The sequence below is a fragment of the Miscanthus floridulus genome, chromosome 18 (genome assembly GCF_019320115.1).
Source record: "Miscanthus floridulus cultivar M001 chromosome 18, ASM1932011v1, whole genome shotgun sequence".
Taxonomy (NCBI): Eukaryota; Viridiplantae; Streptophyta; class Magnoliopsida; order Poales; family Poaceae; genus Miscanthus; species Miscanthus floridulus.
In genome coordinates this window covers 22,902,417-22,973,653 of record NC_089597.1, presented here as the reverse complement: position 1 = coordinate 22,973,653, position 71,237 = coordinate 22,902,417, and the positions used below count along the sequence as shown (strand labels likewise).

At 48.0% G+C, this 71,237-nt stretch overlaps 5 protein-coding genes across 10 annotated transcripts; 3 read left to right on the top strand and 2 right to left on the bottom strand.

The window, feature by feature from the left end:
• Positions 1-12,364: 12,364 nt before the first annotated feature.
• On the top strand, positions 12,365-12,922 carry LOC136523470 (uncharacterized). Its single transcript, XM_066517145.1, has one exon. It carries the CDS (start codon positions 12,365-12,367, stop codon positions 12,920-12,922), a length of 558 nt encoding a protein of 185 aa, XP_066373242.1.
• A 14,534-nt stretch (positions 12,923-27,456) lies between these two features.
• LOC136519611 (uncharacterized) lies at positions 27,457-28,975 on the top strand. The gene is made up of 2 exons (XM_066512999.1): positions 27,457-28,713; positions 28,791-28,975. The coding sequence occupies exon 1, from the start codon at positions 27,683-27,685 to the stop codon at positions 28,649-28,651; it is 969 nt and encodes a 322-aa protein (XP_066369096.1). The 5' UTR covers positions 27,457-27,682; the 3' UTR covers positions 28,652-28,713; positions 28,791-28,975.
• Positions 28,976-29,783: 808 nt separating this feature from the next.
• On the bottom strand, positions 29,784-42,661 carry LOC136519597 (ABC transporter C family member 10-like). Of its 6 annotated transcripts, XM_066512980.1 has the most exons (14): positions 38,875-39,207; positions 38,327-38,396; positions 38,127-38,236; positions 35,968-38,006; positions 35,289-35,609; positions 35,129-35,215; positions 34,249-34,845; positions 33,841-34,005; positions 33,430-33,724; positions 32,605-32,819; positions 32,200-32,505; positions 31,646-31,709; positions 31,007-31,246; positions 29,784-30,383 (listed from the first exon to the last, which is right to left on the bottom strand). In XM_066512980.1, exons 3-14 carry the CDS (start codon positions 38,143-38,145, stop codon positions 30,274-30,276), a joined length of 4,458 nt encoding a protein of 1,485 aa, XP_066369077.1. In that variant the 5' UTR covers positions 38,146-38,236; positions 38,327-38,396; positions 38,875-39,207; the 3' UTR covers positions 29,784-30,273. The 6 variants fall into 6 exon arrangements, with proteins under 6 accessions (XP_066369077.1, XP_066369078.1, XP_066369076.1 ...); XM_066512981.1 differs by lacking the exons at positions 38,327-38,396; positions 38,875-39,207 and adding an exon at positions 42,363-42,661; XM_066512979.1 differs by lacking the exon at positions 38,327-38,396 and having other exon boundaries at positions 38,623-39,207.
• A 7,044-nt stretch (positions 42,662-49,705) lies between these two features.
• Positions 49,706-50,607, bottom strand: LOC136523468 (nuclear transcription factor Y subunit B-8-like). The gene is made up of 2 exons (XM_066517144.1): positions 50,562-50,607; positions 49,706-50,181 (listed from the first exon to the last, which is right to left on the bottom strand). Exons 1-2 carry the CDS (start codon positions 50,605-50,607, stop codon positions 49,706-49,708), a joined length of 522 nt encoding a protein of 173 aa, XP_066373241.1.
• A 1,822-nt stretch (positions 50,608-52,429) lies between these two features.
• LOC136519614 (uncharacterized) lies at positions 52,430-55,079 on the top strand. The gene is made up of 2 exons (XM_066513001.1): positions 52,430-52,737; positions 54,146-55,079. The coding sequence occupies exons 1-2, from the start codon at positions 52,466-52,468 to the stop codon at positions 54,672-54,674; spliced, it is 801 nt and encodes a 266-aa protein (XP_066369098.1). The 5' UTR covers positions 52,430-52,465; the 3' UTR covers positions 54,675-55,079.
• The last annotated feature ends 16,158 nt before the right edge of the window (positions 55,080-71,237 follow it).

Genomic DNA, 71,237 nt, shown 5'->3' with positions numbered 1-71,237 from the left:
GTCCGGCCGATGTGTTTCAATCGAGACATCCAGACACAATGGATCGTTGCTTCTACACATGCGCTCTGTGATCCACAACAATGAAACACCGAAAGTTTTCCTGAAATTCACCAAAGACAATGAGACGTGATGGATTCAGGAAAGCAACGCAAGTATTAAATAGGGTTGAATTGCTTACTTAGTTTTTTTGAATCCTCGTCGTTCAATGGAAGAAAGCCATAGAACTGAGCCACCAGCTCTCTCCAGTGATCGTTGTCAACTATACCTGTCACTGAAAGTCCCCCAAACCGAAGGCCAAAGATAGCCTTCACGTCTTGCATGGTGATGGTCATCTCGCCGCAAGGTAGGTGGAACGTGTGGGTCTCAGGCCTCCACCTATGAGGTTGCATTACAAAAATAGAACGAATGTCAGTTACCTCAATTTCGTTATAAGAATGTTTATAGAGAATGAAGGGACTCGCACCTGTCTACAGCTGTAGTGAGAAGTGCGGGGTCAAGAGACGAAAGACCGTAGTTGACAATGCGGACAAGCTCGAGGAAGCCAGCATGCCGTATGTACGACGCATAATGCCCGTCCCACTGATACGCCCTGTTGTGCGTGCGTGGTCTCAACGGAGGCAAGGACACCTCTGCGTCGGTGTCGATCAACACGTGAGCTCAGTGCTCGTCATCGTACTCTACCTCAAGAAGGGGTACAGCGGATGCTGCGTGGGATGGGCCATCCTAGTTGAAATTGACAAACAAAGGGTTAGAACAAACAATATGAATAATACATTAAGTACCATTGTAAAATTTCACTTACATGCTATGCAACATGGAAAAAATATCAAAGAACATATACATATTGAAAGCATTAACAAACATATGAATCAACTTTACTAGGGAAAAACAAGTTCTATGTATGGACCTACTGCCCTCATCTTCTATGCCTGCTAGCCTTGTGACCAGGTTCTTTACAAACGGAGCAAAGATTCCTGCCATGGGTCTCGTTGAAGTCTCCCCCTCCGTACATGTCCTCACCGTATCCTCTCATAGCGTACATGTCCTCCTTGAGTCACTTCTTCTTCCTCCTACCCTTACCTACCTTCATTAGGTCTGCATTCGACACGTAGTCATAACCATGATAAGGTGTCCACTATGTCGGGTCAAGGTACGGCTTGAAGCTCCTCTCCCAAATACTAAGGGTGTTCGAACAGAGGTACAAGGGTGACATATATGGCAGACCCTCGAAGTCATATCCGTAGACCCTGCAGGCCGTGATCATGTGAGAGCAAGGGGCACACATGATCTGAGGGACATTGCAACTGCACTCTACTTTGTTAAGATCAACTCGGTAGTTTCGTCTACCGTAATGTTCGCCGCCCAAGCTTATGCCACCCTTCCCCCATACACTAAAGACATGCCAGCGAGGTCCATACGTCTCGGCGATATGCTGCTTGGCCAATTCATCGGCCTCCTTCAAATATTTTGTTCCGATCTTTCCAAATCACCCATGCTCAGCTATATTCCTCTGGCCAAGTTCCCACCTCTTATAAAATATTCGTTGCACTTCTGAAACGAGAACTCAATAATTCCAAACATAGGCAACAATCAAACTCCTCTGAATATACGGTTGAAGACTCTGGCAAGTTGGTGGTCATGATGCCATACCTGAAACCGTCCTCGTCATATGCTAACGCCCACTTAGCCTTCTGTTCCATCTGGGCCTCTAACCAGGCCTTGCCCGCTTCATTGACCATCTTTTCTAGTTCTCTCTTTGTGTCCTTGAACTGGTGCTCTGTACGTACACAACATAGAGCCTTTACCTTGTCACAAACCTCCTTCTTTCTCTAATGCCGCTAAAGTGTCGCATGCACCATCTGTGCACTAGAGGCGGGAACCCATCGATATGTTCATCTGCAGCATTAAGAATCCCAACGTGATGGTCTGAGATCAAACATATAGTGCGAGATTCATTGTTCTCTCCCTCTGCCAAAGCAAAAGCCATGGGTACTATCTGGTCCTCCGGATCAACAACAGCAGCCATCATCAAGGTGTCGCTGTACTTTCTGATCAGAAAAGTGCCATCAACAAGTACGACTGGTCGACAAAATTAGAATGTATGTTGCATATGTGCGAACGACCAGAACACACGATGCAGGACATGCCTCAATGGGTCATCGAAATACATCCCTCTGGTATCCTGTTGTAGTAATGCATTGCACATAATATTCAGGGTACCCTGTTGTACGCTTCCTCCCAGCTACCCCAACGAATTGTCAAGGCAATTTACTTAGCACGCCAAGCCTTTCCATACTTCACATCATAATTAACGAATCTAGATATGGACTGTTGTAATGAAGACACCGAAATGTCGTTATTGTCATCAATGAGCCACAATATATGATGGGCAAGGTAACATGCAGTGAGCTGCTGATGATTTTCCTTCCCCTTATTTGATAGGCAAGTGTGTGGTTGGACCACTTTACTTATCCTCCACTTGCCATCACTTTGTCTCTTTCGTGCATTTAACCTCCACATACAACCATTTTTGCATATCACGTGGTACCTCAACTCCTGGTCTGAATAAGTGACGATGTACGGCCTATGGTGATACACAACATAGTCCTGAAGGAACAACTTCACCTGTGACATTGTATTGAACATCATCCCCTTGCTAAGGATTTCATTCTCATGGTCATACAATGATTTCCTACACATCTACAGACCGATGTCATAAACTACCATATCCATCATGCTGACATCCCTATAGTTCGGAATGCCACTGAAAGGTACGTTCATCGACCTCAGTTGCATAAGCTCTGCCGTTGTGTAAGGTGGTGGTGGAACGTACTGCTGTTCTTCGCTAATTCTACACCATGAATCATAGAAGGTACCATCATCTGGCAAATCTATGACTTGTCTATCCTGAGCCAGCATAGCATGAAGTACCTCAGTTGGTACTGGTAATGGCATAGTATGAACTGGTACTGGCATGGCATGAACCGGTGTTGGCATAGCATCTGTACCTCCTTGGTCATCATCAGAATTGTTTGAATCACTGCTAACTACATCACCGATCATATCCTCCTCCTCCCGCTCCTCCTCTTCCCGTTCGAACTCGTTCACATCGAAGTCATTGCTTATACAGACTACTGGATTTGAATGAAACTGCTCTTGCGTCAACTAACCATCCAAATCCATATTACCTTGAGTTGCTTCCCCTTCGACCCCTAATTCTTGTTCATTGCCTCCACCACCGTCAATGGATGGCCCATCCTGGACACCTTACATCCTGTACCCATTCTCCACCACCACCTCAGCCATGGGCATATTGGAACCTTTGAGCACCCTATTATAGCGGGACCAGTGAGCAGGGTCACGCAAGGGCATCAGGACATAGTGTACCCTAGTCTTCCTAGTATCAAACCTCCCCTTCAGTGTGAAATCACCGCCAAACTTTGTATTCAAACGGACACAAAGGTCATTGAAGCTAGGAGGTTCATCAAAGCATTCCAATTCTTCTTCCATATCCTCAAACATACCATCTTCTCTCCTAACCCTTCCTCCGTAAAAACTCTGACACAACAATTCATCTACAAAAGCATTTCAAAAAACTTCATCAAGTCGTCGAAATCGTCGTGCCTACTAACTAATCTAGTATTCATACCAATACTAACCAAGAAAACTAACTAATATAATATTAATACCTATGACAATAATTCTAACTAATTATACTAAATACACTAACTAATATTAGTGTTCGATGGATTTTTGTCAAAGTAAAATCCATATGTACACTTTTATTTGTGTGTACCACCGAGCATATAAAAAAAGGGAAAATACATACATATACATATATATGCTTGTGTCACGTGCATTCAGGCAAGGAAGCTAATAACCACCGTGTGAGCTTCTGCGTGCTACAGGTCCATGCATGTAGTGTAGGTATGCTCGCGACAGGCAATGGGAGAGAGCTAAACAGGTGCAGTCATGATACGTATGTGCGCTTGTATATATACGTCCGGAATTGGCCGTAGAGCTCATATATATGCCGGTCTATACCATGTATTTTCCGCATAATTGTACACCAGCCGGGCCGATGCGACGCGGCGCTACTCGGTGCGAGGTCCAGAATATTCTAGAACGTTCGGGGGATATACAGCCGGCAGATCCGTGTATTGATCACCAGCTAGCGTACATGCACGTTTATCAGCCGCAAGCCTCTCTGGACCAAATATACGTACGTATAGTAGGCTCTATAGTCAGCTGGGCCCATGCCTCAGTGACTGCATGTGAGAAGCTAATCCATATCAAGTGCTGGCCCACTGTTCAGCCAAGAAAGGAGATGTTTGTTTGGTATACGGAATAGAAGTGTCCAGGTTCTCGCCAGGATATACACGAGCCGAAGATAATATCGAACGGAAGACAAGTAAATCTCCAAATATCTCGCTCAGTGGCAACCAACAAAGGCGGCGCGTGCGTGCAGCCCAACAGGCTCGGCATTACCCTAGCTGTTGCCTATATAAAGAGCCCCTAGGACTCTATGAAAGGGCTAATCAGACCTCACCTCCACGCCGTCAGGCTGTTCTTGGCAACAAGAGCTAGAAGCACATCGCCATCCACCACTCCGACGTTCAGCCCCAGACCAGCAGCTAGCCAGCGGCCAGACGTCATCTTCCTTCGTGAGTTCCTGAAGCCGAGAAGGCGAAAGCCACCAGTAGAAAGAGATGGCATACACGTTCTTCTCCATGTGTAAGAAACTAATCTAGTCAATCTATTTATTAGTTACTGTTTCTTTTGCAATCTTGCATGGATATGAGCACATCGGTCCAATGTCATGATTTGGGCCAAGAAGAGAGCGATGTGGCGGTCTGATGATCGAGATGACGCCAGACTTCGCGCCATGGGAATACGGAGCGCCGACGGCCGGCTTGGTCTGCTGGCGTCGAACACGCCCGAGTGAAGGCCGAAGCTACCATGACATGAACTTGAAGATGCAAGTTCTTTACCTACACACAAGCAACACCAAGATGCAAGCAAGGCAATGCTACGTGCATGTGGGCGTGTACAGGGCCATGCATGGATGCATCTACACGTACATGCTCCAGATGTGCTAAAGCCAGGAGGCCACGCCGGCCTCCACAAAAACGCAGCGTCGCGATGCAGCTCTCCATCCACTACTTCAACAACTCCAAGTGAACAAGTTCCACGGCGTACCACGACGACGCGGCTGAGGAAGTCCGATCCGATCCGATCTACACCAACCATGCAAGTGCGATCAAGATGACACCATGTGCTGTTCGACACTGACAAGGTGGACTACACAGGCGGGCATGGCTGATGTTCTAGCCATGTTGTACCGGCTCATGGACCGACGAGGCCCTTACGCCGACGCCACCCACATCTACACCAACACTCTGCATGGAGAAGTGAAGCGAAGATTGAAGACGACGACCACAGCAGCAGAATCGGAGATACTCTGTGATTCAACTCACAGGGGTAATTAACTGGGAGCCTTCCGAGGCCCCAGGAACCATGGAGACCACATCGCCCAAGTTAGATAGCCATCAGCAGGCCATGGCGCGCATTCTTTTCTTAGGAATTTGTACTTGTTACTCGTGATGATTAATAAGATACTATGTTCCTGTCTTTTATTTTTGTGTACTATTGTACACTGGCACGCCCGCACACTTCCCACACGAGAAGCCGCTGTAGGCGGGTTTTCTGGTGTCCAAACAAATTGGCACACCCGGTGGGACCTGGTTCTCCTCCCATCTCTGCTGCAGTGTGTCGTCGGATTCGTCTTCGCCTCTCCTCCAACAAGCACAACATGCTGCATGACGGTACCCAAGGTGGAGCTATCCTAATGAATGGTCCCCTTCTTGCAGGAGGACCATCCGACGCTGCAACCACCCAGGAGTCTGCCATGATTTAGATCGGGCAATTCCTAGTGCCGATCTCTGGACCGATGGGAGCACGACTAGAAGCTGCTGACGTCAAGCCGGCATTCCCCATGAAGGTCGAGAAGGTCTGCCCTATGGCGATCCAAGAAGGAGCGGGAGGAGTCCATGGCACCGCCAATGTTGAGACTCCATTCTTGATCTCCTTCGGCACGCACCCTCCGGTAGAGGTCTTCGAGCATCGCGAGAAGACCTACTTCCACCAAACACAAGACACGGCCCTGTTCCAAAAGGTCGAGTCCAAAAAGGCACAGAAGCGAGCCTTTGCTAAGGCTAAGAAGGAGCGTCGCAACCTCATGCTGGAAGCTCGCGCCCTCCTGAAGAAGTCCACCATCGAGGAGGTCAAAGGAGACGTCCATGCTGCACAACAACTACGCATCAAGGCAAACAATAGGCGTGTGAGTAGTGCGGCTCTCCAACCTCCCGCGTCGACTCCAGCCAAAGACGCACCCGTTCCACCTATGGAATACACGGAGGTGGAGTTGCACGAAGCCTTGGAGGCTGTCTCGTGTGACCTGCGTCGACAAATGATGCATGCTCGCCACGCGTCGAGCCCACACCCGCTACGCAACTGCAGGAGGAAGTACCGCAAGGTACAACAACTCCACCAACAAGTCAGTGCTCGCATTGCGCGAAGCGCTGTTCCAAAGGAGGACTGGTCTCTAGACGTGAGAGACCTAAGTCGCAAGGTGTTCATCTACCCCAGCACGGTGGAGCCTCCATACAACTTGTTCCCTGACGGGTGGGCATATGAACCTGCCAAGATCAAGGAGCTTGTGAGGCGCATGATCATGTGGGAGTATTGGAAGATGCGCCACGCAAACAAGCAGCCCTACATCACCGGACCAACCACCATCGTCGACAACAGCATCCCGATCCAACCGACTGGATGGGTGTCTTGCCTTCACGCGTCGGCGACTAACGGCGCCTCCTCTCGTAACGCCAACAGGTTTGTGCCTCTACAAACTGAACAACCTACACCTCGCGATGGGAATGTGCAGGAGGAGATCCATCAATTACGAGACCAAGTGGCCGAGCTTGGGAGAAGGCTTCAGGCTACGCCGGAATCTTCCTCGGCTCGATTCAGGACTGGGCCGGAAAGGCGTGCGCCGAGCCACCGTCCCCAACATGAGCGCCAAACCTTGGCACCGCGTCGCCGAACTCCACCACCCATGCATTGAGGATACATGGCTCTGCCTCCATGGCGAAACACATGGGCGAGGCGTACTGACTATGCCGCACCTCCTCGTGAAACGCAAGAACGACGCGCTGCCTCTCCATCCATTGGAAGGCTTGCTCCACCTCCACCTTCTCCAAGGCGCGGAGCCTCGAGATCGAGGTGGTGGGAAGAGAACGACCCAAGCACAACTCCCCGACCAGTTGGGCTGGTGGTTCCTCCTGCACCACAAGGGCCGTCACAGGCTCGACATGTGCCAATGGAGAACCAACGCAAGCGTGAGAGGCGACGAAGGAACCGCCATACACTCTACCGTGAGCTTGAGGAGTTGGTGCTTATGAACACTCAAGTGCGCGTTCGTGCTGATGGGGACATCCGCCAAGAAGATGGGAGAATCATATTCCGTATCTCCCCCACTCTGGAAAGCAACGAGAGGTACAAGTACCTCCTCAAAAGATTAACTCCAAAACCTCGCAAGGTGCGAGATGGCGAGGCAGTAGGGAAAGGGGTCGCTCCTACTCAAGAGCGCCCTCCAATTATCTTGAAAAGAGAAGGATCGCGAGAAGCTACACCAAGCATAGCCTCTTCGGACAGCCTAGGAGAGTCCACCTCGACCTCGGCTTCACCAATGGATGGGGTCGAGAAAGCGCCATCCATGCAAGATGGTGAGGTTCTTCCACAAGCTCAAGTTGACAATACGGTTGCGATGGATGAGGAAGCCTCTCCAACGACTGAAGCACCCAAGAAGGATGTAGCCATGTGCGCTGCATTGACGGCGCATCCAGAGCACATGTCTGAAGAGACATGGGTCCCTCTGTCGGTGACCCATGACTTCACTTATCCTTCTAACGAAGAGATCCCGGTGAATCCGAAAGTAGGGACATCAGCTCCTTGCTTCCCTATTAGCGAGAGAAGGAATGCATTGTCCGATGGTGATGATATATTGACGTCGGACATATCTCCAAAATGATACGCCGACATCTCATCTCGGCTTCCACAAGACCAACAGGAATTGCAACACCTCGTTGATCGGGCTGGGGCTAGTACTCGGCTTAAGTCCATCGCGGAGCAAAAGGTGAACCAAGCCATGGTCGATGAAGAGAAGGAGTTTTCGGGCCCTTACACCTATGATTCTAACTCTGACTTCGACTCTGACTCCTCTGCGTCATTGGAGGTGCACTCCACATTGCCACTCTACCACAACCTTGCTCGCTCCATCTCTTCGGAAGGGGAGGAGTATATCGGCGACCTTAACACAGCGTCAGCACGCATGGCGGGAGAGAACAGCGCCCCAAGAAGCCTAGAAGATCAAGTACAAGCACAAGGCAAGGTGATCAGGGCGTTGTCAACAAAGTTTGACAATCTAGTTGAACTAATGACGACCCTAACACAAAACGTGCAACCTGGTGGTGCCCATCAACCTCCCAAGGATCCGCAGCTTGAGGAGGTAGAAGGCATTGCAAGTGTTCATCCCCCTCCATTGCGAAATCCCTCTACGTCGGCAAGTGCAGGACCACAACCATCAGCGCTAAAAGACTATCATGACATAGTCGAGGAGATGGTGACCAAGAAGTTGAGGCAGATCACGAACGAGAAGGCGCCGCACTCACTAGAGGGTGACTTGGAGAAGCCATATGAAGCATGGCACGATCTTGTCCCCTTCCCTACAGGATGGCGCCCACCTAAATCCGTCAATTCGATGGGACTGGGGATGCGAGAGAGCATCTGGCCTACTTTGAGGCGGCATGCGGCGACACAGCCAACAACTCGTCGCTGCTATTGCGCCAATTCTCAGGATCTCTAACCGGCGCGGCGTTCCATTGGTACAGCCAGCTGCCGGTAGGAAAAATTACTAGCTGGACTGACATGAAGAGCGCCTTCAAAAAGCACTTTGTTGCTATGAAGAGGGACATCTCCATCGTCGAGCTGTCGCAAGTTAAGCAACGACGCGATGAAGCCATCGACGACTACATTATCCGGTTTCGGGATAGCTACGTGCGTCTGGCTAGAGACATGCACCTCGAGGATGCGATCGGAATGTGCATTCATGGGATGCTACAACACTGGTCGCTCGAAGTCTCTCATCGTGAGCCTAGGACGTTCAGCGAACTGAGCTCCACGGTGGCCGCCACCAAGATCGAGTTCGAAAAGTCGCCTTAAATCATGGAGCTCTACAAGAACGCGAGCGTCTTCAACCCTGCTAAGCGCTTCAGCTCGACAGCGAAGCCCAACAACGCTGGGGGCAAGATGAAGGCTCAAGCAGAGGCAAATACGGCGAGGGTTTTCTCCAATGTCCCTCCAGCCCAGGCGCCTTTCCTAGGCGCAAGGAACGATCAAGAAGGAAGGAGGACGCGTCTCTCAGACCTCCTCAAGAAGCAATACATCTTCAGGCGGGAGTTGGTGAAAACTATGTTCAAGCAGCTGATGGACAATCAAGCGCTCCGCCTTCCTAAACCACGTTGGCCACACTAGGTAAGCATGGCTAACAATCCTTTGTACTGCCCATACCACAGGTACGTCGGTCACTTGATTGAGGATTGCATCGCCTTCAAGGAGTGGCTCCAAAAAGCCATCATCAAGGGGAGAATCAACCTAGATCCTGATGCTGTTAATCCTGATTACCATGCTGTTAACATGGTGATGATGGGGGCACATTCTTCGGTGAGTCAAGAAGGAGAAAGAGACCAGGGATCATGGGTGCCGCTAGCACAAGTCGAGGAGCAACTTGCCTCTGCGACACTCAAGCAGCCCCAAACTACATCAACAGAGCCAACCAGGGTCCCTCAAGGGGAGACGTGGACCGAAGTACAGCGTCGACGACGACCAAACAGGCATCCCCCACGACATCCTCGCACGGTCGTGTCTCCACATGCAACATCAACATCGACACCGGCACCAAGGCGGCCAGACCCAAGCCAGCGGCGCCTGCAACCTCGGTTTGTCCCCAGGGAGCAAGGAAATGCGCCCTTCCCTCGTACGGGTCGTGTTCTAGCTACCTTGGCAGAATACTGGCCCAAGGACTGGGGGTAGATTTTGACTGAAGAGGTAAGTGAAGAATCAAGCTCTTCGCCAACCTCAAATGTGGCAACATGTAACGCCACTTCCGCTAGCAGCAACGATGGTAGCGCAAACTCCAATGAGCTGCTCACGACTAGAGAGCAGGAAATGCTCCATGATGGTGCTGAGCAAGGAGATGCCCCGCTGGAAGTCAACATGAACCTATGAAGTGGGAAGGCTTTACAAGAGCTGCCCCAAGTCAAGCAACCAAAAGGGAACAAGCCTACAAATGAAGGTACCCCGTTAGCGAGAGTGCCCAAAACATCAAAGAAAAAGAACAGAATTGACGACATCGACTACAATGTTGTCTCTCACCTAAAGCGGGTCCCCGCGTTGCTAAGCGTCTATGATGCTCTCATGCTTGTGCCCGAGCTCTAAGAAGCCCTAGTGAAGGCGCTGCAAGAACCGGAGCTCTATGAAGTCATCATGGCCAAACACCACCTTGTCAACAACCTGTTGTTTGTAAGCGAGATCACGTTCGATGAAGAAGATGAGGTGGTAGAAGACGGCGATCACAACCGCCCACTCTACGTTGAAGGGAACGTAGGAGCCACGCACCTTCGTTGAATCCTCATCGACCCGGGGTCCGCTGTGAACATCCTTCCCCTACGGAGCTTGACGCGAGCTGGCTACATGGTGGCTGACTTGGAGCCTACGGACATCATCATCTGTGGCTTCAACAACTCTAGGAAGGTGACTTTAGGAGCTCTTACCATTAAGATCCAGATGTCCACGTTCAGCTTCAAAGTGCGGTTCTACGTCATCGACGCCAACACGTCGTACTCCGCGCTTCTAGGGAGGCCGTGGATTCACAAGTATCGGGTGGTGCCGTCTACGCTGCATCAATGCTTAAAGTTCCTTGATGGAAGCAAGACGCAACAACGCATCATCGGCAACATGTCCCCGTACACCGTGCAAGAGGCGTACCATGTGGACGCCAAGTATTACTTTCCGGTGGAGGAGTACAAGTATCAGCTTGGTCGAGTCGCTCCTGCAGCTGACATCGTGCTGAAGCCTAGCGCTTTGTCGACACCTAAGGTGAAGGCTCTCATCATGCCATGCTCCCCCTCCAAGAGGAGGATGTCCCCAAGGTCTAGAAGGACAAGGCAGGGGGCGGGTAGCATTCCCTCGACATCCACGGCCACTCCTCTATCATTGAAAGTAGGAGTGTCCACATCAACACCCCTAACATTAAGGCCTACACGGAGACCCTTATTGATGGTTGTCTCCCAAGTTAAGGAGGTTCTGTCAACTAAGGAGGATACAAAGCCTGGTGCTCTGACCCTCGACGCCTCCGACCCGAGTTCCAAGACCAGGTTATAGCTGAGGTGGACAACATGATCGTGGCATGGTTCATCAAGGAGATACAATACCCACGCTGGCTCTCCACCATCGTCCCTGTGGAGAAGAAGAATGGGAAAGTGTGAGTCTGCGTTGACTTCTGTGACTTGAATCGAGCTTGCCCTAAAGATGACTTCCCTCTTCCGATCACGGAAATGGTGGTCGATGCTACTACTGGGTTCGATGCCTTGTCCTTCATGGATGGATCGTCTGGATACAACCAAAACAAAATGGACCCTGTCGATGCACTTGACACCGCATTTAGAACACCTAAGGGCAACTTCCATTACACGGTGATGCCCTTCGGGTTGAAGAACGCTGGTGCCACCTATCAACGAGCTATGACGCACATACTCGGTGACTTGATCCACCACTCCGTCGAGTGCTACGTCGATGACATGGTGGTGACGACAAAAGACCGCAAAGACCATCAAGATGACTTGCGGGTGGTGTTCGAGCGTTTACATCGACACTAGCTCAAGATGAACCCCCTCAAGTGCGCATTCGCTATTCGGTCAGGCGTCTTCCTCGGCTTCGTCGTCCAACATCATGGCATCGAGATCGAGCCAAAGAAGATCACCGCCATCCTCGAGATGCCACCGCCCCAAAAGTTGAAGGAGTTGAGGACGCTCCAAGGACATCTAGCCTACATTCGACGCTTCATCTCCAACCTGTCCGGGCGTGTACAACCCTTCTCTAAGCTAATGAAGAAAGGGGCACCATTCGTATGGGACGAGGAGTGCCAAAATTGCTTCGACAGCATCAAAAGCCTTCTTCGCTAGGCGCCTTACTTGCACAATACAACGACGAAGGCAAAGAAGTGGCGTGCTACTACCTATGCCGCACCATGGTGGGTGCCGAATGCAACTACTCCCCCATTGAGAAGTTGTGCTTGGCACTGATCTTTTTCTTGAAGAAGTTAAGGCATTACATGTTGGCGCATGAGATCCAATTGGTGGCAAGAGCGGACCCAATAAAATACCTACTTAGTCAGCCCACGCTCACCGGGCGACTAGCAAAATGGGTGCTACTCATGACGGAGTTCGACATCACCTTCGTGCCACAAAAAGCCATCAAGGGACAAGCTCTAGCCGAGTTCCTTGTGACACATCCTGTACCCGATGACTCTCCGCTCATCACCGAGTTGCCCGATCAAGAGGTATTCACCACCGAGATCGAAGCTCCATGGGAGCTCTACTTCGATGGCGCTTCACGAGTAGAAGACACCCTAAATGGTGCCCCAAGACGGAGAGTGGGAGCCGGATTGGTGTTCAAGAACCCACGAGGAGGAGTGATGTACCATTCATTCTCCCTTCTCAAGGAGTGCTCCAACAATGAAGCGGAGTATGAAGCGCTCATCTTCGGCCTTCTCCTAGCACTTTCCATGGAGGAACGCTCCAGCTGATGTGTTGGCCAAACTTGTAGCGGCACTCGCCCTTCCTGAGGGTAAGTCCACGCAAGTTACCATCGAGGAGAGGTGGCTGCTTCCCACGGTGCTGGAGCTCATCCCGGAGGAGCACGAGGTTAACACCGTCACCGCATGCGCCATCGAAGACGACGATTGGCGCAAACCCTTCATCGACTACTTCAAGCATGGCACTCTCCCCGACGATGCTGTGAAGAGGCGCCAACTACAACGACGACTCCCTTCCTACATCTACAAGGGAGGCATGCTCTACAGGCGTGCCTATGGGCAAGAAATGCTCCTCCGATGCGTCAGCCGTCACGAAGCTGATGAGATTTTGAAGGAGGTGCATCACGGAATCTATGGCGGACACCAAAGCAGGCCAAAGATGTACCATAGCATCTGCTTGGCTGGGTACTACTGGCTGGGCATCATGGCAGATTGCCTGAAGGTGGCGAAGACATGTCATGGTTGCCAAATCCATGGTGACTTCAAGCATCTACCGCCGGTCCCTCTATGACCAACAGTCCCTTCATGGCCGTTCGATGCTTGGGGCATAGACGTCATTGGCCCTGTTGACCCTCCTTCTTCTGGAGGTCATCGTTTCATCCTCGCTGCAACAGACTACTTCTCCAAGTGGGCAGAGGCAGTACCACTGCGTGAGGTGAAAAGCACTAACGCCATCAACTTTCTAGAGCGGCACATTATATACTGCTTCGGAATTCCACACCGTATTACATCCGACAATGCTAAAGCTTTTAGGTCGGACAAAATGCACAGGTTCATGGACAAGTACAAGATAAAGTGGAACTACTCCACTGGCTATTATCCCCAGGCAAATAGGATGATAGAGGCGTTCAATAAGATGCTCGGCAAGATACTAAAGAAGACGGTGCACAAGTATAGAAGGGACTGGCATGATCGTCTCTTTGAAGCATTATGGGCGTACCGCATCACGGTTCGTACCCCAACACAAGCTACCCCGTACTCTCTTGTGTATGGGTGTGAGGTAGTTTTGCCTTTGGAAATCCAGCTACCATCACTACGGGTGGCTATTCATGATGGACTAACTCAAGATGAACAGGTCCAACTCCGCTTCCAAGAGCTCGATGCCCTGGAGGAGAGACGTCTTGATGCTGTACAAGAGCTGGAGCTTTATCGCCAAAACATGGCGCGGGCCTACGACAAGCTCGTCAAGCGGCGCGTCTTCCGGAAGGGCGAGCTGGTGCTCGTGCTTCGACATCCCATTGTCGTCACACACAAGACGAAGGGAAAATTCGAGCCCAAGTGGGAAGGTCCGTACGTCATCGGACAAGTCTACGACGGAGGCGCTTACCAGCTAGTCGACCAACAGGGAGCTCGACCAATGCCGCCAATCAACGGGAGGTTCTTAAAAAAATATTTTGCATAAAAAAAACATAAAAAAACATTTTTTTCTCCTCTCCTTGAGATGGTCAGCGTGCACTATCTATTGCACGGATGGTCGTTTCTCCATGGAGAGCAAACAAAAAAAACACACAAAGGCTCTCCCTACCCGGCTATAGCTGCAGTGGAGGATTCGACGGCCTCGGGGCTTTACCAGAGAGCCCGGGCGCAACAACCAGGCGCATGGAGCTCGTGACAAGCCACCACATCACGCAACACACGACAGACGCTGAACGTGTTTTCGCTGGGGCAGTGGGAAGATAGTTCGGGCCACTCCTAAGCAGCGAGGTGACCACGCCGCTTATGCTTCCTTACATGAAGCGACACACCCTCCAGGGAAGACTATAGGAGAAGAGCAAGAAAGGGCTACCTGGTACAACACAAGTTTCGCCAAGTGTGCAGCCTCTTGCCACCCTGGAAGGTGACAACAAGGGACCACAAGAAAAACACACAACGCCAGCGAGGATTCACCTAGTTACACAAAGGTGAATGGCTACACTCCAAGTTCCTCGGATTAAAGCAAAAAAAAAAGAAAATGATGAGCAAAGAAAAATGGTCACCAAAGAAGTGGCCGAATAGCTCAAACATCAAGCTCAACACTAAATGGAAGGCGGAGGTAGTCATTCACCGTCCTCGGCAAAAATGATGGCGAATTTCTTAGCCATTACCCAACAAAACACAACACCAACGCAGCCGTACCTACGCCTCCATGTTAGAGAGTGCGAGTAGGCTGTGGCTTAACTCAATACAAGGGAGTCTCGAACAAGAATTCCCAACACCCCGGTGGAGACACCGAAGTAGAGGTCCACACGTTCAAGCACACAACGGGGCAAATCACGGGAGCCGTGTTGCTATGGTTATGCAACGGTGCCTGATGGTTATGTCCCCCGGCTATCCTATCTCAAACTGCTCATATAGCTAATGCCAATGGGAGAGCCAACATTTAAAAAAAATACACCACAAACAATCCTCCTGCTTCAATGATTTCATATTATACTCACATTACCCTAGCGATGTCAGTCAGCTTCAGACAAGCTAGTTGTTTCTCTTGTAGTGTTGCAGGTCCATCGTTTCGCTACAATAGGGAGCCGTAAGACGCGCCAGTGCGGCCAGCATCAAGCGGTGAAACCCTTCAACCCGGCTGATTACACCCCGATACACCATTACAAGTGGGGGTCGGATTGATAAATCACAATTCGGGAGCAGTGCGATGCGCCAGTGTGGCTAGTGTCAAGCTGTGAAACCCTTCAACCTGACTTGTTCATACCACGATACAACTTCAAAGTGGTTGTCAGGTTGATAAATGTCTTCGCCAAGTTACACGGCATTTACATCTCAAGGCAAAGATAATTCAAGGGCGTCCGGTGGGCTAATGCCACCATAAGGACCTGATGGATACATCATTGGCCAATGCCGCAACATGGCCCCAATGAAGCCCTACATGCTCGTCGGAAGGCGCCATGACACGGCCCGACGAAATGCAACAACACGCTTGTCGGACGACGCCACAGCACGGCCCGACGAAATGCGGCGACAGGCTTGTCGGTCAGCGCCACGGCACGGCCCCGACGAAACGCCACAACTCCCTAACTGGTCAACGCCTCCTCAACATGGCTCCAACGGAACCCCACGACTTACTGTTGGCCAACGCCATGATCTGGCGCCAACATAAGTCTCTATATCATCCCTTGGAGTCGGCACAACGTCACCAAGGTATTTTATTTATTTATTTATTTATTTATTTATTTTCTTTATTATTCTTTGCTTTTTCTTGTTTTTTTCTTGGCTTTGCTTTCTTGCTGCCTCTTGGTTCTATTTTGTTTGTCTTGTTACTTCCCATTTGCTACTTCACCTGTGTAAAAATAAAAAAAAAGGAGCACCCACGATGGGGTACCCTTTTATAAGTAGTGCGGTTGTCATGCCGAGCACAGACACAATGTTTCTCAGAGACGTTGGCAATGTCAAGCAACCAAGACATGGGCGGCCTCATGTGAGCGACTTGACCATTGTTGTATGCGCATGCCAATGGCCAACAACAACGGCGCCAGGGCGTATCGTCGCGGAACAAGACTTGCCGATCGGCCAAGCGGCGGTGAAAATCACGTTAGAGCCAGGGGCGCCGCGGAACAAGACTTGTCAATCGGCCAAGCTGTGGTGAAAATCACACTGGAGCTGGGGCGAACGCGCACGACTACGCTCGTGCCACCTCTTGTATGCTTATCTATTAATTACTATAAGCTAAGTTCCATGAGACTCTGTTCAAAGAGTCTCACAACATGTACTCGGATGTATCATGTGTACTGTTCTGAAGTGATAAAAAAATTGGCAAGATGCCATGTTCAGTTGTGCACTTTTGTGTTGACCAGTTGATTGCAGTATGTAGATGCATGTCTTGTGCGAGAAGTGTGTAAACTTATACGCACACGCAAATAATCTAGCATCGCTAAAGTCGTGAACCATGGTAAGCTGCTGCCTGCTTGGCTTGATAGCCTAACCATGGCATCATCAAGGGGAAGAAAGTTAATGCCCTGTGTGTTGCGATGTGTGTCCACACATGGACAACTTCATGGACCACGATACAGGTGTCGTGCTTTATCAAGTAACGCGATGAGTGTCGGTGGTTGAGCCTGAGCGATGTATATATAGTTGATGGGCAAGCCTTGCGCGTCCATGAGCGCGACAAAGTTGCTTTCGCTCGCAGTGGAAATTACCAAAGTACACGACGTCTGCGTGTGAGCGTGAGAACATAGTGCGGATCGCGCACGATCGATGCTAAGTTGTCGCCACGTGGAAGGACGAGCTATACCTTCGTGTGTCTAAACTAGCAATCTTGAGCCTGGTTTAGGGCAGCGAGTATACGTACGTTGGCTCACCTGATGAATGAAAAGACACGCATGCGCACGTGTCTTGTATGCACGTACGATTGATCAGGCATCATCGATTGGGCAGCATACGAGCTGAAGTTAAGCGCTACCTTCCCGATTCGATGGCTTGTCTTAGCACCGTTGAGAAAGACAGAGATAATAATAAACTCAATGTCGCCGCATGATGCCAATGTACTTGTGCGCGCGTGTGACGGCCATGACACATCTGCTGCAACACTGGCGGCGGTAACGACGAGATTACCTCCGGTGGGTCGACGCTACCCGCAATAGCGTCAACAGCGGCGAAATTAGGTATATACTATACCGTCGGCGAGCATAACAAACACAAACGAAGGCCTACGTACGTGGTCTAAGTCGGGCTATCGTCGCATACCGGCCAGGAATAATAAAGAGCAATGAACACGAGCCTTGTGCTAGCTGGGTGAATATAATCTGTTCACTCGATATATTGTATATATAATATATGATATAAAGGAAGGTGCATGCGTCAGGCCATGCCCTATTTAACTAAAGTTCATGCAATATAAAATTCTAAATTAAAAAAAGGGACTCGAACATTGGAGTCCATGCAAAAGAGTGATAATACGAAATAATAATCTCCTATATGGAGCTGCTACGGATGCGGCCTAACTAGGGAGAAGCTTCAATCCATCTCGGGCAGGGAGTACGCCATGATAGCCTTGATGCTCAGGGCCACAGGGTCCTCTAGTCGGCGGAGGCTCTCCAGCCTAGACTCCATGGTATGTTGGCACTCCTTCAACTGCTCAAGTCTGGTAGTGTGTAACTTGACGTCTAGCTCACACTGCTCCCTGTACTTCCTGTCTTTGGCCCATGAGTTGAGGGACTCCTTCTCGAGCGCTTGAGCCGCCTGTAGAGTTGCTTTAAGTTCGTTGACCTTCCCGCGTGCGGCTTGCCACTTTGCCTTGGAAGCCGCCTCTTTGGTTCAGGCGCCGTTGCCATCCTCGGTCCCATGCTCCACTGCGGCTGTGCTCTTGGAATGAGCAATGCCTAGTTCGTCAAGGTGTCGGCGACCTGCCTCCGCGAAAGAGTTGGTGTCAGTTGGGAAAGGCGTCTTGCCCTCAAGACCCTCTTTTAGCTTCCTCAAATGGGTCATGAGCTGCTCCAAGTCATCAGGTAGTGGCTCTTCATATACGGTGGCCCAATAAACCAGCGCTTGGTTGACGTTGCGAAGGACCTTGCGCTGGTCAAAGGGGACCTCTTCCAACAGCTTTCGGAGGTCCATCAAAGTTGCACGTACATCATGCGGGTCTTCAGTGAGGTCAAGACCAAAAGAGGTGTCGTCGTCTAGGAAACTGTAGGCTTCAATAAGCATGCCCAGCGTGCGATTGATTTCGCTGGCTCGAGCTACCAGCTGAAGATGCGCGGCATCCTCCTTTTTCATAACCACCAGCTTAGAGAGAGGTACCTAATCCTCCATCTCTTCGTCAGCTGTGAAAAAAAGAAAGGAATAATCAGTAGATAAATCTCATGTACTTGGGTGCTATGCGATATATAAAGGAGGCAAGCTTGATTACCTTCTGTAGCCCCACCATTGGCCAAAAGAGCGAGGCCATTCTCTGGCTCAGCTACCGTGGCACCTTGGGCTGGCGTTTGTTGAACGTTGTCTTGTAAGATCGGTGCGGGGTTGGCGGCTGATAGTCCCTGTACTAGATCTGACGCAGGGGACGGTGTAACGACTTGGGGCTGTTTTGTATTCGTGGGCTCGCTATCTACAACCTCGGCAAGGGGAGGAAGATCATGTACGCAGTCCGTCAAAAAGCTAAGTGTCTCTTCAAATGAGACACCCTCCCATGGAGGGGTATGGCTCAGGTCTTCGCACAGGAAGGACTTGACAAAATTATTAAGAAGAGATTACTATGATGTCAAAGGAAGTACATGAGGAGCTTGATAAAGCATGCTTACGCTATCATCGCCCAAACCAATAAGGGGAGTTGTGTCATCAAAGTCAATCTCCAGCAGGTCGTTGATGGTGTCGATCGCCGGGGGCAAACTGGCTTTGCCCTATAAAAGAAATAATGATATGTATCGGAAACTCAGGATACTTGCATTAAAAAAAACTAAACAATGGACTCACCTGTGCGGCCGCAGAAAGCTGTATGGGTTTAGCCGGCATGCGGGGAGCTGGGAGTTGACCTGTGTTGGTAGGAAGACCAACAACTATGACAGCGCGATCTGGCATGTCAGAGGGTGGTTTACCCTCAACGATCTTGTCATGCTGACATGGATTCTTCTCTGGACTGGGTTGCTTGGGCGACTTCTCAAGCCCGCCGACGACGACCATCATTGAGTGCGTCCTCCTGCCTGAAGCCACTTTGGACGAGGACTAGTCCCGTTGCCCGTTCGTGGTTTCATCGGTGCGGTCACCCGCATTCTTGCGCAACCTTCTCTTGGGGTGCTTGGCAGACTCTGAATCGGAGTCGCTATCGCTGGGAACCATCTGGCGGCGAGGCCTATTCTCACGATACTCAATCGTGTATTGTTCGGTTGTGTCGCCACTACAGCGCAGTCGAGATTCGTTCTTGCGCGAAACATTTTGGCCATCGCGGTTGGAGTGATTCTTTGAGTCACCCTTGCGTGGTGGCGGCAAAAGGTCTTTATTGTCATGGCCTTCACGGGGTTGGCGTTCAGCACCAGGTCTTGCATGCTCCTTGCGTTGAAGTTCCTGGTTACCACGGTCGTCGTGAGTCTCGACACCATCACGACACAAGGTGTTTTGGCCAGCAGTATCGCCGCGTGGCTACGACGTGTTTTGATCCGGACGCTCTGTGGCAGAACCTCCTAAATTATAGGACCCACATGCACTTATCACTGTCCAACGACCTTTGACAACTATGCATATGTTCCTGGTAACTTAAGAAGTCTGTCGGGTGTCCTCAGGGAACCCCGAATCATCCACGATTTCCGAGCAGGATCATGTTACAGAGTCATTGCAGTATTACAACATTTATTCAAATATCAACACCAGAGTAAAAACAGCGGAAGTCTTACGATAACATAGTTTACAAACCAGTTGTTTCAAACCTTACAAACTAAGTTTGATAATTATTACAAACCATAGTAGTAGTGGAGTGGCATAATTAACATATACATAACACACAAAATAAACATCCTGCTCAAGGATCACACATTTACTTCTCATCGTCAGAACGAACAATAGTCATGCAGCACGATCCAAAACAGATCTGCTCATGAGGCTCACCTGCAACAAGGGTCAACGAACCCTGAGTACAAAAGTACTCAACAAGACTTAACCGAAATAAAACTGATAGAACTCAGGAATGCCGGCTTATGGGATTCAAGGTATGGCTTTAACAATAATCAAAGTTCTTTTGCGTAAAAGCTCTTTAACAAAATTCTTTAATTCCAAGGTAAAACTTTATAAGTACCACATATGAATCTGCCATGATCCGTAATGAGAACATGAACTTCGTATCAATCTTTTTCGCAAACCTTTCTCAAGTTCCAGTTATTAATTCTACGATGATGAACAGTGAGTTGAGTCTCCATAATCGAGGAGCAACGACGATTCGAACCGATTAAAAACCCAGCTGGGAATTCCAGACCACACGACATATGTAGGTCCCCGACCTACATATACCAACCTACTCTCGGATCCTCTAAAACAAGAATGGGTCTGCGCCACCCGAGAATACAGTACTCCACCAATACAGCCCATTGCCACGTGGGTACACGCTATTCCCGCCATCTCTCCACTCCCAGTGCGCGAGTAGCCATTCTCGTAATAGAATCGCCAAGTTCAGGCTTACCGGAGTATGTGGTTAGTACTACAAATTCTCACCTCATGCAATTCAACAACGGACGTGCCTTAATCGACACAGGCGGAAAGAATCTGCTCACAAGACCTCCATGTCTTGTGGCTCACACACACCGAGTCCGCCCGGTCTAGATTTATTACTCCACATTCCCATATCACATGTTAACATAATTAACCAAAGTTCCGTTTAAAGTTCGCAGGTGACAGGTAATCACCCGACTTTCATCGTTCTAAGCATAGCTAAGCAAAACTAGGCATATACGAATTTAAAACTGGTAATATGGTAAGTATGGAATAACAAGGGTGGTAATGCACCAATTAGGCTCTTACTTAACTCCTAATCACTTAATGCAGTAACGGAAAGCAAAAGCGAAATTAATTTATAAAACACAAGGTAGGGTTGTATGCATCCGGGGCTTGCCTTCGTTGACGGAAAAGTCTGGCTCCTGCGACGTTTCACAAGTATTCGATCCGACCTCAACAGACGGATTAACCTCCTCGACAACTTGATTAACTACCATGTTTTCACCTTCGTTCACTACACATAATAACAATGCCATGTTTAACATGATGCGGAATACGAAACATGATGCTCGATGATGGATGCAAAATTAATAATTTGAATACAACTTTCCTTCGCGGTACAGTTGCAAGTCAAACAGACTAAATCTTTTTCGTAACACATACATCAATTGCCAAGGATCATTATCAACTAATGACCCAAGGTCATCACTCAATCCAAAATTCCAAACAAAACCTAAATCATTAAAGGTTACTATTTACTTTTATGAATTAATTATTTAATTCAAAATTATGAAATAAATCAACTTATTCTAATTGAACTCAAAATTTAGTACATGTTCATTACATGATAACTAAGTGGCAAAACAAATTTCATAATTTTTGGACAATTAAATAAGACTAGAAAAATCATGGAAATCCATTTATTAATAAATTGAGTAATTTTTATCACATTCAAAAAGTACTGAAAAACATTATTTCATATTTTTCTTAAATACTATACATCATAGAGAAGTCACACAAAAATTTTCATAATTTTTGGAGCTCTAAATAAACCTACACAAAAATAACAAAAATAGACACTATTCATTCAAATCTGAAAATAGAAAAATCCATTTGAACGTTGAGTCACTGACAACCCGACCCCACCTGTCATCCCTAACCTCCGACGTTGACCACGGCAGCGATGGCTCTAACCAGCGATTCCTCGCCGACGGTGAGATCACCGGCGATGACGATAGCACCAACATGTTCTACACTACTAGGCGCACCTATAGACGTACTTAGATGTACCGATTACGACTCAATTCTAGCTCAACGTCGACCATGGCGGACACGGCGCCTCGGCGGTACTACGCCGGCGACTACAGGCCGGTAGCGGTTAAACTAAAGGTCGAGGAAGCACCAGCAGCTTACCCTGAACACAACAGAGCAGATAACAAGGTCGGAGAAGCAACGGTGACACGGGTCGATGTCCACGGTGATCACGACGGCGCAAGGGTCGTCGGTGATGGTGTGCCGGCGACTGAAGTGGACAAAACGGCCAAACAACAATGAAATTAGCACTATGGCATCGAGACGAAGCCAAAGGTACACCAATCAAGGGCAACGGCTCACCGACGGGCTCTGGCCACGGAGAGGTCGGTGGTGGCGGTGCTTCGGCCGGCTCTGAGGAAGAAAACGGCGTGCGGTGACACTGGACTGCTAGAGGCGAAGCAAACAGGCCAGGAATGAGCGAGAGTGCAGGGCAGAGAGAATGGCAGACGCAATTGGCATGAGGCGCGACGGTGAGGATGAATTCCGTGAGCGTAGCAAGGTCACCGGCGATGGCGGAAACAGAGCAAGGGAGAAGAGCAACGACGATGACGGTTCAGGCTAAAAAGGGTGGCCAGAAAGCTCAAGGAAGCCACGACGAAGCCTTTACCGCGCCAACGCGACGCCAAGGACGGCCACGACGCGCCTGGAACGCCGAAGAAGGTCGCCGGCCATGTAGCTACGGCGGTGAACACTATTCACAGTATTTACAAGTTTGTCATTCGCCAAAATTCACAAATTACTCTCGAATTTTCATAACAACTCAAAAATCTCCAAAAACAAAAGTTGTTCAAAATCAAAAGTTCTACAACTTTGCTTCTATAACCATCTCCTAATTCGGTCTATATTTTGAAATGAACTTTTGAATTTGAATAGGGAATTTTTAACGAATTACGCCTTTTTGAATTACTCCAAATTTTTCATAACAATTTTGAAAACTCCAAAAACAAACTTTGTATAACTTGCCAAGCTCTACACTTTTGCTTTTGGGCTCAACCCCAAAATATGCTTAGATTTTGAAATGGATTTTCATGGTAGGATTTAAATGCTGAAAATCAGGGTTTTCTCGAAAAATTCAAAATCCAAACAAACTTTGAACTTGAGTCAAACAATACAATGCAACACATACCACATAAATATAAACTTGTATTAGTGTATGCATCTCAAAGTTTTCACCAAATGCCAAATGCTTTGCAATGCATATGATGACATGTCAGATTTTAATATTTAAACACACGAGGTGTTACACGCTCGCGACGAGTCTTGGGCTCCTCTTTGCGGGGTGGATTCTTATCATGCTCATCACCTCTTGCTCGCTGGGAGCGACGTTGATGGCTAGACCAATCTTTTACGCGGTCGTCGTCATTGCGGCCCATCTGTATAAAAGACCAGCAACTTGTCGTGAACTCAGAGAAAGAAGCTAACAAAGAAAAGAAAGCAAGCTAGACAATGCAGGTATCACCTTCAGGGATGTGGGTAGCCGGTGCTTGCTTGCCTTTGCCTTCGTACTGAGATGGAAGCTAATTTCCTTGGACGGCGCCGGGCAGAGGGCGACGAGAAAATAAGATCGTGGATTATGGAAAGGGGTGATGCAGCATGTCGATATATATAGTAGCCCTAGGGATATGCTTTCGTGATCTGGACTCTAAGATTCATGAGTCCTTGGTAGATACGGCGGCAAATCTGTTGCGCCCGGACATATCTCCATCCAGTTCTTCACCAAGCCGAGTCCGGACTTGCTACATGCCCGTCCAAACTCGACTTGGTGGGGGCATTTATTCGATGGATTTTTGTCAAAGTAAAATCCATATGTACACTTTTATTTGTGTGTACCACCGAGCATATAAAAAAGGGAAAATACATACATATACATATATATGCTTGTGTCACGTGCATTCAGGCAAGGAAGCTAATAACCACCGTGTGAGCTTCTACGTGCTACAGGTCCATGCATGCAGTGTAGGTATGCTCGCGACAGGCAATGGGAGAGAGCTAAACAGGTGCAGTCATGATACGTATGTGCGCTTGTATATATACGTCCGGAATCGGCCGTAGAGCTCGTATATATGCCGGTCTATACCATGTATTTTCCGCATAATTGTACACCAGCCGGGCCGATGCGACGCGGCGCTACTCGGTGCGAGGTCCAGAATATTCTAGAACGTTCGGGGGATATACAGCCGGCAGATCCGTGTACTGATCGCCAGCTAGCGTACATGCACGTTTATCAGCCGCAAGCCTCTCTGGACCAAATATACGTACGTATAGTAGGCTCTATAGTCAGCTAGGCCCATGCCTCAGTGACTGCATGTGAGAAGCTAATCCATATCAAGTGCTGGCCCACTGTTCAGCCAAGAAAGAAGATGTTTGTTTGGTATACGGAATAGAAGTGTCCAGGTTCTCGCCAGGATATACACGAGCCGAAGATAATATCGAACGGAAGACAAGTAAATCTCCAAATATCTCGCTCGGTGGCAACCAACAAAGGCGGCGCGTGCGTGCAGCCCAACAGGCTCGGCATTACCCTAGCTGTTGCCTATATAAAGAGCCCCTAGGACTCTATGAAAGGGCTAATCAGACCTCACCTCCATACCGTCAGGCTGTTCTTGGCAACAAGAGCTAGAAGCACATCGCCATCCACCACTCCGACGTTCAGCCCCAGACCAGCAGCTAGCTAGCGGCCAGACGTCGTCTTCCTTCGTGAGTTTCTGAAGCCGAGAAGGCGAAAGCCACCAGTAGAAAGAGATGGCATACACGTTCTTCTCCATGCGTAAGAAACTAATCTAGTCAATCTATTTATTAGTTACTGTTTCTTTTGCAATCTTGCATGGATATGAGCACATCGGTCCAATGTCATGATTTGGGCCAAGAAGAGAGCGACGTGGCGGTCTGATGATCGAGATGACGCCAGACTTCGCGCCATGGGAATACGGAGCGCCAACGGCCGGCTTGGTCCGCTGGCGTCGAACACGCCCGAGTGAAGGCCGAACGCTACCACGACATGAATTTGAAGATGCAAGTTCTTTACCTACACACAAGCAACACCAAGATGCAAGCAAGGCAAGGCTACGTGCATGTGGGCGTGTATAGGGCCATGCATGGATGCATCTACACGTACATGCTCCAGATGTGCTGAAGCCAGGAGGCCACGCCGGCCTCCACAAGAACGCAGCGCCGCGATGCAGCTCTCCATCCACTACTTCAACAACTCCAAGTGAACAAGTTCCACGGCGTACCACGACGACGCGGCCGAGGAAGTCCGATCCGATCCGATCTACACCAACCATGCAAGTGCGATCAAGATGACACCACGTGCTGTTCGACACTGACAAGGCGGACTACACGGGCGGGCATGGCTGATGTTCCAGCCATGTTGTACCGGCTCATGGACCGACGAGGCCCTTACGCCGACGCCACCCACATCTACACCAACACTCTGCATGGAGAAGTGAAGCGAAGATTGAAGGCGACGACCACAACAGCAGAATCGGAGGTACTCTGTGATTCAACTCACAGGGGTAATTAACTAGGAGCCTTCCGAGGCCCCAGGAACCATGGAGACCACATCGCCCAAGTTAGATAGCCATCAGCAGGCCATGGCGCGCATTCTTTTCTTAGGAATTTGTACTTGTTACTCGTGATGATTAATAAGATACTATGTTCCTGTCTTTTATTTTTGTGTACTATTGTACACTGGCACGCCCGCACACTTCCCACACGAGAAGCCGCTGTAGGCGGGTTTTCTGGTGTCCAAACAATTAGTACCTATACTAACAATACTAACTAACTGTATTAACCAACTATACTAACTAACTTCACTAACTATACCTATCTAGCTAACTTTACTAACTTCATTGACTAATTTTGAATCCTAACCCTAGCTAACAATAATTCTATTGAAGCAACAAATGCATAAGAGGATTACCTCGACAAACCATAGCGGGAATGGTCGGCCGGCGGCAAGAGGGTCACCCCAATCCACCTAAGGCGACGAGCTGGCCGTCGGGGGCAATGGCCGACCGGCGGCGGGCTTCTCCTGTCGACCGACGGCGGTCTTCTTCTGTGCCCAAAGTTAGAGGAGGGTTAAGGACAGGGGGTGGCAGGGGAGGAAGAGGATGGGGAGAGAGGGAGGCCGCGCCACAGGGAAGCGGCGGACGCGCCAGCGATGGAGAGGGGCGGCGGCGCAGTGGGGACAAGGAGGGACTGAGAGAGAGAGAGATAAGGGAGAGAGGGAGCCGGCGGGGGAGGCGCGGCGGCACGGGCTGGGCGGCGCGACGGCGGCTGCTGTGCGGCGGCTGGGCGACGCAGAGTGAAACAGAGAGGGAGGAAAGGGACTGGGCTGCGGGCCTCTATTTCGCTCTGCCGCGTCCTGACAGGTGGCGCGTCACAGCTGCGCCCAGATCGGTGGCGCGACAAGGCCTGCCACGTCAGTGACCAGCGGGCCGAGACGTTGGCCCTGTTCGCTTCGCTGAAAAAACAAGCTAAAACATTGTTCTACCTGATTTGTTGTGAGGAAAAAACACCGTTTCGGCTGAAAAGCCGAAAAGTACGGATTATAAGAAAAGCGAACAGGGCCGTGGCCACGTACGCACCCCTACCGCGCCGCCATGCGTTGTTTCGCCGCCCTGAAAATAGACGCGGCGAGAAGTGTTAATTTTTTAAAAAAAATAAAAATAGTTTAAAAAAGTGTTAGAAATAAAAAAATTTCTCATGTCCCGGTCACCTGCCGTCCTATACTCCTATGAGCTCCAACAAAGCTGCCGCCTGCCAGTCATTCAGCTGCAGTCACGCACGGCACTAGCCTAGTAGCCTTCCATTCCACACCACTGGCTAGGCCACTGCAAACACACAGTGTTGTGTTAGTTGTAGAGCAGTAGCATCAACTGCTCCTCTCCTCGATGGGAAAAAGAATGGAATGTGTGATTGTCTTGTCGTCGGATAAGCTTGCTGAAGACAGCGAAGTTTTTTCGCCTGCTGCCGGAATCGTCGGTTGGTTTGGCCACTTGCTCTCGGCAGTTGCCGTTGCCGGAGCCCGTAGGGAAAAGCTAGCCTCTGTATCTGCCGAGGTCCATGCACCAGCTCTCCTGCTCGGTGCATATAATCGTCCGGCCGGCCATTGACGCCCTTGGCCATGGCCTCCTAAATAAAGCAAACTCACTTCCTTCCTTTGCTAATTAGCCTCTGTGCCCAGCTTGGCCTCTCCAACCACCACCGTTCCATTCCATTCCATTCCTCTCCGTCGCGATGGCGGCTTCCTGCCGCCGCCGCTACCGTCACACGCCGGCGCAGAGCTAGCCCACCGACGAACACAAGGCGTCAATGGCCAAGGCATCCCTACTGCCGCTGCTGCCGTCGCTGCTCGTGCACGCCGTCGTCCTCGCCGCCAGCTTCTTTCACCCCTGCACGGCGCAGAGCCGCACCGGAAACATCTCGGCGGTCGAGGCTGCGGTCCGCGCGCGCGCGTCCGAGCTGCTCCGCGACGCCAGCAGCACGAGCCAGCTCGTTGACCTGCCCCTCCCAGCCAACCTCTCCGGCGCCGGCGCGGGCGCCGGCGTCCGGGCGTGGGCGCTGCGCGTGCGCAGCAAAGCGCTCTGGGCCGACGGCGTCAACGCCACGGGCTTCGCCATCCCGCCGCGCGTCGTGCCGGCCCCGTTCGCGCGCCGCCTCACCATCGTCTTCGAGCGCTTCGTGGGGAACTCCACGACGGCCGCGTTCGCCGCGCCTCGCCGCTACGCGCTGGCCGCGCCCGTGGCCGGCCTCCTCGCGTACGACGCGTCGGCGGGGCCCGACGCCCGGGTCTCGCTCCGCGCGTTCGGCGCGCCGGTGCGCGTCGAGTTCAAGGACGACCTGTCGGCGGAGAAGGGGTTCGTGTTCAACGCCACCACCGCGCGGTGCGTGACGTTTGCGGCCAGCGGGGCGGTCGTGGCCACGCACGCCGTCGCCGCGTCGGGCTCCGCATGCGCTGTCACCGGCACGGGCCACTTCGGCATAGCGGTGCGGCTGCCCGAGACAGCGACGCCGCCGCCGCCGCCAGCCTCAGCCGTGAGGGCCAGGTGGTGGGAGTGGACCGTGGGTGTCGGCGCCGGTGGGGTGCTGGGAGCCAGCGCCTTGGCGCTCTCTGTGGCCGGCGCGGTCAGCTGGAGCAGGAGGCGGCGAAGGGAGGAGATGGAGCGGCGGGCGATGGCCGGGGAGGAGCTCGGGAGGATGACGGTGCGCGGGAGCAGGATGCCATCGGCGAAGGTGGTAAGGACACGGCCTGAGTTGGAGGAGCGCAGCCCGGCGTGGTAGCGGTAGGCGTGCTCCTCTCCGACTCCGAGGACGTTGCACCAGTGGCAGCCGGATGCTTGCGTGTGAGGATTCCAACGTTTCCCTCTCTGTTTTGCCACACATGGGGTGGCAAATCACCGAACTTTCTTGCAATTTTCAGTGGGAAACCTTCTGCGGCGCAAAGAGACTTGCACAGCTCGATGTACATTGTCCGGATTACAAATGTAATGGAGATAGATATTTATATTCTTATATTTTTGCGATGAACTAAATATTTATGTAGGAGTGCTATTGTACAACAGACTTGCAGTAAAAAAGGCAACTTCATAGTACATCGAGCTAGTATAATATTTTCTCCAGAACTGAAAACGAAAGGATTTGTGCCAATTAGTAAATTTGTGAACTACATAAGCCAAGCCGGATTCACGGCCCGGGCTGGGGGGGCTGCAGCACGGGCGTGGCCCAAGTTTTTATGGGAGCAGCTTTTCAGAGCTAGCCCAGCCCAGCCCCCCCCCCCCCCCCCCCCCCCCCCCCCACACACACACACACACAGCTTTCATTCAGCAAACCAGCTGCATCTCGCAGTCGCAGGCCTCTCCAACTTTGGACTCCTCCAGGCCGCCGCTACGCTCGAACCCGACTGCGAGACGCGACTGAGCCGGCGCTCCTCTCTGCTACGCCGCCAGTCCGCCTCAGTCCGGCCTCCACAGTCGCGCCGCGCCGCCGCTCCTGTCCGCGCGAGTCGCGACTGGCTTCCACTTTCTCCTCTTCCTCTCCATGGCGGGCAGCAGACGTGTGAGGGGCTGATGGCCTGACGCCGTGACTGAAGCCGGCCGGCTCCAGGCAGGCAGGAAGCCTCGCGCCGCCGCGTGACTGCATCGGCACTGTGGCAGTGCACTAGTGCAGCACCACCGACGCCCCCTGCTTGAGCTTGCACAGCAAAGGTAAGATCTAGGATCTGTTTGCTCAATTTCGAATATTTCGATGAATGCCAATGCCTTATTATTGCAGTAGCATGGTATGGCTAGTGAGATTTCTAGCCTTCGCGTTTCTGGATCCGCCAACTGAGCCAAGGCATGGCACACGCTGTGAAAACAGAATTACCACCAAATTGGTTGGCTTGCTCCAATGACTGATGAATATACACTAAACATGAGCAAGAAGTAGCTGAAAAGTTATTATTTCCCCAAAATCATATACACACTTCGGCTTATATCAGGAATGTAAAGTATACACCATAAAGTTTGAAGCATTGGAATAGCCTGCCGCCTAAGCATTTTTGTGAACAATGCAGTATCACGGCTGCAGACTTGATGTGCCTACCACCCATTTTGCCTTTTATTAGCTCACTATTGCAGCAAATAAATGCTGAAGGTTTCCCTTTTGTTCTTTTTCTGGGACAGGTTTCCCTCTGTTCGGATTCAAGGGCAGCAATTTGACCAGAAAAACAGAAGCTGTCCGAAAGTTCTTCAAAATGTCACCTGAGAACTACTAATACTACTTAACAAAAGCACTTCACGACAATGCCTAATACCTTTTCTTCATATATACTTCAGCAGAGTTCTTCGCATGTGTGAACACAGGGTCTTTGTATCTTTTTACAAGGCTGCAACAAGTGAACGTGTACACTGTCACAATTTCTCCTAAATATTTCCATTCGATGTGTATGACCAGTACTCTTTGACGAGCTCACGGAAAAGAGATCCTTCGGTTTCGATGAGCTTCGTAGGTTTGTCATACTCCACTACTTTCCCTGGAAGTAAGTTGGACATCAGATTAGCATGAACTTTGCATGTAAATGCTGCAATTCTATCTGGAGACAGACTTTCACAATCTAACAAAACTAAAACAGAAAATAGTACGATGAAATGCCAAGATAGTTCAGTTCTGCTTATTGTTGAGGTCTGGCACAAGTTGGCATGCATAAATCACCGCGAAAAGGTAGTAGTAAAAAAAGTATATGTATAAGAAAAAGTGTTCTCTCGTATCAACAATATATCGTTTTAGGTCTTTCAAAAAAAACATTATGGCCCCGTTTGCTTTGATGAAAAGCCAAAACACTATTCCGGCTGATTTGTTGCGAGAGAAAAACACTGTTTCGGCTGAAAAAAGCTAAAAAAGACGGATTATAAGAGAAGCGAACAGGGCCATAAGTATAATATATCCCCAGATTCCAGATCTACAGCCTGTTCGTTTCGGCTGAAACGATCGTGGATTATTACTGCTGGCTGGTTTGGTGTGAGAGAAAAATACTGTTCTGGCTTATAATCCACGATCGTTTACGACCAAGCGAACAGGCTGCTAGTTGTGTTGATTCATTAATCTGTAAGTAATGAGTACTGCTGTATCTCTAGCAAGTTCAAGAAGAAAACATACCGTCACTCATTGCAAGTACCATATCACAGTCCATAACAGTGGGTATACGGTGTGCGACAGTGATAACAGTGGAATCTCTAAATTCTGTCCTGATTGTTTTCTGAAGGATAGCATCAGTAGCATTGTCTATAGATGCTGTGGCCTCGTCGAGAACTAAGATACGACATCTTCTTAGAAGTGCACGTCCCAAACAGAAGAGCTGCCTTTGACCCATGCTCCAGTTTGAACCATCTTCCACAACTATACAACGAAGTCCGAGTCAGAGAACTAGACAATCGCATATGCCATGGTATCCAAAGAATATTACTCATATTTGTGTGCCTATGCGAATGAAAATCCCATATTTTTTTATGGAAGTCAAATATACGATTTTCCCTTTAAAAAGAGAACTTATTTATTTTACTTCGACCTCATGAACATGGACATTTGACTTTCAGTTCTTCTTTTACAAAACAAGTGTACATTATGGCAGTGCAATGTAACGGGCATGTATTGTCACCCCTAGTCTGAACTTTATGTACTTTGGCAAATTCAGTGTCACAATATTTTTTTTTTTTGGTTTGACAATGATCCATCCAAAATGCCTTAATTTGTTAAGCATTATGGGAAACAATATATAGATGTAGCAAGGAATCCTACCAAGTGAGTCCAATCCCTGTTCCTTCTCCCGGACAGCTTCATGAAGCTGACATTTGCCAAGAACCTGCATCAGAGTAGCAAGAAACTGAATCATAGGTATATAAGCCATCAAAAAGGGAGATAATTATGTTTTCAAAAAAAAGGGAGATAATTCTCCCGCAGTTGGCATAAAACAAAGGGGAGAGAGAACTTGTTATATGATTCAGTTTACTCATCTGGTCATTCAAAATATGTTCTAATTTTTTTTCTCGAACAAAATATGTTCTAAAACTTCTAAAGTTACTGGGCAGGCACTATATTGCATTTACTGCGTTGAATCTTCCGAATCAGAGGAAGGGGCCTCATTATTTCAACTTAACAAGAAGTTCTTGCAAATTAGCACTTTTTCCATGGTAAACTAGTATGAACACTGAAACTCTGTTTCTTTTCCTTATATAATAACTATATAGGAAGGTCACATGACCATTAGATTCCAAAAGGTACATAACTAAATCTAAACAATGAACAGGGCTAGAAACAACATGAATAGCCATGTTTATCACACGATATCTTACCTCCCATATTTGTTGATCCGAGAATTGCCCAAGAGGGTCTAGATTATATCTTATAGTTCCTTGAAAGAGTGTCGGATCTTGCGGAATGATACCCAAACGTGAACGCAGGTCATGTAAACCTATTGTGGTGATGTCTATAGAGTCTATAATTATTTTCCCTCCAGTTGGCTCAACAAGACGAAACAACGCACCAATTAAAGTTGTCTTTCCACTTCCTGTTCGGCCAACTATACCGATCTTATCTCCACCGTTGAAAGTGCAGGTGATTCCATGTAGTACAAGAGGAGCATCTTGCCTGTACCTAATCTGTTGAATGAAAATCATTCATGTTCATTTGCTAGAATCAAGAACACAAAAAAGGTTTCACTGTAATATGTAAACATGTAAATGTTTACCATTGATTACCTTCAAATCTCTAAGGTCTACCCTGCCAACTTGGAGCCAGTCTGGTGCTGGTCGATTTTCTTCAATAATCTCTGCTGCTTCACTTGGTATATCCATGTACTGGTTCACCCTTTCCACAGAGATGATTTGACTTGCTAGCTGGCACTGGTTTTGGATAGAGAAAACAAAGGACATATTCAGGGATAGGCCATAAGATAATGCCATTCCCACAAAGCCTGCACATGTATAAATTGGAGCAATTAGTGTTTCTGATGACAAACTGAAATGTTCATAGCATGAACAATACCGAATGCGTGTAATTTTGGTTTTAAGTCACACACTAATCTCAGTGTTTCCATTTTTCAATCCTTGGGCTCACATGTCAGCAATGTTTGTACAAAATCAAGAGCGGTAAAGAAATGCTATGCATTATTCACCAAATATCCTGCCTGTCATTTACTTGTGATTCAGCATTATCGAGTACAGACAGAAAGACCTTAACATTTTATGGCTTGACTTCAGGAAGCTATGAATACATTGCAAAGTTTTCCTTGCAGTAAATTGAACGATTTATTGCAGATCAAATGCAAGATGCATTGAACTGTCACAGAACTTGCTCGCTTTATTAAAAAGCTTTGGCCATTGTCTACATAAAAACTAGACCAACCTAGGTGGAACTAGGTGCCATTTTATTAAGAAAATAGACACCCGAATTCGCCTCAACGAGGTGCCATTTTACATTCACACCCTCGACCAACTGAGCTAGGTCAACTTCCGGCCCATTGTCTATATATAGATGTGGTGAATGGGTGATACTTGCAAAATGCAACTTATGTAATTGCTCACCAGGGCTAAAAGTTCCTTGAGGAAGAAGGGCCATGACAAGGGCAGAAAAAGAAAGAACTGCAGCACTCATGGTCTCCAAACGTTGAATCAGCCATTCAGTCGCTGCAAAATTATAGAAATATGGACCAGCATTCTTGTCAACAAGTTCCAAATTTTTCTCAAAGAAACGATCTTCTTCCTGAAAAGCCCTTATTGTTATAGCCCCTGCAATCGACTCGCCCAAGTGATTAGCCAGAGCAGATTTGGTAGTGCCATTGATCCTCATCAATTCCTTAGATGAGGCTAAATAATACCTCTACATGACCAAGCATATGAGATTTAACATTTCAGTCAGCCAATGGTTATTATGAACGTAAGACATTAATTGGTAAATGATATAATAGCGAAACCAACAGAACCGCACAAAATTACCTGCAACCTGATTGCCAAAACAATCATTGGCACAGAAACGAACAGAACTTGCCATGTAACAACAGCCAATACTCCTAGATTGCTATATGCATTTATGCCGGCACTAGCACTAAACATGAAGGCAAATGGAATATCAAGGTCAATAATACTCAGATCTGAAGAAACCTGCATAAAAGATTTGCATGTTCATCAAAATCTCCAAGTATAAAATAAAATTTTGGTTTATCATATTTTTATTTCTAGTTAGTTTAAAAAAGATTGTTTTTTATTGCTGGGAGATACATCCATAGTACAATTAATATGTAGCAGGTGCAAGTTGAACCCTGATAGGTTGGGTGACAAGTGACAACCACCCCCACTACCCAATATATCTCAGGGAGATTAGCAATTTGTTTTATGAATCCTTACCCGGCTAAGTACCCTTCCGAGAGGGGTAGAATCATAAAAGGACATTGGTGCACGGAATAATGAGTTGAGTAACTGAGAAAATAAGGATCTTGATGTCTTGACCCCAAGAACAACAACTGCTAATGATCTAAATAGCAAGAAGAACACTGTGAAGATCCCAATTGCAATGTACACAGAAGTCAACTTAAGTGTACTAACATCAGGATTCTCGACATTAGCAGCCATCCATGAATTCTGTGATATCTGGCCACATACAAAAACTATATGGCAAATAATACCCAGAGAGGCATAGAAGAAGCCTTTATTCTGACGCAGGTAGAGAATATAAGGCTTGAAACCAGTATCACCCATTTCTCTTTCTTCTGTCTTGATCAGTTGATCTGTTGGTGACGGCTTCACAGACTCTCTGTATCTGCTTCCACGAATATCAATTGTCTCCTTGATCGATATTTCATTTGCTCTATGGGTGGGCACTCTGTTTAGATCTGAAACACCAATAGTGTCTTTATGGGCATTTACAAGGTTCTGAAATTCTTGACAATATGCCAATAGATCATGATAAGATGCCGAACGAATAATTTCGCCATCTGACATTAACTGCCAAAAAACCACTTGTTTGAGATGACATCAACAACAAAAAATACGATAACTAAAATACATATAAACATGGAGGGACTAATATCTTTGCATAGCTTTTTTTTCCTGAAGTGTTTCTTCGGTTCTGAAATTAGCAACTTCATATGCTTAATGAATGACATTTTCATTTCCTATAACAATATGATTTGTAACAGAATAGTGTTCGATCATCAGCAAGAAAGTTGAAACATCATCTTAGGTGTGAAAGCATAAAGAGAGATTTGGATAACATAAGGAAGCATACCAGAATAGAATCAAATACAGGCAGAAAATCTACTTGGTGGGTCACCAAAAGAACAGTCTTGTCTGATAGAGCTCCCATGACATATTCCTGTCAAACAAATAAAGTTTTTAAAACAATCTATGATAAATATTGCAATCCAAAACTGTAGTTTGACACTTACATTAAAGAGACTTGTTGCTGTGTGGGCATCCACAGCGCTGAAAGGGTCATCAAGAAGATAGATGTCTGCATTTTGGTATAATGCACGAGCAAGCTGAACACGCTGCTTCTGACCACCACTAAGATTTACACCCCTCTCCCCGATTTGAGTACGGTCTCCATATGGCAACATTTCAAGGTCCTTTACTAAAGAACACCTCTCAAGTGTTTCTTGGTATCTTTGTCTGTCCATCGAAGACCCAAAGAGAATATTGTCTTGCACAGTTCCTGTTTGGATCCATGCATTCTGAGAAACATATGCTATTTTCCCACAAACTTGGATCTGAAAATTTTAATTCAGAGAAAACAATTAATATGCTTAATTTTCTCAATTTAGCAATATCATCAAGCAAAATAACTATAACAACTTTGCCAATCATAAGATACTGTTGTCACAGGCTATATTTTGAGAAAGAAGTTAGAAACCAAGGTTCTGAAGTGCACATAACCATATTATACCGCTTAACTATATGTCAATTACGTACCTGCAATTGAGTGTTAAGTTTATGAAAATTACAAAAAATTTCCCAATTAAAAATACTATATACGGGTATCATTATCTAGGAGGAAAAGAAATATATCATAAAATTTACACCTATATGATTTTGTATTCCATAATGTGAAGTTTATTAAATGCATACCGTGCCTTCAGTTTTCGGAACCTCTCCAAGAACTGCAGCCAACAGTGTTGACTTTCCTGATCCTACCTCGCCACATATTGCAACCTTCTGTCCAGCTTTGACTACCAAATTTATATTCTTTAGAGTTGGTTTTGACGGGTTCTCATCCCATGAGAAACTGCAAGAGTTCATCACTATTGGATATTCATCCCCCACACAATATTTCTTCCTAACCTGTCCATTCATCTCAGGCGCATCAAGAAACTTTGTTATCCTGGTGAAAGCTACTTTAGCTTGTATCACAACTCCAATCACATCTGGTATCTGCCTAATTGGATCTTGAACAAGGCGCAGAGTGGCCACAAATGTGAAGACGTTGGTAGCATCAAGAGGAATTTTCAAAAGATAGCATGCCAGGAAGGTTGCAGCCGAAACCAAAATAGGTGATGTCCAAAACAGGAAACTGTTGTATGCTTTCCTAAGCTGGAATGCTGACAACCATTTGATTTCAATCTCCCTTAACCCCTCAATGACCTTCTTGAAATGAGTCTCCCATGCATAAAGTTTCAAGACCTTCATATGAATTAAGGACTCTGACATCGCCTTCAGTCTCACATCTTGTGCTCCCATAAGTTTACTCTGAAATTTGTGTTGCAGTTTGGCCAGTGGAGCATTGCAAGCTACAGTGACAATTATGACACCCAGTGATGCAATTGTAGCAAGACCAACTGCATTATACAAAATCACTAGAGCAATGCAAAGTTGGACACCTGTTGTCCACGTCTGATGGAACCAGTATGGGAATTCACCAATCCGATATGCGTCGACAGTGACATAGTTCATGATCTCTCCAGAAGAATGCTTCAATTTTGCTGAGTTTGATAGCTTCTGTTGTTTCTTATAGATGGCAGCTGATAGGAATGACCGCACCTGGAGTCCTACCCTCCGAGTGCGGAAATACCACTGCCTCTGTGACAAAGATTCACCACATTTACAAATGAACATTGTTACAGCTAACACATAACCTTCATATTTAAAGGACCCTTTCCCAAGTGAAACATTGATGAATGCTTTCAAAAGCAACGGACCTGAAGATAATGTGAGAACCTTGAGCAATGCAAAGAGACCTGAGACCAAGATTCCACTTTTTTGACAAGAAATGATAGTCCAAAAGATTGACGGATTGCCATGTGCCTGCAACTGCTTCTTCCTGTTCAGCTTCTCCATAAACATAAAGTACTGGCTATATGCTCGATCTAAGGGACCTAAAAGCGGCATGTCTTTCTCCTCAAGGGGCTTCTCATAACCCATCTTCATCATCGGATTTAGCCACCAAAATGACATCACGCTGAAAAAACCAGCTTTAGCAAATGGGGTCACATGACTCTGAGAATCAGCCTTTTCATCATCAACAGCCTCAGTGTTCAAGGGCTTATATAAAGCACTTTCAATTCCTCCATAACCATCTTCCCTGATGTGCCAAATGCCATAAACAAGTAGCAGTAGTGCACCTGGTAGGAATAGAACATCTAGACAAGCCTTCATGGTTAGTACCTTATCTGCAACCATGTGAACAACCGAGGAACAACAGATGAATCCAGCATATATGGTCAGCAGAACTGACCAAATGCGGAGAAACTTTGGTCCAAGGAAATGTGTTCTGATGCTGAAAGCGAAACTGATAAGGATCAGACAGAATCCCTGAGACAAGGTCGACATCCACCAATGTGGAAGGTGAACAGAAGCATGCTGACTGAAGTTCCTCCCCAGCATCCACAATGCAAGGCCAAGATAAATGAGACCCAAGCAGCCATTGAACACTACACCAGCCAACTGCAGTGGCAAGCTGAGTGCGACAAGCTGCTGTCGTGCAGATGCTCTGCTCTTTGTAACCCTGACGAGCAGCTGGAGCGCAAGAACGATGATGATCAGAGCAGAAATGCCAATTGACAGAATATGATTCGTGCAAGTGGAGGAGTCGAATATGTCCTTCCATCCACATGAGGCTACGGCTTGCTTGGAGCAAAATGGGCTCCCGCAAATGTCCATCGTCCAAGAACCTGGTGAATACATGTTAAACCAATCCCTTAGAAAACTAAGGTTAAAGAATCGACCTGGCATTCCCGTGTTCTAGGGGTTCTTATCGGTGACGCCATGAGAAAGGTGAAAAGAGGACTAACTTTTGAGGAAAGAAGCCATGTGTCCAATCTTTACTGCACTGATGATGCGTGGGTCATGTCCAATCTTTACTGTGCTGATGATGCCTGGGTCAGATCCCCTTCAAGCCCCTCTGTAACCATGAACAAGGATGTAGTCATAGCAAAGAACAGACTAAAAAAACTCATATGTGCATGAAGAAACTTAATCTGAGGAACACAACTGATACAAGGCAAATATTGTTGTGTTAAGGACGTTGGTTGTACGGTGTTGGCAAGGCTCTTCGTGATCAACTGTGAATACAAGGGAATAAATAAATGAATAATAACTGCAATATTCTTCATGATCTATGATCTATTAACATGAAAAGAAAAAACAAAATGAAAAAACAACGCATCCATCTTTTCCAAATAAAAAAATATATCATGCATCCATCTGTGAGATCATCATGAAACCAAACTGCCTGAGCAGTAAAGTATAAGATGAGAAGCCAGAGTGGAAGAAAAAAAAAATCCATACCAGGACAAGAAGAAAAATCAAACGGCTGAAATCACCTCGTCTCCCTCGAGGCCTCGACGGCTCCCAAATAATCCAAATAAAAAAAAAAAGTGGAGAAGATCATGGCATGAACTAGCATCTGGCACCGACGAAAACCCAACCAAAACCCCCAAACTGGGGGGACACAAACACAACGATCCCCTAGGTGGCTAGGTCCCCTGGAGAGGCCACACACACACCAGCGAGGCGGCGAGGGGAAGATGCAAATAAAACCTGGGCGCAGCGGGAGAAGCAGCAGAGACCGATCACTGAACCTTCGTCCCAGCGGCGTTTATCCCATCAGTCGGCACTGCGTGTTCGTCGTCCTCGTGCGCAATAATGCACCGCCACCAGTCGGTGATGAGAGGCTCTCTCCTCCCAGACTCCCACTGGAGCTTTTACAGTCTGCTGGCTGTGGTTGGTCTGCAGACGCCTCTTCCGGAGAAGGGAGAACTATCGAAGGGGCATGGATGCGGGGACGCCTCCGTCATTGCTCACGTCGCCGCACTGGGGCCAGGTGTTCGTGTGGCCGACGCCGACGTGCTAGGCTGCTAGCGATGCAGGCGGGGCACAGCTCGTGGACAACCGCAATTACGTGGAACTGCTAGGGGAGGGACAGAGCTACATGCATACACTGCAGTCTTTCAGAGCATGTTTCTGCTCCGCTCTTTTGCAGCTCCGCTCCGTCAACTCCACCGTGAAGTGGCTCCATAGAGTTTGTGGAGCACTGTTTAACACACAGCTTAGCTCCAACTTTAAAAATGGGTTCTTTACATGCAAATGGTCTATTATGCCCATAATTAAAATTGCACTTGATATTTTCCGAGAAAAATAGAAAATAAATGATAGAAAATTAAACATATGCCATAATTGGAATATATATATATATATATATATATATATATATATATATATATATATATATATATATATATATATATGCTGCGTATACATCCATGTAAGTACTATACTCTAAGCTAGGCTACGAATGCATTAACCTGACGTGCATGCTAGAGAAATAAAAAAAATATGGTCATTAGAATTATCACGTAATCGTACGTGAACATGCATGCTAGAGAAATAAAAAAAACTATGGCCATTAGAATTAATCACGTGTGCGCACGTGAGGTAGGCTCACACGGAGAAAGCAAATCGGTTTTTGCGTTAACGAGTGCCAAGTGTGAGTAATTTCTTTCCAACTCTATGAGGAGGTATAAAAGTATAAATCCTAGAGTACCTCTTGAGGTGTTTCACAAAAAATGTGGAGTTGACCTCAAACTCCATCTTTTTCTTGGAGCAGAATTCTTAGAGCTGAGAGTGTTTGACAATGCAGAGCTAGAGCAGAGCTGTAAAAACAGGAGCGAAACAGTCCCAAACACCTCCTTAAAGGTCGTATATGATACGGTACAAGGGAGGGAGGTCCCGAACCAAAAATAGATAATTAGCATTTAAAAGTACTCTTATTATTACTTTCCGATTCATATTTTTCCTTTTGTGGTATAACTTTATTTTTGAAAAAAATGGTTTCATAGCATTCAAAGATCACGACATTCGAAAAATACTATCAAAAGACGCCCGTCACGTAAAATACCACCGAAAGAACGAACTGTTACCTTCAAATAGCTTTTTGTCACGGTGGCTGCAGTTGCCGTGAATTCCTTCATTGAGACACCTTTCTTCCTCAACCCAGCTGTCTGGTTGGGCATGGATACGCTGATAGGCAGCGACACATGCCCTACGCTGCGTGGCTACCTCGCATGGCCTAGCTGCGCCGAGTCCGCACGGCGGCGGCCGCAGCTGCCTCACGCCCTCACCTCCATAGACATTGCTAGGAGACCAATACCCTGTGTGCGACTATGCGTACGTGCATGGATCATCTATCAATGAGCTCACGGCGCATGCAATAGCAATCGAGTTTGCGTGCATGCGTATAGGAGTACTCGTGATGGCTGGGACCTAGGACGACGGCTGCATGTGCTTGGTCCGCTCGCATGTGCCTGTGCCTGGACGCCAAGCTCGGACCCGCTGATCTGCTCTCAGCTCTCACCACCACCGTTCCCCCACCGTTGGCACCACCATCCCACTGCTGAGCCGTGTGCCCCACCATCTCTGCCGGCATGTTCTCGCCCCCTGCGCATGATAGCAAACAACTCCGGGCCGGAGCCACGCCATGTCGCCAAAACTGCTGTTATCCGCCGCCATGGCCGGCTCTCGGTCCGCCGTCGCTGTTCCCATGGACGCAGACCACCAGCGCCTCGGCCGAGCGTACCACCACGTCCGTCCGGACTTCTTCTGACCGCGGCTCACCTGAACTGGGCAAATCCACTCTGGGACGCTGAATCCTGCCGCCGCAAGGTGTGTTGTTCCTACTGCTCGCCATGGCCGCCGCGCGGGGAACTCCCGCGGACAGCTCCAATCAGAGGCGCCTCCACCAAGCCAGCTACACTGCCGTGTCCACCACCACCGCGTGCACCTCCTCCGGCCGAAACTCCGCCGGCAGCCCTGCTTCGCGGGTCACCTCCGTCCTGCTCGACGTCGGCCGTAGACGCTTGTTTTTTCGCATGGTGAGCCGCCCCATCGCTCTTACTCAACCCCACACAAGCCATGCCCGGAACAACCCCTCTAGCACCCCCCACGCACCTGACGTGTACCCTCGCCGACCTTGTATTCGCCGGGTTCGCCATTGTTGCATGCCGCCGCCGTCTCCCGTGTTGCATGCCGTGCGGGCACGGGGCCATGCTCCTATGAGCCATATCAGGCCACGCCACTGACATCGATAGGTGCGGCCGGCCACCGCGAAGGCCGCCGGTTGGTCAGTCACGTCCGCTGTGCCCTCTCCAGGGTGAATCGGGCTATGCCCGTACGCCGGCGTGTGTGCTTTGTTTCTCTGAAATGGGGGAACAAATGTGCCTCAACGGAGGAATTCACTGCAAAAGCGGCCACCGTGATGGAATGCTATTTCAAGGTAACAGTCCATTCTTTCGGTGGTATTTTACATAACGGATGTCTTTCGATGGTATTTTCCGAATGTCGTGATCTTTCGATGCTATGAAACCAATTTTTCCTTTATTTTTTCCCAATACTTCTCTATCTCTACTTTTTGAGGGGGTATTTTAGTCTTTTGGCTTCGGCGTTGGTTTCCGTACGATATTCTAAACATTACCTAATATACTATGAGACACTGATTTAATGTTAACATATAAGTCATAAACTTTGCTTTGTTACCCCTCAAAAAAAACTTTGCTTTGTTAATTATATAAATTAAAAATAATTGAAAAAAGATAATAACCTATTACATACATGAATTTGTTGTCTAATCTCCTCATGATTACATAGCACTAAGTGAGATTCTGTCTTGGCCCGCTTCTAGTTGGAGGGTTTGGTTGTGGGCGTGTTGCCGTTACGAAGTGCGACACTGGTGGATGAACCACCCTAAAGTTTTTACAGCATGTTCGCTTGGCTTATAAACAACTAACGAACAATATTTTTCTTTCACAATAAATCAGTCAAAAGTACTTTTAGCCATGATTTATCAGCCAATTGAACATGACATTTGAAAAGAAAACACAATTGTAGAAATGAAATAAATCTCCTGTACTATATATGGATAAGCATCTCGATGGAGGGCTCAACGCAAATATCCACAGCACTACTAGTGAAAGCATTTGCCAACAAAAAACGGGCATGCATCAATGCATGCGTGATCGAGAAAGGACTCTCACCTGTCCGTGATATCGATCCCAATGGATGTGGATCGATCGACGAGCACGCAAAGTTGGATCGGAATGCAACAGAGAAGAGGGGCGATCCGCCCGCCGCCGATGCAGAGCGGCGGAGGAGACAGGTGGCTGCGGCGTGGCGGCGAGACGAGAGACACCGGAACCGCCGCGAGGTGGAGGTCGGAAGGAAGGGGAAGAAGCGTGGGCTGAGCAGGCGGAGGATCGGCGAGTCGATAAATCGGCTCCGGTCCTGGTGGTTGCGAGCTCATTGGCCACGAACGCCAGTTTAGCGGCGCATCGGCGAGTCGATAAATCGGCGTCCACGAAACGCGCCGCTGGCCGTCTGGTGTTTGGCCTTTCTGGTAGCTGAGGCGGTGCGCACGAGCCCTGAGCGGCCCTCGCGTGCTCGCGGCGGTCAATGCCCTACAGCACCCGGTCCAAAGCCCCGGGTAGTTGGGGGTTAGCTGCTGCAACGCGTGCGTGCGCCGCCGCTCGACACGACGGTTGTGTATTGAACACGTTCGTGGCGTGCCGGGCGCGATTTGGGCATGGAAAGCCAATGCGCCCGACTGAAGAATCGTGCACGCCACAGTACTTTGGACGCGCCGTTTGGTGCTGGGACGCCGAATAGACAGATGCTTTCTCCCTGATTGCTACACAAAGTGGCTTTACATGAACTGACAAAAAAAAGTCACTTTAGCCCTGAGATAGGCATAGATTCTCTGAAGCTGGCGGGCAGGAGCTGGCCAGCTCCACGGGGCGTCAGCGTGGAATCTCTCCACTGTTCCGACCCTCCACTCTAACGGATCATCATCGACGCAGCAAGTCCAAGTGACCCAAGTCGTTAACCGGCCATGAAGTCTTGCTTTGCTTTGGTGTTTGGTTCCTACTAAAATTTAGTCCCTGTCACATCGAATGTTTTACACTAATTTGAAGTATTAAACGTAAACTAAGTACAAAACTAATTATACATATTAAACCTAATTTACGAGACGAATCTATTAAACCTAATTAGACTCATGTTTAGTCTTTCTAATTAGTATCAAATACCCGATGTGACGAACTTTAGTCCTGAATTCAAACACGGGAGACGTGGAAGAACTGAACTGCAAACAGACGATGATGAGACGCATACTATAATCGAGAGCCTACGCCCTGATGTACGTGTATACACACACACACACACTGAATGAACTGAATGATTGCAGTCGCTTTCACCATCAGTAGTGCTGGGGGCATCCGTCGTTAATGGATGAGAATGAATCAGCCTAGCACTGTCGCCGTCGCAGACGTACCACGAGGTCCGAGCTGCCCCCCCTCCAAGAATCTGGCCCCACCGCGCATGCGACGATCGAGATCGATCCTCTGGCGCAGCATGCGGGAAACGGCGTCCTCTTCCTGCTGGTGGCGAGCGGCTGCCTTCGCGATCCGTACGTCGTTCGTCGTCGTCGTCGTCGCGTCGATACACCTCGCGAAAGGGACGCGGCCACGCGCGAGTTGCACGCGGCCGATCCATCCACGCACCGAGTCCCAACAAGAACAAGGGACGGTCGAGTTGTTAACAGGAAGGCGTGTACAAGCAGAAGCTCACAAGTATTCATGGCTTGTTGGTTAGGTGTCATTTCGCTTTTACTGGGGCCACGGGGGTGGCTGCTCTCTTTTGGACTAATGCATATGGCTACGTCCAAAGGATAGGAAGTGTCTACATAGCAATCGAGTGTCTTTGGAGCTTCTGACACTCGGTTGTTAGTGGCCAGGCACAAACACCCGATAAGACAAGAGTACTGGGAACAGAGTGTTACATCAACAATAAACACACGATTTTCATATCCTCTTATCATAATCGATGGTCAGATATACACCAGGAGATATGTACCAAATATGACACATGCGCGATTTTCAGGCATGCTAAACCAAGAAAAGAAAAGAAAACATAGATAATGCACAACACAATGTAGAGCTAAGAAGAATATTGTTCACCACACTGTCATCCTGTAGAAGCACATAAATACCATTAAGAATTGCACTACGGTCATGATTGAGGTGGGCAAGTTACACATGTGGACATGGTACTCTGAAAAACTTGTCAAAGAAAATAAGTTAATCAGTTGTTCATATGAAAGAATGTAAGCCAAATACTTATGCCAAATGAAACATATTTCCAAAGAATTGCAGGAATCAGAGACATATGCCACATTGTTCAGAAAATAAACATATTTTACAAATAATTTTTATGGAGTGCAGATCCTAGAGACATATATGCCACATTATTCAAAAATGGGAACATATTTTACAAATATTTTTTATGGACTGTACGTATCAAAGACATATGCCACATTGTTCAGAAAAGATACATAGTTTAATGCATGGTCCGATGCCCCTGGACGCTGAGCTAGGGTTTGCTCCCCCATCGGATGGTCCGACGCAAGTAGGGTTGGATGCCCACTTCTTGGTCCGACGCCCTGATGCTTTCTGTTGAATTTGATTCTTTGAAATCTCCGTGTTCGGCTTGGTTCCATCTTTGTGTCTTGGACTTTTCCTGGTCTTTTAGGTCTTCAACATTGCTTCTGATGTCTTGCTTGAGGTGTTGATCATTCGGATCACCACTTGCCTAAGTCCAAGCCACTTTTGCACCCTTTGAACTATATCCAAAAACACTAGCAAATGATGTTAGTCCAAATGGTCATGTTGATCATCAAACACCAAAATCCAAACTAATATAGGCCAAGGATACATGATGGCCCACTTTCTTGTAGATACTTTGTCGCTGCTTTCGTCCCTTGTGGATACTTTACCGCTCCGTGTCGTCTTTGGCGGGTGCTTTGCCACCCTGCTTCCTGGTGCCTGTCTCGTCTACTCTCGGTGGATGCTTTGCCACCACGGCTTCAAAAAAAAGTACCTTGCGCTGATGTAATTTTTCTACTGCAAGCTCAGTCGGTTAGGTTTGAGGCGGAGGGTCCTTTTCTTCTTACCGCCTTTTCTTTTTCTTGTTGTATTGGGTCCGTTTGTTGGTTTGCTTGCCACCTTCTTGGTGGTGCATTGTAACTTAGCGCTACGAGGATTCTCTCATAGTTTGGTAGTTGTGTCGTTGTAATTATCTTTGTCTTAATGAAAAACGTGCTAAGGCACAATCACAAAAAAAGGAAAAAAAAAGCACAAATACTTTCACAGTTCTGTTGCTTCAAGACTGAAGAGACACTGCTTCAAGACTGAAGAGACACCTCAAGATCTGAAAAGGGCATCAAGCATTAATTCAAGAATGCATGCAAATGCAGTTCAATGCTTGCACATGAAGACATCAATGATCCAGCCTTTCCTATTTTTCAGCATGTTGTATATCAATGTAAGGCTTAGAAGCGGCCAATTCCAGGAACAAAAGACAAAGTAGATCAAAATTTTGCCAAGCCACGGGCAACACATATCTCAAGGAATGAAACATCCATGGGCTATTGTCAAATCAACAGCCAAGGCCCCCGCGTCGCTCTCCCGAGTGACTCGGGCGGCGCCTCCCATCCCCAGCCGCAGGGACCGCCCTCCCCGGCCTCTCGCCCTCGCCGCCGCCGGAGCAGGCTGCCGGATGCCCGTGCAGCTGCTAGGATGGCGGCGGCCGGGCCTTTCTCCTCCTCCTCCTCTCTCTTTCTCTGAGGATGGCAGCCATGGGGCGATGGCCGCCGGCGAATGGCGGTGACGGTGGCTTCCTCTTGGCCGCCGGAGCGCAGATCCGCGGCCTTGTCGCCCGGATCCGGCGAGGCAGGGGGCGGATATGGCGAGTCGGTGCCTGGGCGGCTCGGGCGGAGCCCCTCGCCCCCCACCGCCGGGCCTCCCCCTCCCCACCCCCTTCCCCTCGCCGCCGTCGGAGCGCGCCACCGATGGCCTGCACGGGTGACTATGGCGGGGTGCCGCCTCCGTCCTCCGGTGGTTCCGGCATCCGCGGGCCGAGCTCTGCGCGGATATGGACCGCCGTGGATCTATGGCGGCGCGGCTACGGCGGCGACGAAGGCCAGGGCATCGATGCGGGCGCAGCTGTGGCTGCGGTAGGGGCCCGTGCGCCTGCACGGGCGTGGCGGCGAGGCTGCTCCAGCTCCCCTTCCTCCAGATCCTGCAGCTGCTGCCGTCCATGCGGATCCGGCCGGAACTCGCCGGTGCGGGCGGCGGTGGAGGGCAGGGGTGGCGTGACTTCAAGGCTCCCTGCTTTGATTGTGCTGGATGTGGGCGAGCACCGGCGAAAGCCATGTCGGATCTGCCGACAAGACGACGGCGACGCCTTCGGGCGTCGTCTTCCTCCTTGGAGGTGTTGTCATGGTGTTTTCCCTCTCCGGCCGACTGCAGAGGTGCGTTGGCTGTGCCGTGGTGGCGTGGTCGACAGCGGCTTGCTTGGATGCGTGCCAGTGACGCCATGGTGGTGTGGCTGGCAGTAGCCAACCAGGGGCACCAGTGGCGCCATGGTGGCGTGGCTGGAGGAACCTGGCTACTTCTTGAAGGCCAAGAGGCTCTGGCTCGGCGCGGCGCGAGGAAGACAGCAAGGGGGCCGTGGAGGTGTTCGTACGGTGGTGGCGAGTGGACAGCGCGGCGCGGTGATGTCAGCAAAGTGGAGGCTCGTGTCGATGACCCAATCCGACCGAGCGGAGGTTTTTCCGTTGAGCCTCGTGTCGATGTCCCAATCCGATCGGGTGAGGTGAAGGCCAAGGTGGTGAGCTGTGTCTCTGGAAGCTTTGTGTCCGTGCACGTGGTGCAGCTGAGATTCTGGTGGCGGCTAGACGAAGGTGAAGTTAATGGAGCGGCTCGGTGGTACCAAGTCACCCCGATGGCGAAGCAAGCCCGGATCCTCGAAGAGTCCAGCGGCGGGAGTGGCGAGGCCCCCGTGCGCTTTAAGGTGGTGTGTCCGAGGAGTGGTGTGCGGCGGTGGATGTGGCGAGGCCCCCACGCTAGAGTTGCCTTGGAGACCTAGGATCCGGTGCGGGGTTTCGATCGTTTGGTGTGTAAGGTGCAGCAGCGGTGCTTCGGCGAGGGGTCCTGCATGGCGGTGGCCTCTTCGGTGTGGTGCGGTGGGCTTCTCTTCTGACTTCTGCCAACGCATGGCCGTGGTTGGGAGATCGACGATCGTGTGTGCGTGACCTGAAGAAGATGATGGCATGGTGGGGGAGTCGTGGTAGCTACACGGCTTGCAGCGGACTGCGGCGGCTAGTTCTGCATGGCAGCGACTGGTTGGCGTGGGACATCGTCGGTAACGATGGCGCTTGTGGTGAGGGCTACTTGTCGGCTCTACTCTTGATTTGTGGGGGTGCGGCGTGGGGAACTGATTGGAGTTGAGTGGAGTTGGTGTGCCCGTGTTGATGTCTCAATCCAACTGGCAGTTGTTGAGTGTGGCTCGTGTCGATGTCCCAATCCGACCGGCTAGAGTTATTTTTCTTTTTCTTTTGTTGAGTTTGTTTTGCGACGTGGTTGTTGGCCATTGTTATTTCGTTGTGCCCATTTTGGGCTTATCTTCTTTTTAATATAATCGGCAGCTCTCCTGCCTGATTCGTTTCAAAAAGAAACATCCATGTATCACTAAACATTAAGTGAGAAATGTTTTGAATAAGAAGAATCAGACTGGATGTACCAAGCACTGGCAAAATTGAAGCTAGGATAGCAAGACTTTATTTGACGGTCGTTGTGCCCAGCATTAGACAGCTCACTCTAATGGTCCTCGCTCCATGTTCAGCCGTTCAGGCATATACTGTTTGTTGAACTTGTTTTCAGACTTTCAGTTTGCCTTGGGCTGGCTTGGTTGTCGGGCTGACCTTGCCTATCAGGGCTGGGAGAACTGGTTCATTGAGATGCGAACAAGTTAAGGATCGAACAATGAAGCCCATTAGTCCAGTCAGACAAGCCCAAAATCTTCCGCTCTTGTTGTGTGTTTCCTGTCCTGCCCGTTTGGCTTCGTTTCTCTCCATCTCTTCAAGTGCTGCACAAGGGTTATTTTACATTATTCACTCAATTACTACTTACTAAAATTTTATATTATTGACATTTGCAGGTTGTCTATGCTTTTCTGTTTTGATCAGCTATATTTTCGTCACAGAAACATAACTATCATGTTGTAGTACAAAAGAAAATTTACTCTGCTAAGAGAAAATGGCGTTCTTATATTAAGGAAAAATGTTAAGGTGCGCAACAAGACGTGTTCATATCTTCCATGCCTCTAGAACGCTATGACGGCCCCGTTCGCTTCGCTGAAAAAACAAGCTGAAACACTGTTCCGGCTGATTTGTTGTGAGAGAAAAATACTGGCTGAAAAGATAAGCCGAAAAATACGGATTATAATATAAGCGAACATGACCGTTATGTGCTGCATTGTACATAGTATAGTATAGACGCTTCCGTCAAAAAAAATAGGTGATAATCAGCCACGGATTAATTACCTGATAGACATCGCAAGTCACGTCACTGCATACAGTAGAGTACATTACAATACATATGGCTGTGTTTAGTTGTAGGAATTTGGATTTTGGGGCTACTGTAGCACGTTCGTTTTTATTTGACAAATAGTGTTCAAACATGGACTAATTAGGCTCAAAACGTTCGTCTCGCAATTTCCCACCAAACTGTGCAATTAGTTTTTCTTTTCGTCTACATTTAATGCTCCATGCACGGGCCGCAAACATTCGATGTGACAGGTACTGTAGCAACTTTTTGGAAGTTAGGGTGAAACTAAACAAGGGCATAGCTTTGAAACACATTCAGTGAGTGGAGCAGGGCGTTTTGACTTTTGATTGCTTCCATCGTTTATTCTGTCTGTTCTGAAAAAAAAATCCAAGGTGTCACTGTTATTATACTATAATTAATATCATCGGTCGAGTTGACCATAAAATCAAGTGATTAATAACCCGGTGGCATCCGTGTCGTGCACTTGTATAATCATCGCATGCAGGTAGCTCGAGCTCGACTATAATCATTAACAGATATGAACCGTATATGTTGAGTACTATGTCGTATTTCTGGTGGCTCGTTGAATTGTAAATCTCTTTCAATCACTTGACTACCTTGCACAAGCAGTATTAAAACTAGATACCTGTAAACAATAAGGAACAAGATATATCTTGCTACTAGTTGCACATTATATTCCAATACAAAAGGAAATTTTGATTTCAACAACTAGCAATCTCCTACAAAGCCCGGCTGAAACATTATTCTAAAACACAATATTAGAACGCTAGAACATATAAAGGGCACTGTTCGTTCACTTAACAGTTGAATTAATTAGAGCAAATACTTATTCTCATCATCATAGTCCATCAGTCCATGGGTTTATTAGAGCAAGCCTATTCAAAGTTCCCACTTGCAGGCCAGGCAATTCACACTTCTCACTCATCGTCTTCATCAGCAGCAGCAGGTGGCGGCACCGGCGCCAGCGAGGTGCCCACCGCCGCCTGTGCTCCTCCAGGCCACAACGCATACACGTCGGTATGAGGCGCTAGCTCCGTGACATCACGTATGGATGGCAGTCCCAACTGCAGCGTGAGATCCGGCGACGGTGGTGGCGGTGGCGCTGCCATCTCTTCCTCCACGGTTGGTGCCGGAGGTGCTAGCGGTGCTACAACCTGCTGGTTAATGTTCTCACGTAGAAACTCGGACATGGGCTGCACGTAGTCAACTAATCCAAGTCTCGCAAAGCCAGCGATTAGGTCATCAGCGGTGATAGTCAGGCGCCGGTCTCGATGGCACTCCAGCATGGCCGCCCGTGTGAGGGCCACGCAGAATTGCAATATGCACTCGTCCATGGTCCATAACGCGTATATGGTGCCTTTCGGGATGGTGTACTCTTTTGGTGGTTTGGATCCTTCAGATATTAAAAAATATTAGATATGCCTAATATCATATTGACCAAGTGTATGAAGAGCTCCACTAAAATTGTACCAAAAAATTATTTATTGAAACATATGTAATATCAACAATCTAGCTATGTGTTTTCTGAGCGATTGTTAAGAAAATGACTAACGGCCTAATAAGTTCCACCTCGCTATTTCGTTGGCACCACTTGCGGGCTTCTTAAATCCTTTTTCAACGGAAAAGACATATCGGTCCAACTGGTTCCTTTGTCGGTAGTGCTTTATGTAGCCCAATCTAGCTATCGACAACGAACTATTTACAGAATCTCAAACTACTAGGGACAATATCCCTTGTCCTCCTAAGAAACATGATCAGTGTAGTAAAACTCACCTTCGGGATCGTCATGGTGTTGATCATTTCCTTGAGCTTTGCTCATGGCTCTTGTAATCTTATGTTTGTTATTCTCAATGAACAAAGTCCACGTATTTATAATCATCTAATGATGAAAGAAAATTTACATGTGTCATATGTGATTTTTGCATGTGTGACACTTGTCACCTTATGAAAAAATTTTACATGTGTCATATATGATTTTTGCATGTGTGCCACTTGTGGTTTATTTGTACATGACAGTCGTCATATGTGATTTTTGCATGTGTGCCACTTGTCATCACCATATATGATATCCATTTAATGAAGAAAAAAATACATATAAGCCATATATAATTTTGCATGGGTGCCATTTGTCACTAACCGTGTAGGTAGATGAAAGAAGACGAGAAGTGGTTGAAGTAAATTTTAAAAGTATTAAATGCGATGGATCCTAAAAGAAATAGAAGGAAATTAATATTAGACAGAATATTTTGGCCAAACTACAACCTTCACAACATCATATCTTGCAACTTATGATGCTACGTGTATTATTTATCCCCTTTAAATACATTTTTAAGAACAATTTTATATCCAATAAAATTCCTCAAACCTAGCTTCTTAGAGCAGCTCAGTGTGCCTAGAATCGAACCGGGAGGAGAGAGAAGATGGAGTATGGTTTGATTTTAACACTAGAGGTAGCGAACCGACCAAATCGATTCCTGGAATCGACTCCTCAATTTCGGTTCGAACTGAACGAATAAAAAACCTTTGCGCAAGCCGGGCTGCCCCTCACGTGGCGGTGTGTCCTGTGCCAGTCTTTGTGCAAGTGACAACGGAAGCGAGTCCGTCGTCTATGGAGCTGCCATCATTGAAGAAGCTCTAGAGCACGCGCCAAAGCCTATAGGATCGGTGTTGTGGGCCGACACCTGCTGCTTCTCCTAGAGAGCATGGTAGCACGCACAGGTGGCCACCAACGATGCTTTAACCTTTCTAGAGGCGGCCGCTAGAGTAGGCGGGCACCCGAGCGCTGGCACTCCCACAGGCTGGCTCGGGGAGGCATTCGCCCATGCGACATGCCCCGCGCTCGCCCAGAGTGCCAACACCAGCGGATCTTGCTCGGGAGGCGCTGTGCGGCAGCAAGAGTAGCAATTGTGGCGTCGGAGTTAGCAGGCACCATTGTGTTGATGTCCCTCAATCGCCGTCTTACTCTGGCGCTACCGGCGTTGGCGTCGACGACTACCACCGGTGCCCCCCCCCCCACGGCACCCTGCGTGGCCCCATCCGAGTTCGATGGGCCGCTGTGGGGCACGGGCTGAGAGGCCGGTGGGTGGTCGTCACGAGCATAGTGCCGCGGCCGGTCGCCACCCTTCGCAGAAAATTGTCTATGCTTTTCTGTTTTGATCAGCTATATTTTCGTCCCAGAAACATAACTATTTTGTTGTAGTAGAAAAAGCAAATTTATTCTGCTAAGAGAAAATAATGTTCTTATTAAGGAAAAAAAATGTTAAGGTGCGCAACAAGACGCGTTCATATCTTCCGTGCCTCTAGAACCCTATGACGTTGTGTGCTGCATTGTATAGAGTATATACGCCGTCAAAGAAAAAAAGGTGATAACAGCCACGGATTAATTACCTGATAGACATCGCACTCGCACAATTACACAGCAGCTTTGAAACGCACACATTCGGTGAGTGGAGCAGGGCGTTTTGACTGCTTCGTTCCGTCGTTTGTTCTAATCTGTTCTGAAAAATATCCAAGGTGTCACTTATTGTACTATGATATTGATCGGTCGAGTTGACCAAGTGATAACGACCCGGTGGCATCCGTGTTGTCAACTGTTATTATAGCTCGATCGAGGCCTGCTCGACTGCTCCAAACTGCCGCGCGCCCCCACTTCGACCGACGACGACCAACCAGCAACCATGCCCGAAGAAGAGGTTTCCTCACCGAACGAGGAGGCCGCCGGCGGGGAAGCCGTGGACGGCACGCCCCCGGTCGACGGCTCCGCGGCTGCTACGGAGAAGGAAGAGGGCAGGGAGAAGTGGTTCTGCGAGATGCGAGGCTGGATTATGGTGCTCGCCGTGCAGGTCGCCTCCTCCACTTACCAGGCTGGACTCAGCCCGCCCGGTCGCTTCTCCGAGCCCCAGGACATCAAGGGCAGCGACGAGATTCATGAGTCCACCGACTCCTTTCGGTAACTAGTCTCCTCCATCACAAATAAAGTATACTCTAAGAGCAACTCCACTAGGAGCTATTAAATCATACCATATTTTTTAAAAAAAATATGACAAGAGCTTTGCCGTTACATTATATTAGACGAAAAAAAGAGAGGTAAAGAAACCAGGTCCTGCCAAATCCAGCTACCCAACTAAGAGCATCTCTAAGAGTTTCCAAAATCCACTCCTGATCATGATTTTTTTTAGCAAGATTAAGAAAATGCTCTCCAACAACTCCTTATCTCAACTCCCAATCTTTCCGCACTTGAGAAAATCAATCCAACCACGTAGAAATATACATGCGTGTATTGGTAAACCAATCTGGAGGTGGAAGGACGTGAAGAGGAATAAAGATAAGAACATAGTTCCCAATGAAAATTTACAAAAGAGAAAGAAGGTATAAAAGTGGTTGTGTGATTTCAAAATAATCCGAGATTCCTGATGCAAAGTTGACTCTTTATGAGTGAAATTTTGAAAATTGTTGGAGGAACCCAACTTTTTTAGCCACTTGGAAAACTCACTGATTTATTAACTGATTTTTAGAAACTATTGGACATGCTATAAGGAGGCAAAAAGAAACTAGACTCTAACTACTTGGTAGACTAGACTCGGCCTAAGAACTAGGACAACCAACATAACAAACAAAGGCCTATACTTTTGATCTAAGGGATTCCCTACTCTTAAAAAGTCTTTTATTAACCTACTCTAGCAACAGCCCTCAAATTAGGGCCCTCAAATCCTCTCTAATAGAACTAGCATATATGAGACCAATTCGTTATCCGACCATGTTTCAATCGATAGAGTTATGGGTGGCACGTGAGAGGAGGGGCTAGGGAGCAGGGAGGAGCACCAAAGATGGCACAAGAAGGACGAGGCCCTCAAATTCATTCCATTTTAGTAGACACTAGCATATGTTACCCGCTTGTCATTCGGCCATATCCACTGTGTTCCAATCGATTGTGTTATGGGGACATGTGAGAGGAGGGAGATGGGGAAGGAGCACCGGAGAGGACACGGGAGGGTGAAGAGCACTAGATGACACGAGGAGGGAAGCCGCGACAGGGTCGAGTGCCTCCAGCGAGCTGAGGACGGGACGGCGCCCATCCCCGGGAGAGGAGAATAGGGCGGCGACCCGAGAGAGTCGGGACAAAAAAAGTAACCACATGAGTGAGTTGGTGTAGAAAAAAAGTACCGAATAAAAAGTATGGAGCTCCATACGCACTATTGAGACTTGAGTTAGGGCCTTTTGGATTAACCTTTTTTTTATCTAACACCAAAAAAATGGAGTAGATGTCTTATTTAGCGTCCCTGAGTTCGTTAGGCTGTCGATCGATACTCTCCAATTATCATACAGCGAATATTTAATTTCATCTCTTAGTACTGCAGGTACAAGGTGTTCTTCTACTCCAACACGACGGCGTTCTTGACGTCGCTGGCGATCATCATCCTGCTGATGAACAGGTCCTTCTACAGCTCTTTGGCCAAGGTGACGGTGCTGGAGATCATCGTGGTGCTCGACATGATCGGGCTAATGGCCGCCTACTGGGCGGGGAGCACGCTCAAGAACCAGACCAACTTGTTCGCCCTGTGTCTCACCGCGCTTGTGCTCTTCGTCATCTACGTCGTCTACGCGGTGCAGGTCGTACAGAAGCTATGCGCGGTGCCGCTCGTACGCAAGCTATGGGGCCTCTCTGCCGCCGTGGCCGTCCGGCGCCGCCCGTCCGTGCCCGCGCGCGCCGCGACCCGGGATGACGACGACGGCACCCCGCCCGTGCCGAACCAGCAGGACGTCGACGGCACACGGGCGCCCCCGCCGCTGGACGTCGGCCGGTCCAAGTCGGAGCTGCGCCGCCGCGATAGCCGACTGGTGGCACGGACACCAGGAAGAGGGCAGTCAACTATGCTGTCTCCTTAGTTCGCTTCTGGCTGGTGGCATCTCACTCTCTTGCTTTCGTTTCATGTTTCAATCTGAAAAAGACGTGTACGAAATAAGTCGAGAACCTGTTGTATTTGGGGCGTGTAATTTACTTATATGGGAAACATAATTATGACCATACATAGTGGTTCTGACTTGGAACAAACAGAAAATAACCCGGTACATATGTCACAAGCCAGAGAATAGAGATCATGAAAACAGAACAATGTGAAGATCTGGAACATTGAAGCATATGCAAACCTAGCAAAGTAGTAGCAAGTGAGACCAGAGCACTGTGGAGACCAGAAGCAAGTGTGAGCTAGCTCCACACATTGTTCAACCTAGCTTGTTCTTCAGGCTTCACTTTGATGAACATGTTTGCGTTGACTACCACCTGCAGGAGTTTCCGGGTTGGTGTAACTGGAGATGGTATTACTAGGGAAATATATGTTAGATTAATTCGGGCTAGGCCCATTATTTATTCTAATTAATCAAATAAACTTCAAAGGCCCACAATTATTGTTAAGTGGAAAAGTGATTAGTACCATATGGGAAATTCACTAAAAAGGTTCTCAACTTAAATAGTGAGTCTTAGGACTCTCACATAGACAAGTTGAGAGGGAGAATCGGGAGGCCACACGCGCGCGCCGCCGCCACCGAGCCGAGCCGCCCACCCGCGCGCGCGACGCGCCGGGCCGGGCCGAGCCGGGCCTGGCCCACGCCCCTGTCCGGCAGAGTGAGACCCGACTCTTCCTCTTCCTCCTCTCCGCAACATCTGAGCGCTGAGCTGTTCGTCTACATCTCCGATCGGAGTTCCCTGCGCGCACAGGGAGCTTCGGTAGCAGGCCTCCGGAACTTCCCCCGTCAAGCGTACCTGCACGGGTAGGCGGGAAATCAAGTTTTTGGGGAGCGCTGGCTTCCCGGTGCGACTGCTGCCCCGTCTGCAGTTTCCTATTCGGGGGCTTCTGCTTCCTGACGGGAGAGTCTCGTTCTACTGCTCCGACACCGCACCTGCAGGAGTCTCCCGGCGCGACCTCCTCTGCAACATTCGTTCTACTGCTCCGACACCGCACCTGCAGGAGCTTCCTGTGCCACTGCTCCGACACCGCACCTGCAGGAGTCTCCCGGCGCGACCTCCTCTGCAACATGGTGGACACGAGGAGGACTGGTGGCCGCACCAACACCAACGACGGAGAAGATGATGGCTCACTGTCCGCGGGTACCGGCAGTCCCACCCTAGGGTATAAATCTAATCCCACTGTGCTCCTCTGCAACATGGTGGACACGAGGAGGACTGGTGGCCGCACCAACACCAACGACGGAGAAGATGGTGGCTCACTGTCCGCGGGTACCGGCAGTCCCACCCTAGGGTATAAATCTAATCCCACTGTGCGCTATTGTTCATATGCTATTCTGTTAGCGTTTTTAGCGTACTTGGTTGCTGCACTGTCAAATACTATCTGCAGTAGTGATGGTGTTACAGTATGGTTAGTGGTACTGTTACTATTGTTTAAGTCGTTTTTATGGATTAATATAAGTCGTAAATTGACCAATTGTTCAACAATCCAAAAACTTGATAGGTCTTTTTCGACTGCTAGTTTTGCTGCGTCACTAAAACCACCACTATTGAAAGATGATGGATCCAACTATAAAGTGTGGCGTGTCCGTTCCAAGCTGTGGTTCACTAGTATGCGTTGTGAGCACGTGATCAAGGGAAAGCGCATTGAACCTCCTTTCTCTCACGAGGAGGAGATTAAGTTCAATGAGGCAGATAACTTGTTCAAGGGGGCTCTCATCAGCATATTAGCTGAAAGCATGGTGCAAGTGTACATGGATATGGACACTGGCAAGGACATGTGGGATGCACTTGAGGCCAAGTTCGGTGTTGCCGATGCTAGCACTGAGCTGTACATCATGGAGAAGTTCTATGACTACAAGATGGTCGATGACCGATCTGTAGTAGAGCAGGCTCATGAGATACAGATGCTGGCAAAGGAACTCCAGAACAATGAGTGTGAGTTGCCTGACAAGTTTGTGGCCGGCGGTATCATCGCTAAGCTGCCACCTACTTGGTCGAGCTTTGCCACTACTCTAAAGCATAGGAGGCAAGTGTTCAGTGTGACTGATCTCATTGCTACTCTTGGTGTGGAGGAGAATGCTAAGGCAAAGGACACTCATGGCAAGAAAGCGCATGAGGAAGGTTCTAGCGCCAATCTGGTGCAAAAGAAGAACTTTCATGCCGCACAGAGGAAGAAGAAAAACAAGCCTGCAGTCAAGCCTAAAGCTGCAACTTTTAAGAAGAAGGGCAAGGAAAAAGAAAAGGGCCTTTGCTTTGTCTGCGGTGCATCTGACCATTGGGCAAAAGAGTGCCCTGACCGCAAGGACAAGCAGAAGAAGTCCGCAAACATGGTTGTTAGCGAATCTGGAGGATCTGGGTACGGTAATCATCTACCTACAGTTTTTTCAGTTTGTCTCTCGCCTGAGTGGTGGGTTGACACGGGTGCTAACATTTATGTTTGTTCTGATGTTTCTTTGTTTTCTTCTTATCAGGAACAAAGAGGTTGCTCCTTGCTGATGGGAAACGGTACGCATGCTGCTGTACTTGGTGTTGGTACGATCAATATGAAGTTTACTTCGGGAAAGATCGTGCAGCTAAAGAACGTGCAGCATGTCCCCTCCATCAAGAAGAATCTCGTTAGTGGATCTCTATTGTGTAGAGATGGCTTTAGACTTGTATTTGAATCCAATAAATGTGTTGTATCCAAGTATGGAACCTTTGTTGGAAAAGGCTATGAAAGCGGAGGCTTGTTCCGCTTCTCTTTGATGGATTCTTGTGATAAAATTATGAACCATGTGAGAAATGATGATGAGTCTAATGTTTGGCATTCCCGACTCTGTCACATCAATGTTGGTTGTATGACGCGCTTAGCTAGTTTAAAATTAATCCCTAAAATCGATCTGGTCAAAGGGTCTAAGTGTCATGCTTGTGTTCAAGCGAAGCAACCTCGCAAGCCTCACAAGGCTGTGAAAGAGGCGAGAAATTTGGCACCGCTAGATCTCATTCATTCTGATCTGTGCGAGATGAATGGTGTATTGACCAAAGGAGGAAAGAAATATTTCATGACTCTTATTGATGATAGCACTAGATTTTGCTATGTGTACTTGCTAAAAACAAAGGATGAAGCAATGCATTATTTTAAAATCTATAAAGCTGAAGTAGAGAACCAATTGGAAAGAAAAATCAAACGGTTGAGGTCTGATCGTGGGGGAGAATACTTTTCACATGAGTTTGATTCATTCTGCGAGGAACATGGAATTATTCATGAGAGGACACCTCCATACTCCCCCCAATCCAATGGGATTGCCGAACGAAAGAATTGCACTCTAACTGATTTGGTTAACGCCATGTTAGACACTGTGGGACTTTCCAACGAATGGTGGGGTGAGGCTATATTGACAGCATGTCATGTCCTGAATAGAGTTTCTACAAAGAATAAAGAAGTAACACCATTCAAGGAATGGGAAAAGAAAAGGTTGACTCTCTCATACCTACGCACTTGGGGATGCTTGGCCAAGGTGAATGTGCCAATCGTCAAAAAGCGCAAACTTGGACCAAAAACTGTAGATTGTGTGTTCCTCGGTTACGCTTTACACAGCGCCGGCTATAGATTCCTAGTTATAAGCTCTAGAGTACCTGACATGCGTGTTGGTGCAGTGATTGAGTCCAGAGATGCTATATTCTTTGAGAATGAATTTCCTATGAGAGGAAATGAACCTAGCACATCTAGTCAAAAACCTGTTGATTCCCCCGTAGCGCCAACAGAACATCTTGAACAAACATGTGTTGAGAATTCTGAGGAGGATAATAGTGGAGCTACTCGAAAGAGTAAGAGACAGAGGACTGTAAAGTCTTTTGGTGATGATTTCACTATATACCTCATGGATGACACTCCAAGCACCATTGTTGAGGCATATTCCTCTCCCGACGCTGACTACTGGAAGGAAGCAGTGCGAAGTGAGATGGATTCAATTATGACCAATGGAACTTGGGAGATTGTTGATCGTCCTTATGGGTGCAAGCCTGTAGGATGTAAATGGGTGTTTAAGAAAAAGCTCAGGCCTGATGGTACGATTGAAAAGTACAAGGCAAGGCTTGTGGCTAAGGGTTATACCCAGAAAGAAGGCGAGGACTTCTTTGATACTTATTCACCAGTGGCCCGATTGACCACAATCCGAGTACTGCTTGCCCTGACTGCGTCTCATGGTCTTTTCATTCATCAGATGGATGTTAAGACGGCTTTCCTAAATAGAGAGCTAGATGAGGAGATCTACATGGATCAGCCCGATGGTTTCGTAGTAGAAGGTCAAGAAGGAAAGGTGTGTAAATTATTGAAGTCTTTGTATGGCCTAAAACAAGCACCTAAGCAATGGCATAAAAAGTTTGATAAAACTATGACATCTGCTGGTTTTGTTGCGAATGAAGCCGACAAATGTGTGTACTACCACTATGGTGGGGGAGAATGAGTAATCCTGTGCTTGTATGTGGATGACATACTAATCTTTGGGACAAGCCTCAATGTGATTGAGGAAGTCAAGGACTTTCTGTCAAAGAGCTTTGACATGAAGGATTTGGGAGTGGCTGATGTGATACTAAACATCAAACTACTAAGGGGAGAAAATGGTGGGGTAACACTTGTACAAACTCACTATATGGAAAAGGTACTGAGTCGCTTTGGTTATAGTGACTGCAAGCCTGTGTCCACTCCCTATGATCCAAGCGTGATCCTGAGAAAGAACCGAAGAATAATGAGGGATCAGTTGAGATACTCCCAAATCATCGGCTCACTAATGTACTTGGCTAGTGCAACGAGGCCTGACATCTCATTTGCTGTGAGCAAGTTAAGCCGGTTTGTTTCAAATCCGGGAGATGATCACTGGCGTGCTCTTGAAAGAGTATTGCGCTATCTAAAGGGAACGTCGAGCTTTGGCATTCACTATATTGGGTACCCGAAGGTACTCGAGGGCTATTGTGATGCAAATTGGATATCTGATGCTGATGAGTTAAAAGCCACAAGTGGATATACATTCACACTTAGAGGTGGCGCTGTTTCCTGGAAGTCTTGCAAGCAGACCATCTTAACGAGGTCAACAATGGAAGCAGAACTTGCAGCACTTGATACCGCTACTGTTGAGGCTGAATGGCTCCGTGAGCTCCTTATGGATTTGCCGGTGGTTGAAAAACCTGTGCCCGCAATTTCTATGAACTGTGATAACCAAACAGTAATTATCAAGATAAACAGTTCAAAGGACAACATGAAGACCACTAGGCATGTAAAGCGGCGGTTAAAATCTGTCAAAAAATTGAGAAACTCCGGAGTAATAGCATTGGACTATGTCCATACGTCTAAAAATCTGGCAGATCAATTTACTAAGGGACTATCGCGTAATGTGATAGATAGTGCATCGAGTGAGGTGGGACTGAGACCCACATGAAGTTCTATCGTGGTGGCAACCTGTCCTATGTGATCGGAGATCCCGTGAATTAGGATGGTGAAACAAGCTATGGGTAGACTGAGGGAAGAGACCCTTTTTAATAAAGGTCAATCTCTTGAGTAATGCACTTCTCTTCCTATCTGTATGGCAGGTTGGTAAATACCTCAATGTGATCCGAGTGGCTTAATGAGAAGCAAAGATGTCGGCCTACAGGGCATCTTAAAGGAACACACCTATGTGAGTTCGATTGCTAGTCGCAATCTATGAGATTTGGGTGATCTCTAGATACTCATGAATAGGCCAGGAGTATGACTTATATGCTCCAACCAGAGGGGATGCTACAGGCAGCCTAGTATCAGTAAAGGAATCGAGTGAGCCTCACTTTGCACAAAACTGTCAATTCAAGGCATAGTCCATTGGTCAGTTGTAAATGAGTGTAAACTCCTTTTCTAGATGGATGTTCAACTTAACAGTCTCCATCGAAACACTGGTATATCAAACAAGCTCAGAACTGACGACATTAACTGTGGACTTCTGAAGTTTGGTGGGGATTGTTAGATTAATTCGGGCTAGGCCCATTATTTATTCTAATTAATCAAATAAACTTCAAAGGCCCACAATTATTGTTAAGTAGAAAAGTGATTAGTACCATATGGGAAATTCACTAAAAAGGTTCTCAACTTAAATAGTGAGTCTTAGGACTCTCACATAGACAAGTTGAGAGGGAGAATCGGGAGGCCACACGCGCGCGCCGCCGCCGCCGAGCCGAGCCACGCCGCCCGCCCGCCCGCGCGCGCGCGACGGGCCGGGCCGGGCCGTGGCCGTGGGCCTTGGCCTGGCTTGGTTTGGTCTGGTTTTGTCGCTTGGCCCAACCGAAACCCTAGCCGCCGCAGCCAACTCCCAACGCCCAACCACCCTGTCCAGGTTCATTCCCCCGACAGGGCCTAACGGATAGATGGGGAACTACGCGGCTATAAGGGGGGGGCGCCCCTGTCCGGTAGAGTGAGACCCGACTCTTCCTCTTCCTCCTCTCCGCAACATCTGAGCGCTGAGCTGTTCGTCTGCATCTCCGACCGGAGTTCCCTGCGCGCACAGGGAGCTTCGGTAGCAGGCCTCCGGAACTTCCCTCGTCAAGCGTACCTGCACGGGTAGGTGGGGAATCAAGTTTTTGGGGAGCGCCGGCTTCCCGGTGTGACTGCTGCTCCGTCTGCAGTTTCCTGTTCGGGGGCTTCTGCTTCCTGACGGGAGAGTCTCGTTCTACTGCTCCGACACCGCACCTGCCGGAGCTTCCCGTGCCACTGTTCCGACACCGCACCTGCAGGAGTCTCCCGGCGCGACCTCCTCTGCAACATGGTGGACACGAGGAGGACTGGTGGCCGCACCAACACCAACGACGGAGAAGATGGTGGCTCACTGTCCGCAGGTACCGGCAGTCCCACCCTAGGGTATAAATCTAATCCCACTGTGCGCTATTGTTCATATGCTATTCTGTTAGCGTTTTTAGCGTACTTGGTTGCTGCACTGTCAAATACTATCTGCAGTAGTGATGGTGTTACAGTATGGTTAGTGGTACTGTTACTATTGTTTAAGTCGTTTTTATGAATTAATATAAGTCGTAAATTGACCAATTGTTCAACAATATATGGCAGCTTCACGAGGCTGCCTGACAGTACCAAACTCAGCTGCTACCAGCAGGCAGCAGCTTCGCTATTCCTCATGTCAACAGCAAGAGCCCATGCCTTGGGATGCAGGAACTTGACCCTGGCCAGTGGCCATCTAACAACATCTTGGTCAGCTGCACCAATGCCAGGTACTGGATGAGACAAGAGGTTCGACAGGGTTCGCGGCCGCGCTCCTTTGGCTGCTGCTGCAGCTGCACAACTGCCTCTCTTTTTTTTGATAATTTGCTGCACAACTGCCTTGTGGTTCGCACAGCAATCCAGAGTGCAGCAACCGTGAAGCGAGCTGGCTGTCGACTTCGATATCAGAGGACTCGACCCTGTGGTCCTGGCGCCAGTCCTTCCAAGACACGCTCATCTTGGTGTTGCTCCACGTCGTGAGAGCCCAGCCATGGAGTACGAAGCTGGGCAGCCCTATTTCCTCGTCCATACCAGTGGGCTCAATCGTGCCGAGTTCCAAGTGAGCTAATAGCTTGAGGCATGGAGTTTCACTTCCATCCGAGTCCTTCGCGATGCCGCGAACGGACTCAGGGCACCCTAGCGCCTCTCCCCATCCCCGTTGTTACACGTCACCAGCTCCAGTGGCAGCAGCAGCAGGGACGCGCCCCGGGCCGAGGGCTTCATCACGGAGCACGTAGCAGAGCAGGACGCCACGCCAGAGGTTGACGACCCAGCCCATGGTGCCATGCTCGCCTCCTGTGGCGATCGCGGTGCTCGTGTCATGGCGCAGGAGGCGTGCTGGTCTGTTAGGGATCAGCAAAGGGTACCCCATCGTCTGCTGGCTCCGGCATGGACACCCTCGCGTGCGACCACGTCCCGGTCCATGAATGGAACCCGGTGGAGGTCGTACACGTCAGGCGCGAGCGTGGCGACCAACACAACAAGGCGACGGTGTAGTCGTCTCGGCCGCCGCCGCGAAGGTTAAGGAGGCCGACGTCGTTGTCGCTGTAGAAGCGATACGGGAACGGGAGCCGCTTGAGCGACGGGGCAGCACGTGGCTAGATACCCCCTCCGTCGCAAAATAAATAGATGTCATTCTCACCTACCAAAAAATCAAACACTTTTAACTTTGACTAAATATATATAAAAATATTAATATTTATAACACATAATTAATATAATTAGGTAGATAGTTGAATATATTTTTATAATAAATTTATTTGGAGATATAAATATTACACGTATTTTTTATAAATTTAGTAAAAGTTAGAAAAAATTGACATGCACGTATCCTATGATGACCTTAATTATGGGACAGCGGGAGTATATCTTGTGCACAGTGGATAGTGACAAAGTGGCAATACACGTGTCCATGTAGCACGTGGCAACGTGTGTGCTTATTGGCTACTGTAATTATTGACAAGAGGGGATGAATGATATGTACGTGGGCGATGGCTAAGCTAGTACTCTCAACTACAATGGCTTGTAACAGCCCAAGGTGGAAGGGCAGGAGCTATACTACGGAAGCAGCTCTCAGCCTCCGATGAAATGGATAATGGGACAAGTTGGCATGCCACCGGAAAATTTAAGTATTTGTCAGGGAGAAAAATGAGCAACTCCTGTTATTGATAGAAATATAATAGAATTTTTGGTGAAAAAAGTTCTTCAATAGCTTCTTCGATTAGATCTCATTCTTTGTTTCTGATTTTTTGCTAGCTAAATATGAAGAGCGGGGATGTCACTCAAGCGCCCACAAGATATAGAGAAGCTAGTGGAATACGAAAGAGAGGGACATCCATTCAAATGGCTATATAAATAAGGATACGGAGAGTGATTTTAAGAAAGACTCTTGGATATGCTATCAAAACCAAATCACCGATTTTCATGTTGCGATGACTGAACAAGAAATATAGGATGTACAACTGGGCAGTCCCAAAATAGATAGATAGGTTTCATGGTATAAATTGGTATCAGTTAAGGTATCAAATAAGCAAAGTGTTGATGTGGCACTTAAATTAAGTTGGAAAGATAAATTGTAGAAATTATCCATTAGGAATATATTTTTTATAGTGTATATATTAATTGGAAAGATAAATTCTTAGAGCGGAGATGGCTCCTGTTTTTGCAGCTCTGCTCTACCAACTCCATTATGGAGAGGCATAACCTAAGGCCCCGTTCGGCTTACCCCATATCCGGCTTGTTTTGCTTCTTTTTTCAGCCGGAACAGTGTTTTCTCTCACAATATTTCAGCCAGAACAGTGTTTTTTAGCCAAGATTCAGCAAGCCGAACGGGGTCTAAATCTGAGTATCATCTCTCCTGAAGACCCATTTGTAGAAAGGTTTGTCTTTTGGGTCTTATTTTAGAGAAGACCAAAAATAAGTATTGAACTCTTTGTTTGTAGCGCTACCCAAAGCATGAATAAATCTTATATTTTAGGTCGTGGTTGTGGAGACAGTGTTACGCCCCTAATTTAGGTTTGTTCATTCAAGTAGTACTTAGCACGTGCACATGATACAAAATATTATACTTAGAAACAATTTAGTTAAAATAATTATCAAGGCCTTTTTGCATATTTTTAGTATAAAAAACTGCACGCTCTCCAATGCTATTTGTTGCTCCAGATTGTAGATGCTAATCTTGTCCAAATAATCTAATAAAAAGGTGAGTGGGTTGGCAATTCCAAAGGAACGAGTAGGCCTGGCATGCACAGTGCAGCGGCAGGACGCAGGAGCGCGCTGGCGTGCGTACTGTCGCTGGCCGATAGCAAAACAATGGCACATTTGTTTTCATTGATAAGTGGCAAAGTAGGTAATTATCGCTTAGATCCCATTTGGTTTACCTTATAATCTATACTGTTCGGCTCGTTTTTCAGTCAAAATAGTATTTTTCTTTCCCAACAATTCAGCCAGAACAATATTTTTCTACCAATTTAGTCAAGTTTCAACAAGCCGAACGGAAACTTAACTCTACGTAGGAGTACAAAACTCTAAAAATTAGAGTACCTTTAACATGCTTCAGAAAAAAAACGTGCAGTTAGTCCTTGCCTTCACTTTTTTTAGCAAAGTTTTTGGAGCCGAATACGTTGGGCAACGCAGAGCTGGGAGCACAGTAAAAAACGGAAGCGGACCCGTCCCAAACACCCTTCTTCTTCGTTCTGCTATTTCTCTGTTGCCCGGGTCTTCCTTCTGCTGAATCCGAAGGACCGTGACACTCGGTGACGCTCGCTTGATCAGCCTGCCTTCCAACGGCGCGTCCGACCGTGCTGCTCGTCGTCGCCCTCGTCTTCGCGGTGGCAGAACCCGGGATCGCCTCCAAGCCGGAGCCGATCAGCACGCTCAGCCGCGTTCCGCCGCTGCTGGACTGCGGCCCGGCGCCGGTGGCGCCAGCAGCCGAGAGCGACTGCTTCCGCGCCAACTTGCTCTCAATCCTCCGCGTCATCCCCTCCGCCGCCGCGGCCGCTCCCCCGGGCTTCGTCACCGCGCGGTCGGGCAGGACGGGCCGCGACAGTGCCTTCTCGGTTCTCGCGCGCGCTCTGCTTCGGCGCTGCATCAAACCGCTCCTCCCCCCCCCCCCCCCCCCCCCCCCCCCTCCGCCGCCGCCGCCTGCCGCGTGTGCCTGTCCGCCGCCGCGCCGGCGTGTGGCGCGCGGGGTGCTGCCTGAGCTACACGGACACCGACGCCACGTCGGCCCGCGAGGACGCGTTCTGGGGCTGGTTCTACGCCGACCCCAGCACGACGGCTGCGACGCTGGAGGATGGCGTGTGCGCGGGCGACCGCACGGGGCCGGACTGCGCTCGGTGCTTCGACGACGCCGCGCGTGCGGCGGCAGCGCTGCCGTGGCTGGTGAGGATGCAGAGAGAGGTGATCGTGGTCGGCTACAGTTGCTGCTTGCGCGTCCAGATATCCGTTCTGCCGATTACACGATCTCGTCCTCAATCCTTGCAAATCTTGTGGCGGAAGCGGAAGAAGCATCAGGAAATGGCGCATTTTCTGAACATGACTATATGCTTGCCTGGCACAGGTGGCAGTAATGGATACTCGACGCTTTCTCCTTTTTTCATTGATGATGTTGACTATGGCCAGTCAATTGGGAATTGTGATAGGATTGTTCCTCGTCGTCATAGGAGGTACGTCGTCCGTACCTAAATAACTGCTGCTACAATTCAATCTTTTTTAAATTTGATTAGGTTTATAAAAAATATTAATAATATTTTTATTTCTAAACAAATTTATTATAAAAATAGATTTAATAATCTATCTAACAATACTTATTATATACTATAAATATTAATATTTTTATATATATATTTGGTTAAAGTCAAAAAAAAAATTGACTTATCAGAAAACGAGAACGATAGTTATCTCGGACACAGCGAGTATGCTTTATCTTGCACTTTAAGTGATCCTGTTTTTAGCAATGACCGGCATAATATGATGGTTTAGTTTCCATTAAAAAAAAGGATCATGGTGTAATTCTTTTTCTTTTCTATCCATAGTATTGGATCTATGGGACTAACAACTAGTTAACTAATTTTTAGTCCGTAAATCTGTAAAGATCTAAACAGGTGGACTAAGCTAATTTTTAGTCAAATCCTAACTATTGCTAATAAGGACTAATAGCACCATGAGGCTATTGAAAACACAATACTGTCCCTGCTTTTCTTATCCACTTGTAAAGTACAGGGGTATAAATGTCTTTTCCCATGAATACTATCTATTTGTCCAATGATCCTAATAGAATTAGAATATAACTAATTTTTAGCCAACTAACTATTAACCAACTAGTCTTAGTCATCTAAATAGGGCCTATATATCTCCTGTTTGCTTGACTTATGGGCCGTACCGTTTCAGCGAAATAACACTGTTTTTCTCTCACAACAAATCAGTATTAGCATTAGCCGTTTTTTCAGCTAGCCGAACATGGCCACGTGGTTGGTAGATTTAGTTTACATTTTTGCAGATATCCTACAGCCAATACAATGAATGGAGCCAAGAGCCATGTGGAGGATTTCTGGGGATGCAGTTCGAGCATTGATGCCGTGTGCCGAAGATCTGGCATGTTCGCTTGAACTTATCAGTTAGAATCTATGGTGTTTTTTTCTCACAACAAAACAGTTTTAGCCGGTTTTAATACCAGCTAAACATGCCTTCGTGCTGGTTCGATAACTCCATCATCATCATGCTGCTATAGCGCTATATCTGCTACTAGGGCTATCCATGCCATTATTGGTATCTGCTACTATTAGGCCTTGTTTAGTTGGGTGAAGTTTGAGATTTTGGCTACGGTAGCACTTTCGTTTTTATTTGGCAATTAGTATTCAATCATGGACTAATTAGGCTCAAAACGTTCGTCTCGCGATTTCCAACCAAACTGTGCAATTAGTTTTTTTCCGTCTATATTTAATGCTCCATACACATATCATAAGATTCGATGTGATAGCTACTGTAGCACTTTTTAGAAAAGTTTTTCGAACTAAACATGGCCTTAGTGTTAGGTATGTCTTGTGCAGGAGACCGCGTGAAAATACGAGTCCATCATGTATCGTGCTTCTTTATCTACAGCCTGTTCGGTTGGCTGGTTCGTATCGTTGCTGGTTCATGAAGAAGTACTACTGGCTAGTTTGTGTGAGAGAAAAATACTATTCCAACTGAAAATTTACGATCGTTTAAAACGAACAGGCTACTAACCTGTATCTATCCACGCGCTTTGATGAATGATGGAAGCCAAACTTTTCTATGTCGAGTCGATCTCTTGGCTCATACTGCAGAGTGCAGACACGCTGAGAAGCAAGATTCACCAATGAGCCATGTCAAGTGGGCCGTGGGTGATACTCCTGTTCCTTGCTAGGAGTTTGTTAGATTCACGGCTTGACAGTACGGTGATGCCACGTTATCTGCAGTTGAAATGAACCTTCAGAGTTGAGAAGGTAGCCATTACTTACTTTCAGTCTGAAGAAGAAACGGCGATGGGCACTGGAAGCGTGCGGAAGGATATGTTACAAACTTGCACGCACAATTGAACCCTTTTCAGCAATTGGCCCCTTCGGAGAACTCAAAATAGAATTGAATCAATCAACACGTCATAGAATAATTAAGATGGATATTGTGCTGCAGATGAACACCAGTTGCATTAAAAAGATATACTAACAGCAAAAGGCAAAAAATTCAACCGCAAATAAATAATTAAACTCTAGATTCCTTTTTTTTGGAAAAGAAATTCCAGATACTTACCAAAATGTCTACATTTCAATCGAAATGATTTTAGGCTGGGTCATCAATACATTTCGATATGCACTTTATCTCAATTTGCATCATTGATCATTTATTTAGATGCACTTTTCGTAAGTCTAAACGAACTACTAGAGCATAGACTTCGATGCAAGTTTCACAATCTACCATCATGGGACATGTAAGACTGTCTTCAACAATAAGAACCTAAACACAACAGCCAACGCAAATCAGGCCTCCGTTCCCGATCCCCCCCCCCCCCCCCCCCCCGCGCGCTGCCCATGTCTGCATCCAAGAACGGCTCCACGAACACCAGGAACCACTCCCTCACCTCCTCCCCGAGCCGCCGCGCCAGCTCGCCCCGCTCCTCCGCGCCGCCTCCCCCACTCCCACTCAGGCGGAGGCCGCGACTTCACCGGGGATAGCCGCGACTTCGCAGGCGGTGATGGCACTGGCAGGGGCAGGTTTGAGGTTGTAGAGGGAGAAGGCAAAGAGATCGGTGGCGAGCCCGACATCAACCCAGGTGGCCACCCGGCGGCGGCGCTCTGCCGCGACGGCCAGGGTATCTTCGTCGGCGGTTGACGTGTCATCGGCTGCTGATTGATATGGTGAAGTTGGGGTGGAGGCCATGGCAGTGGCAGCGCTTCCCGATCTCTGCTGTCACAGGGCGGACTCTTCCAGGTGCGCTTTCCTCTTCCTTCCCCTCCTGCGAAACAGTTGTGCGGGCGTGGCAGAGATATGGGTCGAGGAGAGAGAAGGATGTTATTTGCGTTCCCACTCCACGTGGGTCTCTGCTTTGCGTACTCCATTGGACCGTGCTTTTTCCACCCAAACCGACGTGAACGACGCATATTTAGGTTTGGGTGCCGTAATGGCTAGTTTGTTGGAGACAGTCTAACTCCTAAAAAAATCTGAGTCGAGCCAACCTGACTAATCCATTGGATGGGCTCAGACCATTATTTTTTACCCACAACAACCGCTAGGCTAGACAAGGGACTAAAGTTTTGATACAAAACTTGAAAAACTTTGACCTAACATGGTAGATGCGAATTCGAGAAACTTCGGGCACGTTTGGTTCTATCGCTCAGCTGGCCTCAGCTTGTCTGATTGAGCAAGCCTCACCTTGCCCGAGCAGGCGAGACAAAATAGCTTTCCCGAGAAAGCAAGCAAAAGCTTGACAGCGCAAACCCCCACGCGACTTGATGTGTCAACCAAATAGCTTTTCCCATCCAATTTCTAGCTTAGCTAGGCAAGGCAAGCATAAGCTAATGAACCTAACACGCCCTTCATCCCAACACGGTAGAGGCACGAGCAAACAAAAAACTTAAAATCAGGTCTTGATCGAATTTTTGAGTGTAAATAAATATTGAGTTTTTGTGGTCCACGGACACTTGTGTATCAAACACAAGTTTAAAATCCCATTAAAATGCAGGAGTTTCTAATGTTTTGTACGTTTTTCTAGTGAAAATAAACTCATTGATGCAAAACTAACTAGTGAATATCGAGTTTTTTCTAGTGAAAATAACCTACCCTCTAGTTCGCCCCGACCCCTGGGGGCCGAGCACACAGGACGTGTTTGTTTCCCTGGCCTAGGGTGGCCCGTCCATCCCAACCCAGCTAGGCTAGGGTGAGACAGCCCCTAGTGGTGCAACTCCAGGTGTTTGTTTTGCTGGCCCAAGAAGAGGTCGGCTGGGGGTGGGATCATGTTTGTTTGACTGGCCCAAGTGGCAGGTTTCCCCAACTAACATCAACTTCCCAAATGGGAAGGTGTTTGTTTGCTTAGAAGGCTGCTGGCGCGCTAGCAACTGCCAGCAACCACCACCAGCGCGCCTACAATATCCACTACAACAAGGAAATAGCAAGGAAAATTGACAAGTCTTAACACAACCTTAACTAAACAATTAACTGCCAGTTCCAACAACACAAACACAACACATTTGAGGCCTAAACTTAACACTTACAACAAGTACATACTCTCAGCTTGATCCACAAGTAGAACACATACATGAGCAGTCCAACAACTAAAATAGTCTTCAGTGACAAAGATGGAGGAGGGGTTGGTTTAAGAGAGGACAAGTCATCAGCAGCACATAAGAGAAGGTTTGAGTTGTTTCTTGAGTTGAATGCAGCATGGGCATCATCATAGGACTTGTACTTCTTGTAGGAATTGCCACGGTACCCATTCACCTAGTCATGGCACTCAGCCCAACTAGAGTAAACTCCAGGCTTATGGCCATTGAAAACCACATACCATGGACTCATCTGGGTTCTACAGAAAAGTAACAAGCTGCCTTAGTTTATGTTATAAATTGAACCAAATGAGCAAATGAGTGTAAACATCATTGGTAGTAGAGTAGCATATGCCTCAGTCATGTGGTTGATGGTCACAGACCACCAGTTCACTTCTTGTGGCTTCTCCAGGTGAGTAACCAAACTAGAATTTGGTTTAGGCACGAGGAGAAGACGCAAGAAGTAAAGTTCATGACCTGCATCCTAATCCATCCAACATGTAAGACATAACCGGCATAGATCGATTTTGGCCTCAAATTTCTTCAAATTCATATAGCATTGGTATAGAATCATTGGTGGCACTGATTAAGTCAGAAAAAGATCAAGGCAGAAAAGAATCAAGCACTGGGCAATAAAACTCAAGCACTGGACAATACAAACTCAAGCACTGGACAATACCAAGAGGGTGTGTTTGTTTGCCTAGACATAGCAGTTAGCAGCCAACAAACACCCCAAGTTGCAGCATAGAAAGGAAAAGCAAGACCAACATAATCAAAAGAACACAGTGCCACCCCATCATAGTATATCATTATCATAGGCCTTACCCAAATCCTCACCTTCACAACCCAATTAACAAGTCCAAAAACCTAGTCAGTCTTGCTCAATGGTTGCAAAGCATGTGACACGCCCATCCTCAGCTACTAACATGATCATAGATGAGCATACTGTTGACGATCGTTAACATGCTTTATAAACCATCAACATAACTTGTATAAATGCACAAAAAAGGATCACCAACACAGGTCTAGGGGTTTAAACTAATAAATTCCATGAGTTTTGGTGAATCAGCATTTTCAACAGAATTTAATCCGAAAACCGCCAAGGAGGACTTATTGGTCAAAGAAAATCATGGAATTCCACCGCGTAAACAGCGTGGCAAGACTCTAGAAGACTTCAGGAGACTCTCCACCGAAGATGACCATGAGAGGCTAAC

Coding starts and splice junctions, on each gene's coding strand:
- LOC136523470 (XM_066517145.1), top strand. CDS start 12,365: ATGGTGGGTGCCGAATGCAACTACTCCCCCATTGAGAAGTTGTGCTTG.
- LOC136519611 (XM_066512999.1), top strand. CDS start 27,683: ATGGCCAAGGCATCCCTACTGCCGCTGCTGCCGTCGCTGCTCGTGCAC.
- LOC136519597 (XM_066512981.1), bottom strand. Junction 32,506..32,604: donor TAGACCTTAGAGATTTGAAG/GTAATCAATGGT, acceptor TTCATTCAACAG/ATTAGGTACAGGCAAGATGC. Junction 31,247..31,645: donor ACAGGGATTGGACTCACTTG/GTAGGATTCCTT, acceptor TTCGTTGTATAG/TTGTGGAAGATGGTTCAAAC.
- LOC136523468 (XM_066517144.1), bottom strand. CDS start 50,607: ATGAGCAAAGCTCAAGGAAATGATCAACACCATGACGATCCCGAAG. Junction 50,182..50,561: donor ACACCATGACGATCCCGAAG/GTGAGTTTTACT, acceptor TAATATCTGAAG/GATCCAAACCACCAAAAGAG.
- LOC136519614 (XM_066513001.1), top strand. CDS start 52,466: ATGCCCGAAGAAGAGGTTTCCTCACCGAACGAGGAGGCCGCCGGCGGG. Junction 52,738..54,145: donor GAGTCCACCGACTCCTTTCG/GTAACTAGTCTC, acceptor TTAGTACTGCAG/GTACAAGGTGTTCTTCTACT.